At 42.7% G+C, this 71,584-nt stretch overlaps 2 protein-coding genes, 3 long non-coding RNA genes and 1 pseudogene across 6 annotated transcripts; 3 read left to right on the top strand and 3 right to left on the bottom strand.

Annotated features, from left to right (window-relative positions):
* Positions 1-11,833: 11,833 nt before the first annotated feature.
* On the bottom strand, positions 11,834-33,458 carry LOC120617015 (zinc finger protein 550-like). 2 transcript variants are annotated; one of them, XM_039880563.1, is made up of 4 exons: positions 21,274-21,449; positions 18,870-18,996; positions 16,616-16,711; positions 11,834-14,594 (listed from the first exon to the last, which is right to left on the bottom strand). In XM_039880563.1, exons 1-4 carry the CDS (start codon positions 21,286-21,288, stop codon positions 13,609-13,611), a joined length of 1,224 nt encoding a protein of 407 aa, XP_039736497.1. In that variant the 5' UTR covers positions 21,289-21,449; the 3' UTR covers positions 11,834-13,608. The 2 variants fall into 2 exon arrangements, with proteins under 2 accessions (XP_039736497.1, XP_039736496.1); XM_039880562.1 differs by lacking the exons at positions 11,834-14,594; positions 16,616-16,711; positions 18,870-18,996; positions 21,274-21,449 and adding exons at positions 24,776-26,962; positions 30,328-30,454; positions 32,248-32,416; positions 32,933-33,458.
* A 92-nt stretch (positions 33,459-33,550) lies between these two features.
* Positions 33,551-34,171, top strand: LOC120617031 (uncharacterized). Its single transcript, XR_005656752.1, has 2 exons — positions 33,551-33,723; positions 33,899-34,171. It is a non-coding gene; the product is annotated as an uncharacterized LOC120617031 (long non-coding RNA).
* A 7,194-nt stretch (positions 34,172-41,365) lies between these two features.
* LOC120617020 (zinc finger protein 530-like) lies at positions 41,366-49,461 on the bottom strand. The gene is made up of 5 exons (XM_039880585.1): positions 49,024-49,461; positions 48,082-48,306; positions 47,560-47,665; positions 46,156-46,282; positions 41,366-44,729 (listed from the first exon to the last, which is right to left on the bottom strand). Exons 3-5 carry the CDS (start codon positions 47,572-47,574, stop codon positions 43,345-43,347), a joined length of 1,527 nt encoding a protein of 508 aa, XP_039736519.1. The 5' UTR covers positions 47,575-47,665; positions 48,082-48,306; positions 49,024-49,461; the 3' UTR covers positions 41,366-43,344.
* Positions 45,578-45,696, top strand: LOC120617076 (uncharacterized; annotated as a pseudogene).
* A 211-nt stretch (positions 49,462-49,672) lies between the features above and the next one.
* On the bottom strand, positions 49,673-62,750 carry LOC120617030 (uncharacterized). Its single transcript, XR_005656751.1, has 3 exons — positions 62,195-62,750; positions 59,491-59,563; positions 49,673-50,205 (listed from the first exon to the last, which is right to left on the bottom strand). It is a non-coding gene; the product is annotated as an uncharacterized LOC120617030 (long non-coding RNA).
* A 6,412-nt stretch (positions 62,751-69,162) lies between these two features.
* LOC120617027 (uncharacterized) lies at positions 69,163-71,576 on the top strand. The gene is made up of 3 exons (XR_005656749.1): positions 69,163-69,600; positions 70,318-70,542; positions 70,959-71,576. It is a non-coding gene; the product is annotated as an uncharacterized LOC120617027 (long non-coding RNA).
* The last annotated feature ends 8 nt before the right edge of the window (positions 71,577-71,584 follow it).

Raw genomic sequence — 71,584 nt, 5'->3', positions numbered from 1 at the left:
TTCCTTAAAATCACCTAATTTATGTGTAATTTTGCCAAATTTTAATACACAACTTTATTTTTTAATGTAGCAATACCAATGGATTTTTGCCTTTATATATCTCTTGGATATTATTTAATTGAAAATTATATAGAGATAGTGATTCCCATGAGGCTGTACAAAACAATACAAAGAGATCCCATGACCACTTTACTCAGGCTCCACCAATGATCACTGTTCGTGACAATGAGTGTGTGCTCTGATCTAATTCAGATTTCACTACTCTACTCGTCTGTGTGTGCACACGCATGTGTATGCACACTCGCATTTCTCTGGGTTTTAAAGCTATTTGAAGGCCTTTTCTTTGTCTGGATAAGCCATAAAGGCCAACACAAAACAAAGCTACCATTTTCTTTCATTTTGCTTTTTAATTTATTGTTTTAAATTTCATTTTGACTTGACATTGTTTAAAAATTATGTGAAATACTTAAATTGTTACAAAGTCAAAGTTGTAATACCAGATAAAATTATAAACATTTATATTGGTCCTTCCACTCTGTTAACACTCTATTCCTTTATTTAATTTATTAAAACTAAGAAATACATACATACTGTAATAAATATGATGCTTTACCTTACAGAACTGAAATTTGCACGTGGAAGTGGTGTCTGGAACATTACAACTTAGGAGTTAGTGTGAAGTGATGGGAAACAGATTCTCTAGAATCAGGTGGGTGGAGGTGGTGAAGGAAATCAAAAGGTTATAAATCTGTAATTGTGTATTTTCATAGATGTTAACTAGATTTATTGTGATGATTACTTCCCAGGATATACAAATATTGAATGCCTCAAATGCTTTATTTTGGTTTTATTGAATGAAATATTTTATGTTAAATTTTAATTTATTATAATATCTAGTAATCTTATTTCATTATTATAAAAACACCATTGTTTTGGACCATGTACTGTGATGATTTTCCCAACACAAAATTATAAAAAATATACTTTAATATTTTTACATAGGAGACTAGTCATTCTTACCTTTTAAATAGCGTGTTATTTAGTTCTAATTCTGAGGTTTAAATACCTCTATTTCAATTTCTAAATACATTAATACCATGTAATAAATAGATAGTTTTTCCAGAAATTGATTATCTTGATCAGGAAAATATATATACATATACAAATGTAGTTATTTCTTGTGATGATAAGTTTTAAGATTTACTGTCTTAGCATCTTCTGAATGTGCAATCCAATATTTTTAACTATAGTCACCATGCTGTATATCAGATCTCAGGATTCATTTATTTTATAACTGGAAGACTGAGCCTTTTGATTCCCTTCACTACCTCCAATCATCTGATTTTAGAGAACCTGTTTCCCACCACTTCATACTAACTTCTAAGCTGTAATGCTCCAGACATCCACTTCTACAAGTAAATTTCAGCTGTGTAAGGTAAAGTGTCATCTTTATTACAATATTTATGTTTCTTAGTTTTAGTAAATTAAATGAAGAAATAGAATGTTACCAGCGTGCAGGGACCAAAATAAACATTTATGATTTTATCTGGTGTTACAGCTTTGGCTTTGTAACAATATAACTATTTTACACAATTTTTAAATAATGTCAGGTCAAAACAAAATTTAAAACTCCATAAAGTAAAAAGCAAAATGAAAGAAAATATGAGTTTTGTTTTGTGTTGGCCTTACAGCTTATCCAGACAAAGAAAAATCTTTCAAGGGAAAAAAAAAATGGCATAGATCATAGAGGCCTTGTTCATCCCTCTTGCAACGAAATCAAAATTGTGACAGAAAACACGGGGTAAACAGCAAGCAGTCACCTGGGTTCTAGACGAACAAATGCAATACAAACTAGGGAGAGAAATAATTAATCAACCTGCAGTGGTAGAAGGTAGGAGAAGGCAAAGATGTGAGGCTGCCAGGTCCAGAGAGGCTGAGTAGGACAGAGGCTGTGGCAGTGGCAGATGGCAGCTGTAGACACCTCTTAAGGGGCCATGTCCAAGAGTGGACTTTCGTGGTGATGGACCTACTCGCTCTATTCCTCTGTTGAGCCCTGCCCCACTCCCAGTATGCAAGGATGTAGTGCCACCAACACTGAGATGTCATCAAATTGGATAACAGAGGTTGCTCCACCCAGAAGATTCCCTGAAACTCCACCATCCTAACTCATGGCCCCACCCAAGTTATATCCAGGTGTGTTCTCGGCAAGTCTGGTTCTCCTTGCTGAGCAGCACCAAGACACAGTGGTGACAGCTGGCCTCAGTTTCTGGTGTGGTTTCTTGAGGCAACTATAAGAACAGTATCTGTGGATTGCTTGCTAAATCTTAACAGGTGGCCCCAGAGGGGCACAGGTTGGGGCTAAACTTGGCCTGCAGCTGAACCCCTCTCAGGACTGTGCCACTGGACACCTACTACACAAAGCTGCACTAATAAGACTGGGAGACTTAGGAGCTTTGTACATAGAAACAGACACAGAAAGGCAGCCAAAATGGGAAGACAAAGAAGCAGTGACCATATGAAAGAACAGAACAGAGATCTAGGAATAATGGAGCCAAGCAATCTAACAGATGCAGAATTAAAAACACTGGTTATAAAGATGCTCAATGAACTTAGGGGAAGTATAGATGAATTCAGTGAGAACTTTAACAAAGAGATAAAAAGCATAAAAATGGAAATGGAAATTATAAAAGGGAACCAGTCAGAAATGAACACATTATCTGAGATGAAGAGCATATTAGAGGGAATAAACAGAGTGGATAAAGAAGAGGACCAAACCACTGATATAGAAGAAAAAAAGAAGCCAAGATTATAATAATAATTTAAGGATGTAAAGTGTAATAATTTTTACATTTACAATATTAAATGTAAAAATATCTGTGTCATAGGGATACCTGAAGGAAAACAAGAAGTTGAAGAGCTATTTGAAGAAATAATAATGGAAAATTTCCCTCACCTGGTGAAGGAAATAGACATAAAACCCCAGGAAGCTCAGAGAGTCACAAAAAAGAGAAACCCAAAGAGGCCCACATCAAGACACATCATAATTAAAATGACAAAGGTTAAATACAAAGAGAGAATCTGAAAAGTAGAAAGAGAAAAGCAGTTAGTTACCTACAAGGGAGTACCCACAATATTGGCAGCTGATTTCTCAAAATACACTATGCAGGATAGAAGGGCTTGGCACAAAATATTCAACATGATGAAAACCCAGGATCTACAACCAAGAATACTTTACCCAGTAAAGCTATCATTTAGAGCCAAAGGCCAGATAGAGCTTCTCAGACAAAAATCAGCTAAAGGAATTTATCAACACCAAGTCAGTATTACAGGAAATGTTGGAAGGACTTCTTTAAGAAGAAAAAACATGTATCAAAAACAGGAATAAAGAGTAATAATTACATTTCTTTCAACAAGTACCTGAAATGGAAAAAAATTAAGTGCTTCAACCAAATGATAGAGTGACTGAATGGGTAAGAAAACAAGACCCCTATATGCTGCCTACAAGAGACTCAATTCAGATTAAAAGACACACACAGACTAAAAGGAAGGGAATGGAAAAAATATTACCTTGATGGACCTAGAGGGTATTAGGTTGAATGAAATGGGTCAGATAGAGAAAGACAAACATCTCATGATTTCATGTACATGTGGAATCTGAAGAAATAAAACATAGCACATAGAAAACGTAGCTTAAGAAATATGCATAAAGGTATTGCATAAACTATACAGAGAATATCTAGATGGGAGAGGGTTTGAGGGAGTTGGTGAAAAAAAGGCAAAGGGATTAAGAGGTACAAATGGATAGTTACAGAATAGACATGGAGATGTAGAGTGTAACATGGGGAAGATGGTTAATAATGTAATAAATATGTAAGAAGAAAGAGGAGTACTAGATTTAGTAGGGTGATCACTTTCTGAGTTATGTGGATCTTTGATCACTATGCTGTACCACTGAAATTGGTAATTATTGTATGCCAAGTATAACTGAAAAAAAAAAACAACTCATTGAATTGTACAATGTAAATACGAGCAACTAATTGTCTATTATATTTTGATAAAGCTGGAAAAAGAAAACTTTCAAATGGCTTTAAAAGTCAGAGGGATGTGTGTGTATGTGCGCATGCGCGCGTGCACACACACACACACACACACACACACACACACACGCACCCTGAGTAGAGTAGTAAAATCTGAAGAAGATTAGAGCACACTCTCATTGTCATGAACAATGTGACTACTGGTGGAACCTGGGTAAAGTGTTCATGGGATCTTTTTGTATTATTTTTTAAAATTTCAATAATCACGAGTTATCTCTATATAATTTTCAATTAAATAATATACTAGGGATATATATGAGGCAAACATGCCTCCAAAGATATCTTAAAGTTCTGTCCATAATGACTTCTTAGCAAAACCCATTAGTATTGCTACATTGAAAAATAAACCTATGTAATAAAAAAGGACAAAATTACACATGAATTAGGTAATGTTAAGGAAAACTAGAAGTAAAATTGAAAGTTCTATTAAAATATTTGGTTCAGAAATAAAACATAGCAAATAGAAAACATAGCTTAAGAAATATGCATAAAGGTATTGCTACAATATAGTTACCTTATTTAACACAATTCTAATCCAAATCATATCTCCAATATTTCTCAAGTAGTTATAAAATATAAAAATGTGTAGTAATGAAAGCTTTATGCTAAAATGGAAATAAGTAGAAAAGTCAATGGTACAAAATGAGAGGCATAATAAGTACACATATTTGTACATACATATATTTTTCCTTATTAATATAATCAATTTCTGGAAAAATATCTATTTATTACATAGTGTTAATGTATCTAAAAGTAGAAATAGACGTATTTCAGCCTTACAATTAGAACTAAATAACACACTGGATCTAAAGGTAAAGAATGACTGATATCCTACATAAAAATATTAAAGCGTATTTTAATAATTTTTCATTGGGCAAATTATCACAGTACACGGTATAAAACAAGGGCATTTTTACTTTACAATAATGCGATAAGAAGATTACTAGCTATTATAATAAACAAATTAAAATTTAACACAAAATATTTCATTAGATAAAACATAGAAGAGGAAGCTATCAACTATTATCTCAGTAATGAAACTAGATAGACTATTAAAATCAAAACAAATGCTGACAGCATATATAAACAGGCAGTACTCAACAAACACTCACACACTTATCACATATGTGTACCTCATAAGTGATTATAAAAAACTGGAAAGGGTGTTTTATTATTTTCAAGTCTACACATATCAATTTTCTAAAATATTACAGAGGATTATGTTTCTCTGATACAAAATTTCATTAATCATTCCTGTCACAAATCATAATTAATAAAATGTTAAAAATTGGAGATCCTTAAGGACACTGAAAAATGAGAAGATAGTTAAAAATTGGGGGGGAGTGCCCAAATTTATTCATATTACATCTGACAATGGTGACCTTGCTGAGGGTGTAGATGACTCCACCCCCAAAGGACCTGCAGTGCCTGGAGAGCATTAGTGACTCACGACTCTCTCAGATTGGAGAAGGGAGTGATAGCGAAGGAAAAGACAGTGCAGGTAGAGTTAGAAAGTGTATTCAGAGTTGTGCACACCAGGATCTTCGTTCTATATTTGAACAGATATTTATTGTAGAGTTTATGTGTTTCAGGCACATTTCTCGGCATATGGAATCTATCAGTGCACCAAATAGAAGTAGACATTCTGGAACTTTCTCTCTGGTGAAAGACAATGAACAATGCATGTGTGATATGAAGTCACATAGCAGGTGAGAAAGTGATGGGTTCTATGGAAATGAGAGCAGGGTGCAGGTGACAAAAAGTTTGGGAGCTTGTACTGAGTTCAAATTGTAACTTACATGTCAGTGTTTGAACTGATAGTTAAGATCACATTTGAGGAAATATTTCTTATCTATTTCCATCCCTAATGCATAAAATTTGAGCTTCAGTAAAATACTGAATAAAAGTACAAAGAGCAGCCATCCTTTCTATGTTTCCATCTCATGGGAATATTTTAGTGATGGACCATGATTTTGATATTCAACACTAGATTTTTGTCATGTTGTTTATAAAATTAAAGGTGATCTCTTTTATCTTATATTTGTTTATATATGTTTGTGTATGCATATACATGTATATATATAATTTTTTAACATTTTGAACACTTTGAGAGTATGTTGAAAACATTTTACCCCTTGGCCAAAAAATACTTTGGTGTATATTTCCTATGTAAATGAACATTATCCTACATAACTTGAGTACAGTATCTAAAATCAAGAAATTTAATCTTGATAGAATAATATTAATTCACAGACCATAATGGAATTTATGATTAAATACTACATATGCATCCCCCTTTTGTCTTACTGGGAATTATTTACCATTCATTATTTCATATGTAACAATATATAAGATATTTAAATTATTTTTATAACATAGATCAACTTTTCTGACTCTACATTCGAATGTATATATTTTTATTTTTGTAGGTTTCCACTTAATATGAGTGATATTTTATATGTGTTTACTCCAAAGCTTTGTTTTCATATTTTGAAAAGTGATGTACATATGGAAAATAACACATTTACATGGTCAGTTTAATAACTGTATCTACACTTAAGATCTGTTTAAATCTTTTTTTTTTTTGCTCATCATGTTTTATGCATTTTATTGGAAAACTATTACAATAATCCTTGTGCATGCCAAGGAACCTGGCATTCTAAGCTGGATGTATTTATTGTTGTTATTATTATTATTATTATTATTATTAAAATTATTGGAGTGATATTGATCAATAAAATCCAATGTTTCAAGTGTACATTCAACAGTATGTTGTATATATATTGCATTGTGTACTCACCATCTATAGTTAGATTTCCTTCTATAATCACATATTCGATCCTTTTTACCCCATCTACCTGTTTAATTCTTAACCCAGGTCAATAAATGGAATTTTCCTAGCACTCCAGAAGCCTCACGAGCTTTCTTCCCAGTACAGTTATCCAATCCAAAAGTTAACAGTTTTCCAATATTCGAAATATGCATTTCTTTGTTTTTCTTGATAGTTTCACCAACTGTGTGGTGAATACTGACCTAACTAGTAGAATTTTGCCTTTTTGGAAACTGTACAAATGAAACCTGTGGACCCGGAGAAAGAAGATGCCTACCAACAAGGGCTCCTGATTGTTATCTGGGCTCACATAAAAAAAAAAAAAAAAAAAGTCTAGCAGCCATTTCTAAACAAGGGGTTCTCACCCAAGCCACACTACAGGAAGAAGCCTACACTAAACTGCCTGCCTCCTGCTTTGTACTGCCTGCGTGTGCTGTATAAGGGCAGTCTGAGTCAGCCCTTATAAAGCAGTTCCTGGAATTGCATTTCAACCAATAGAACTGAGGTTTTCACTGTCTAAGAGCTGCACAGATATATTTCAATTAGTATTTATCCGAAAAAGGAGCTCTATTCTGACCAATCAGGACAGCGCCTTTTGGACCAATCAAAATGTCAGAATATGGAGTCTTAATTTGCATGAGGACAGGCAAATCAGGGGTCAAGGGAGGGAAGCACACTTTTATTTTCCACCAAAGAATAAAAACTATGTTCCCTGCTGGAGTTGAAACACTAAAGAATTCCCATGAGATCAGAGTAGAACAGGGCAGGTGGGGTTGCCTCACCCCAGGGCTACCTCACAGCCATGCTGTTCCACAGCCATGCTGTTTCATAATTGAGTTGTAACACTGTCGTGCTGTTCCACAGCCCTGCTGTTCTCTCAGCTGTGCTGTACCACAATTGAGCTGTTTGCACTGAATAAAGTCCCATTCTTCACCACACCCCAAATTGGGGATGCCTATTGATGTTAAACTGGCACCACCAACCATAGGTTGACCAACCATATAATAAGGATTACTATATGCCTTTCTCTACTTAGCTACTATCATGTTTGTGAGTTTATATATGTTTTTGGTTTATATTTACATTGAGTTTGAACACAAAAGTGTTTTAATGTATGTAGGACAGTTGTATGCTTGGAATCACAGGCATATTGCCACCATTATCTCCCTGTGTAAGGGAAGCCTGATATCTTTCCTCTTTGCCTGCCTATCACAGCTCTCTGTCATCTTCTTTAGTTTGTCCCTGAACCTCACACGTTCCCTTATATGTAACTGGCAATCAGATAGTGAAAATAAACACCCAGCTGCTGAGCAGATGACTGGGGTGTGTGTGTAGTGTATGTGTATGATGTGTGTGTGTGTGTGTGTGTGTGTGTAATACAAGAGAGAGAGAGAGAGATGCTGAGTATGTGCATTTCTCTATTTCTCTTGGTTAGGGATCATATTTTACTAAAAAGAATCTGATAATATATCTGCATTTCTGTCACAAGCAGAAGGCTCTTAATACTTTCCTGCCATCAAGAGAAATTAATGTCTAATTTTCTCTTCCTTTTATATACATCAAATATGTAAAAGTAAATAACGCTGAAAGATGGTAGGAGTCTGACAAGAAAAGTAATCAGGAACTTTAAAATTCTCAATATATACATCAAACTAAAAAGCTTCTGCACAGCAAAAGAAACCATCAACAAGGTAAAGAGAACCATCTAAAGGAGAGAACATATTTGCAAGCAACACCTCTGATAAGGGCCTAATATCTAAAATATACAAAGAACTCATACAACTCAATAACAACAACAACAAAACCAATCCAATCAAAAAATGGCAGAGGACCTGAACAGACACTTCTCACAAGAAGACATATGAATGGCCAACAAATATATGAAAAGATGCTCAACATCGCTAGCTGTTGTCGGAAACCAGCCGACCAAGTCAAACCAGGTACCTGAATGGGGGAGCGGGGACTGAGAAAAAAGAGAAGACAGACAGGGTGCAGGAGGGAGAACAGATCTCACAACTGTCTCTCTGAGTTTATTTCTTATGCTCCTTTTTATACATAATCTGTTCCTTTGTGTATCCCAAGATAACATAATTAAAGTAACTTCCTGAAGATCAAGGTACAATCGACACTTCCTTTGACACTCCCTTTTTCTATATTTAATCTTCTTCTTTCTGGAATTCCACAGAACCAGCCTTTTCCCTTTTTTATGCAAGCAGGCCTCCCAAGATAATCCATGCACTCTTTTGAATTTTGGGAGCTTTAGTTCCCTACAAGCTGTTAGGGGAATGCAAATCAAAACCACAATGAGATACCATCTCACACATGTTAGAATAGCTATAATCAACAGGGCAAGTAATAACAAATGCTGGAGAGGATGCAGAGTAAAAGGAACCCTCATACGCTGCTGGTGGGACTGTAAATTGGTACAGCCACTATGGAAAACAGTATGGAGGTTCCTCAAAAAAGTAAGACTTGATCTACCACATGATTCAGCAATCCCTCTACTGGGTATTTACCCCAAAGACTTGAAGACTCATATCCAAAAAGATATTTGCACACCAATGTTCATAGCAGCATTATTCACAGTGGCCAGGACATGGAAGCAACTAAAGTGTCCTATGATAGATGATTGGATAAAAAAGCTGTGGCACATATATACAATGGAATATTACTCAGCCATAAGAAGAGATAAAATACTGCCATTTGCAACAACATGGATGGACCTCGAGATAATCATGATAAGCAAAATAAGCCAGACAGAAAAGGTTGAAAATCACATGATATTCCTTATATGTGGGATAGAAACCTAAAAACAACAAATGAACAGGGCAAGCAAACAGAGACTCATGGACATGGACAATAGACTAGTGGTTACCAGAGGGGGTGAGGAGGTAGATGGGGAAAAGGGGGTCAAATATGTGGTGAAAGAAAGAAATCTAAGGGAGGTGAACACACAGTGTAAATATATGTATGCCTTACTGTTAAAGTGTACAGCTGAAACTTATTAGATTTTGTTGACCAATGCTACCATTAAAAAAAATAATTAATTAATTTTAAAAAAAGCGGATTGGTGGTTGCCTGAGGACAAAGATGAAAAGGGTTAAAAAGGTAGCAACAGGAAATTTTGGGGGGTGATGGAAATGCTCACCAGGGTGATGATTTCAGGAGTGTTCACATATCTTAAAGCATCAAACTGTAAACTTTAAATATGCGCAGTTTACTACGTCACTATACTTCAATAAAACTGTTTTAAAAAAATTCTGTCCTTTGCAAAAAAAAAGCCCATTTTATGTAACAGTGGATTCGTATAAAACACCTTGTACACTGACAGACTCAGCTACTCTAAGAATAAATACAAAACAAACTAATTTTTAAAATGCTAGCAGTATAATTGTTATGCCTGGATAATTAATTAAAAATCCCATAAAATGTAAAAATCTTAATAAAAAATGATAAATATTTCCAATTAAATACTTTTATTCCATAAAACTCAGGAGAGGCAAATTTTAGATACCAATGAAAGAAAAGGCAAAACGACATTAAAAAAAATCAGTAAAGTGATTGATATTTACTGACTCAGGCAAGTGGGCATTTTCTGGCATCATGGAATTGTTCTATATCTTGATTGGGAAGTTGTTTCCTGGAAAATGCATTTGTCAGTCATTAAATTGTGTAGCTAATATTTGTGTATTCACTGAATATAAATTTTACTTTTCAAGAGTTTTAAAAATTTCCTGAACATTACCTAATGGCTGTGATTTTGCCATGGAATGGGTAGTGTTTATGAATCTAAATTCAGTGCAGTTGATAATGGCCTAGACACAATGGTTCACCTGCGTCCTTAAGCACATCCGATATCCAGTTCTTGATTTCTCAATACCTTCCTCTGCCAAAAAAGGAAAACTCCTTGATGAAAATACTGATTTCTGGCAGAGCAAGGAAAGTTATAAGAGGAAACTAATAGCTTTTTATCAGAATGACTTTTATCAAAATGTGATGGTGACATGAGAAGGGACCAAAAAGCCAGCTTGAAGGAACTCTCATGGACTCAATCTGGGAAGATCGGAGCATCAAAATAAATGACAGTGCTGTATTATAACCCACTAAAATATTTAAGAATCCATTGATTCATACGGATATAAATTAATTAAAAAATGAATAAGGAGACAATTCATGAAAAAGCTTACTTCCAAAGCAAAATGCCAACCAATAAATGTGGAAGACCGATGGAATTTAAATGTCATCAGTGGTGGCTAAAACTAAGGGGTGAAATAATGATGTGCATCAGTATATTTACATAGCTTCAAAATATATTCTGAATGATTTTTACTAAATATAAAGGGAAAGAGTAATTTTAAAATCAAGAACACAAACTTACAGAAGTGACTAAAATTAATATCAATATTAGTAAACATGGATATCATGTGCCTCCTGATACAAGTACCATGGAAGACTATCATTTCTGTGGTTTCATCATAAAATAATGCAAAAGTGAAATATAATCCATAGGAAACAGATAAACAGAGAAATTTTACAAAATAAATGACCTGTATTTGTCACACTGTTAAGTCCAAGGACCTCGATGAGACTGATAAACCATTTCATTAAAGGAGTGTCAAGAGTAATGACAACTAAATGCAAGTCACAGGTCTAGAATTGTGGACCATGAAAAACAGCAAGGTACAATATAAGAATGAATAATGACATTTGAATGTGGGCTGTAGAGTAAATAAAAGCATCTTACCAATATTACCTGATTATAAAACTCTGATAATATAAAATGTCCTCCTAGTGAACACACACTGAAGTATTCGCTTTAGAGGCAAAATATTTCTAAATTAAACTCAAATTGCTCAGAAACAAACACGCACACACACGTTATGTAGGGGGAAAGAATGATAAAGTAAAAGGTACAAATTTGTTTAATCTGAGTAAAATTTTTACAAGAATATCTTGTACAAGCAACTTTTCTCTAAGTTTGAAATTGCATGAAAAATTTTTAATGCATAAACCACAAAAAAGGTGCATGACCACTGAAAAATGTGAAGTATGTATATAGTCTTTTTAAAGGCTCTGAGGTAGCTCTCAAGTGAGGAAATGATAATTTTATATTTTTATGTTCAATAAAATTTTTAAACTGAGTTAAAATTATCTTGTGTAGCTTGAAAACTAATCTCAAAAAAATTTCAGATGACCACATCCAGTGCCAGCACCAAGGAAATGAGTCCCTGGTGGCCACTGTGAAACCCACACAAATCTGACACCTGTACACATGCATCTGGATTCTCCTGTTAAAATCCCTGTCATTTCATAGCAAACATTGCTATGATCAGACAATGAAAATCCTGTGTTTCTTTCTCTGAGTTTATAATAAATTTACCTCAGCTGTGTATTTTACTATTTTTAGCTACAATTTAATCCCTAAAAAGTGCAGGGGGTGGGGAACGACTTGGAAATGACCAGTCCTCTACACAGGACTAAAGAACCTGAGAAAAACCAGGAATAGCCAAGAATTAGGACCCATCTGAGAAGGCAGCATGCACATAGGATGATCACCGTGCACACGCACAAGATGATCGCCACACTGTCAGAGTAAAACAAAGAAAACAAGCAGAATGGAATCAAGAAGTGAATGTTGAGCATTTAAAAACGCACACAAAAAAGGAGATTATTTATAAAAAAGCCATAAAGAGTTTTAAAGGTTGCACGTTTTAATGTGGAGATCCATTTAATGTGAATCCTTCTCTCCTTAGACATAAAATAGAAAATTGTCAAGTGATGTTACTTTGAGTATCCTAAAGTTCTAATAGCTCATGATTTGAGACTTCATATGTCACAAATTATGCTCCTCATGGGGAAAGATGTTTGAGACAAAGGCTTCCAACAAATGTTTGTACAGCTGCCCTCACTGTCCGGTTTTCCTGATAGGACAGCAATAAACACATATAAAAACGAAGAGCTGAGATCCTTTTATCTTTCCAACATTATTGTGCCAAAAAAACTGCTATCAGCTTGGGAGGAAACCTGAAAGTTTGTAAAGGTTGTTTTTTTCCATTTGTAGCCTTGTCTCCATTCTCTGTGCCTCCTAATTTTCTTTTAAAAATAATACCGAGATGGCTTTCTCAGTAAACTGAAGGGGAGACCTGTGGCTGAAGGTTTTCACAAGTGCACAGTAGCTACTGGATCTGTCTCCCATGTACTGTCACAGGTATGGCAAGACCTAAGCTGTATCAGATTCCAATATGACTCTTCAGGACAAATGGAGACCTGTCACAGAAGGTTTACTCAGCGATGACAATTATATGGCTCCTCTTTGTTTGGAATTCTCAGATGGCAAGTAAGATGTTTTCTATTGGCTAAACACTGTCCTTAGTAGTCATGTTCAGAATGTCATTCTCTAGTCAGCCTCTGAGGTTGACAGAGGTGGACCCACAGGTGACATCATTTCTCTCCTTTCTTTCAGGTCCTAGTCCTTCCATGATGAGTGAGGGCTGAGTAGTGGCTGGATGCTTTCTTACATTCACTGCGTTCATTGGGTTTCTCTCCAAGGTGACTATTCCTGCATTTGAAAAGTTGACAAAAAACAAAAAAAAAATCTTTCCAACGTTCCTTGCACTGAAAGGGGTTCTTCCTCCAGTGCTCATCCCCTTGTGAAAAGACCAAAGCACTGATAGGCTTCTGTCAGGAATGGACCCGCTGGTGCTGCAGGAGGTGAGACCTGCGTTTGAAGGCCTTCCCACACGCCATGCACTTGAACGGTGTCTCCCCAGTGTGGATGATGGAGTGCTGCAGGAGGTAGGTGCTCCGATGGAAGGCCTTTCCGCACTGCATGCACTCATAGGGCTTCTCCCCAGTGTGGACACGCTGGTGCTGCAGGAGTTCGGAGCTGCACCGGAAGGCTTTCCCGCAGGCTGCACAATCATATGGCTTGTCGCCGGTGTGGACAATGTAGTGTTGGATGAGGTGTGCTCTGTTGCTGAATGCCTTCTCACAGTCCTTGCACGTGAAGGGCCTTTCTCCAGTGTGGGTCCTGTGGTGCCGAATGAAGGTTGAGCGGTGGGCGAAGGCCTTCCGACACTGGCCACACTCGTAGGGCTTCTCCCCGGTGTGGATCGGGTGGTGCTGCGCAAGGTAGGACCTGCGTCTGAAGGCCTTGCCACACTCGGCACACTTGTAGGGCTTCTCCCCGCTGTGGGTGAGATAGTGCCGGATGAGGGTGGAGCTCTGGCTGAAGGCTTTCCCACATGCGCTGCACTGGTAGGGCTTCATTCCCGTGTGAACCCGCTGATGGCGGACAAGGTACCACTTCCTGCTGAAAGCCTTCCCACAATGCTTGCATTTGTAGAGGTTACTCCCTGCACCAATCGTGGGGCCTTTCCCTGGTCCCTGAAGGTCATGTTCATGGGCAGCCTCTCCCCATGGCAGCCTGGAGTGCAGACTATCATCTGTCCCCAAGCCGTTATCTTCAAGGCTCATTTTCCCAGGATGGGTGCCCTTGTGGGGGTCCATCTCTGGCCTTGTTTCCAAAAGCCCTTCCCAGTCACTGGCTCGCCCCCACCCAAAGTCCCTTGAAGATCCCTGAGTCAGGCTTCCCTGGAGAAAGGCTCCCTCGCACAAAACCAGATGAGAAGTGCTTGGCTCCCTGGTCTGAAGTTTTGCTCCGTCACCTGAAGAGAATCCAGGATGTAAAAAAATTAATTTCTGGTGTTCGAGGTGCATGCGCACACACTCACGCACACCTTGAAAAAAGAAAACAATAAAACAATCCATCGAAACATAGTATAAATAGTGGTTAGCACTGTAGGAGGAGCTATTGGCAAGGACTGGGCATCAGGAACCTGCCAAAGTCCTGGAAATAGTCTAAATTTTGACTTCGGTAGAAGACACTTCAGTTATACAGGTGTAAAAAATTTAAGCTGAACCCTTAAGATCTGTGCACATCGCTGTATAATTCCAATATAAAATAATTAAGGAGATTTTAAACAAACAGGTATGGAAGTCAAATGTATACACCTTTTCCAGAAATGACACACCTTTGAGGAACTTGGCTTTGTAAGTAGAGTGCACACTAGTAGTGGGCCTTTACAGATCGAAAAGCATTTGTGTTTATTTTTCCACAAGTGTACACACCTTGAGCACGGTTGTATGTTGAGTAGAGAGGATGAAGACACAGACAAGGCAGAAAACAAGTGAAGAAGTGAGTTCCCTGAGAAAGCACAGGTACAATATAGGCTCTGCAGGATAAACTGGCCATTATCAGAGATAAGACATGGTCCGCACAGACAAGAAGGGAAGGCACAAGTGTAGGGCAGACACAGATGAGCCTTTAAAGGTTCAGAAGCAGAAAACAGAAGCATGTACTCTTTATTTTAACATGACATTGATTACGTGCTATGATATCAGCAACCAAGGAATTGGGGAGGATTTGGAACCTGTCTGAGTGGATGCAGGAGCTGATGCAGGAAAATGAGCTGGCCAGAGGCACAGAGCAGATGGGGGATACCTGGTACGAGTATCTGGCATCTTCTAGGCAAAAGACTATGGATGAAGGTAATGAAGGTGATGAATTCAGGAGACATAGCTAATCTCAGATGGGCAGGACTGGGGATGGGTGGCTGTGAGGTGTGATAGAGATGGAGATGCTGAGGTGCTTCCAGTGTTCTCACCTGCCTGGATGGCTGGAGCTTCTCTGAACTGGGAGTGGGGAGGAGTGAGCGTGATCGTAAGTGTCTTCTAAGGCATGATGAGCCTCTAAAGCTCCTCCTCTAAGTGGAGATAGGGGAGGCATTTAAAACATAGGGCACTCATACGCTGGCTGAGCAGCCTAAAGGACTATAGAGAGGAAAGACTGGGCCTCAGTGTGGGTGACCCCAGACACAATCAGCAGCATAGATGTGAACCAGACATCCCTGTGGTGTCTGTCTCTCAGGGCAAGCAGAGCAGGGGGTTATAATGCGAAGGGCTGCTTATGAGTGTTTGACGGGCAAATGGGGATGGATGATGCGTGGAGAAGGCAGGAACGAGTGAAATATAGAGAATATATGGTAGAGACAAAACTTCTGGGAGGAAGAAAGGCTCCTTTCCCCTGAGCCCAGAAAGAGAGGTGGGGGTCACTATCACTCATTACAATGAACATAATTACACGGCTACAATAAGACCAACTTTTGTCGTGCCTTTCTGCAGGCCAGGCTCTGTGTTAATATCTCATTACAACCTCAAACCACCCAATCATACAGGGACTGTCATCGCTCACTGTCTGAGGGCAGGCTGAGATGGCATAAACCCAGCCCACTGGCTCTTCTTCCCAAGTGCACAGGTAACCCACATTCCCTGGTCCTGAGCACCCAGATGTGGCCAAATACCTAGATCATGTCAATAGAACATGTGGATGTGAAGTATGTGTGCAAAAGACTGTAACTTCTCTTTGTCCCCTCTTGTTTTCCCTCCACCAACTGGGTTGTGCTGCAGTAACTTCACAGCTACATACTAACATTGGAAGGCACCTGGGTCTCTAAATATGGGTGTGGTTCAGAGCTGACTGCTAAAGCACACAAAATCCTGATGCAAGACAGCAACAATGAGAATCCGCAGGAGGTCACAAAGAGTTGCACACAGAAGTTCAGAGGCAGGAGTCCCCTCACATTCTGAAGACAACCATGATCCCACTTGACTGCCTGTTGGCTCCTACCTGGACAGGTGCTATGTGAGAAGCCTCTCTTCGCCATCCACAGCTCTTGCCTGTGCTCCAGCGGGTGGATCAGCTCTGGCCTGGGAACTGGATGCCCTGTTGACGGAGAAAGATACCAGACATGGGTGTTTTACTAAGAAGAATGAAACCTCTCTATCCTGTCTGGGCCTTCACGACAGAGGCAAAATTGTAAAAAAAAAGCTGCTCCTAAGGTAAAGAAAATACTGACGTGTAACCTGGACACCAAGGACATAAATCACACTCTTGGGCTGCAACTGCTATGGAGGGTGGTGCTGTCTGTCTACACAACACCACTGCCCCTGAACTTCTCCGGCCGAAGCCAGCCCTGTCCAGGCACACACTATTTTCACACACAGCCACAGTACATGGGAGGTTAGCGCATCCTTCCAGAAGTATTTGTAATTAATCTAAGCCACTGGTTCTCAGATACTCTGTGCTTCAGAACCACCTAGGAAAGCCTGCTTCCAATCTCAAAACAAAAGAAACAAAATCTCTTGGGGGTGAGGCCTGGGCATCAGAGTTTGTGAAATCTCCCTAGAGGATTCAGGTGCCCAGACAGGCCTGAAAACTGCCAGTAAAAAAACGGGCAAATGGCATCCTGGATCATCAGTGATGTAGAGAAGGCAAGGAACCAGAACTAGATTCTCATCCTGAAGAGGAAGTCTTCATTCCAGTGGCGGGGGGTGCAGAGGCTCCACAAGGGCGCCTGCTGCCTGTCATTGCTGCAGCCTCCTGCATCCCCACAAGTTGCCTGGTACATGGAGAGCAGCAGAGAACCTCACGCCACTGACAACATAACCATGTGCCTGGATCCCCCAACCTGGGGCTCCTCATTAGGTGACGTGGCAAATTTCCTTCAGAAGGAAGCCAGTTTGAGCTGGTCTTTCAGTTACACACAGCCAAATACATCTCAACAGAGATGGGAGGTACCAATGACCGAGGCACTAGGACCCATTGAAATCTCAGTCTAAGATGCATCTAGACAGGTCTTGGTAATAGTCCCTGATGTGTGTTCCGTGCCTGGCACCAAGCTCAGGGAGGTGAATCAGTAGAAAAGGTAAATCAGACATTCCTTTGGCTCTGCCAGGAGCTGAGCTCACTCTCACCTCACACTCATGCTGGTTCCCCCACCTGGAACCCCAAACCTCCACGCCCGCCCCCACCTCCCTGCCCTGGGTAGTTTTTAGCCTTCAAGTTTCAGCTCCAATGTCACTTCCTCAGATGCCTTTTTTGACATGTGTATGTTAGGTTATGACTCCCTGGTTATATACTCCTAAATTCCTCTTATTTTTCTTTTTATAACTTATCACAATTCATCTAAGAACTGATGACTATCTTCCTAGCTGAACTCAGGAGTGGTGGGTCTGCAAAGCACACACAGTATGCCATCATAACAGATGGTTTTTCTTTAAATTAACCCACTTTTTACTGTTCTTAAATATTTTATTCTAAAAAGGAATGCTGTTTTGCTCTGGTAAATGAGAAAAGTCAATTTCATTCCCCAAAATGGAAGGTTATCATCAAAACATAACAATGAAATCAAAATAATGCCATTAAGTCCCAGCGAGCTCATGGAGACAGCTCAGGGCAGTGAGTTGAAGGCTGTTTAAAAGAGACACAAACCACAATTAGAGAACATAAGAGGCTCAGTACTGATCTGAGACAGAGAAGGTAAAAGGACTGGCTTGCTCAGGGTGTCCACCCACGGCATTTCATGGCATTGTGCACCTGCTAAATCATCTCCTGTCCCAGTGGAGGACTGTGGCCCAGGCCTCAGGAAACACGTAGACACTGGGGGCCTTTTTATTGAGATCGTGTTGTTTAGGAAGATCCCTGGGTGGCAATGATGACAAATGCCATGTAGGGTCTGCCTGACTCACCCTCACTTCTGAGAATAGCCAATCACCCATGGCCCTGCTAACTGGGCTCTGGGGACACTTGACCCAACCAGGCTGGCCTAGTAAGCTCCCCTCCTGTGGAGTCTGGAATATGAGCCTCAGACTGAGTCCTGAGTGTGCTGGGCACTGGGGGGAGGGTGTGTGTTTAGAAGGACATTGTTTCTACCCCAGTGATTCCTGATGCAGACACAAGGAGATGAGATAAGAGGAGAAGGGACCAGAAAACTGTGAAGAGTGTGGGGAAGTGGGAATGTGACTTCTGTGACCTCTCTGACTAGTGAGAAATCAAGAAGGTTGAGGTCAGAGTCCCCAGGGGGTGAGAAGTGAGCACTTACCCAGTGAGACCAAGAATCTGCAGGTCTCCAGCATCACCTCCCAGTACAGGGTCCTCTGGTCCAAGTCAAGCTGTCCCCACTCTTCTTGAGTGAAGGTCACAGCTACGTCCTTGAAGGTCACCAACACCTGGAAAGTCAGAGGTAGCAGTATTGGCCTTGTGCACTTGGATGGAATCAGAAGCTGCCACTCAGTCACTGCTGAAAATGCAGAGACCCAGGCCTGAATCACCAAGGCCTCTCAGGCGCTGAGCTCTGTGCGGGGCTAAAAGGAGGATGTGGCCATTAGACACAGAAAAACCTCCCTGGAGAAGTCACTGGAATTCACACAGACAATGGCAGTCCCATGAGGGCTGTGGGGCAGAAGGCAAGTGCTCTGGGACATCGGAGGATTGGCGGGTGAGAGGGGACAATCATGATAACAATTCCAACACTGGAAACAGCAGCAGCAGTAGCTGAGCTTCCTGGTCCTTGCTGTCCGCCTGCTCCTGCCTAACAGCTTCACACACAGGGGCAAGGGACTGTCCCTAGCTCCAAGGCCAGATTCCTGATATTTTTGAATCAAGGCTCCCGACTCTGACTCTTGCCAGCTGTGTGAATGTGGGGAGGACATCACACCACCTCTCTAAGCCTCGATTCTGCACCATTGTAGTAGTCATTCCCACTTCACTGGGCAGTTCTGAGAACTACGGAGGAGACATTCACCCGAACACATGGGGATGCCTGGAATGGGGATGTGTCCAGAGTATTCTGTGACTTTGGGGATGTGTCCAGAGTATTTTGTGACTTTTACTAATTCCCCCACAGCCCACAAGGTAAATGCAATCATCACCATTGTGTCACGGTCAGTGGCCTGGGGCTCAGGCAGATCTAAAGAGTCACCCACAATCTCATAATTAAGGAACAGAGGCGGGATCTGACCATCCATCAAAAGATGGCACAGAGTTACTAAAACGTGGGCAGGTATGGGTCAGGGTACCTTAGCTAGAACTAAAACAGCTAGGAAAAGAACATCTTGAGAGGTGACACTGATGCACAGGAAGAGTTCGGAGAGAAAACCCCACAGGGATCTGGAGACAGGGCTCCAGACAAAGGGAAGAGCAAAGGCTGCAAAATGGGCAGGAGTTTGGCAAGGTCAGGACCACCTGGCTAGGTGCTGTGTGCAAGGGAAGAACAGAAGGGAAGGAGCACAGAAGCTGTCATGGGGGCAAATCCGGGAGCCCTCCGCACTACAGTGGGGAGTTTGTATTTATCATAAGAGGGGGAGACCCAGTCATTCATTAATGAGTACCTCTTACTAGCCCAGGCCATTCCAGGTCTTGGTATAGAGCAGCAACAGGCACTCAGTTCCAGGGCTGGAAATAGATTCTAAACAAGCAACTAAATAAATGAACAAGACAATGTCGGAGGGCCCTAAAAATTTCAAAGACAAGAAAATAGAGTGAGGAGACTAAAGAGATTACAGTCTACTTTAGATGGGGCAACAGGGAAGGCCTCTTTCAGGAAGACACACTGGAGTGAGTCTGAAATTAAGTGAGGGAGGGAGCCACTTTGATGAGAAATTAACAAGCAAGACAATTCCTGAAAGTGATAAGAGGTATGATGAGGGCACTCTGGGTGACTGTGAAAATTACCTGTGGCCCTCTTATGCATTTGTATCCAAAGAGACATCGCACTCCTGTACACTATCATTACTGTCTGAATGGAGTCACTTTTCAAATTAAACTGAATGTCTTAAACAGGAAAACAGATTCACTAGCGTCAGTAGGAAACCAGATTCACTTGCTGTAAACTAGAAGATAAATTCCTTGGCTTTCTTGACTCCCAGCCTGCCTGTCACCTTTTCTACCCTAACGTAGCAACAATCCCCGAAACGCTACTCCTGCCTCTCCCCACCGCAGTTCTTAACTTTGTAGATGGTAGAGGCCTTCTGCTGGAGCGAGCCTCTAACATCCACACAGACCCAAGAGGCATCTCTGTGGCAACGGCTCACAGAGCGGTGCTCCCTGGCTGGTGTTGGACACTGAGCACACATCACCTACGTATCCTTTCTAGTTCCTTCAACCCAGGACGAGAAACTGTCAATGTTCCTATTCTATACCCGAGAAAACAGAAGCTGAGGCAGTCGGGGAAAGGGCACAGTCGGAACCCACCGCGAGGTCGTCCCAAGCACGCGGCGTGGGGTCAAGGGTCAGGGGAATTCTAAAACCAACGTCTTTCCTGCCACGCAGCATCCACTTGGGGGCAGAAACAGGACCGGACCCCATGTAGCCCCACCTGGATGCCGACTCGGAGCCGAGGGTGACCCCATTCCGGGGCTTCGAGACACCGCCGCTGGGATAGGGCAAGAAGTCACCAGACACCGCCGTCCAGAACAGGCGAGGGGTCTGGGGCACCGTCCACTCACCTCCGCCGGCTCCATCGGCGCGGCTGGTACACGTGGGGGCACCGGGCGTCACCCGGGCTCAGCCGACCCTCCCCCAGGTCCCACGAAGGTGCAGGCAGGGCTGCCTTGCAGTTCTGACCCGGACCCGACCCCTCAGACCAGCAACGCCACCAACGGTCGTCCACCCCAGAGACAACGGAAGTCCCGCTCCTATCAACGCGAGTGGGCAACGCCCCCTTTCTGTGTCGTCATCGTCTCGCGCAGAGCACAGCCTTCTGGGTAATGTCGTTTTTTCTTGCATTCGTCCAGGCGAGAGATGCTCTTCCCCTTCTGGGAGCCAAGGGCCAGAAAGGAACGCTGGGAAGGGCAGTGCAGAGGCTCCAAGGCTTCGGATACTCCAAAAGAAGAAGGGTTATGTGTTTCTGCCTCCTGTTATTTCAGATGCTCCTAACGGAGCAAGTATTGTAAATTTTTAAAACTTCACATTTTCCTGCTGCCTCAACATCCCCATGAACAGGTTGTGAGCACCACACCCAGGTGACCTGGTGCACCGGTGTGATCAGGCTGGCCCCTGACATAAGTTTCCTTTCTTGTCCTCCCCTTCACCTGCTGACATTCCAACGTATGGATGAAATCCCCTCATGCCATTTGCTTGTGTACTCCTCCTGACTCCCAATAATGGCACTCGCTCTCTAGAGGGGCTCTCCTCCTGCTTGGTTGAGCCCCATCCCTGGGCAATCATCCCATTTGGCCCCCTGAGTGGGGTGTGGTGTCTTTATAAAAGAGGCTCCAGGAAGTTCCCTTGCTCTTTCCTCCAGGTGAGGACAAGCAAGAAGAAGGCTCTCTGTGAACCAGGAAGAGGACTCTTACCAGACACTGAATCTGATGCCTTGATCTTGAACTTCCAGCCTCCAGAACTGTGAGAAGTAAATTTCTGTTGTTTATAAGCCATCCAGTCTAGGGTATTTTTTTTTTTTTATAGAAGCCTGAATGGACTAAGATAGATATAATTCATTTTAAAGTCTTAGACTTCTCTGAAAAGAAGAGCCCTTTACCAAATGTTTTTTTCCTATGACAGTGGCTGTCATGATCACAGTCTGAGCCTGTGTGCAAAGGGAGCATCTTATCCCAGAAATAAACATTTAGTTTTTGTTTGAGGATGCTGTCAGTGATCCATACAGTTATTCTGAAAATTGCTAAGTAGAGTGATGGTATCAAGTTGTTTCCTCTCTTTTCTGAATAGACTGTATTTTGAGGTAACAGTAGGTTATGGAATATTCTTTATAGAGGATTTCTAGCTAATACATAAAGAAGTAGCAGTAGAAGTAAGATACGAAGTTTCAGCAGCTCATAATCAAACACCCAATGGTCATCATTGCACGCTGACACACAGATAAAAGATGCATGGCAAATTGGTATGGCATTAAAAAAAAAAAAACCACTAACATTAGGACCTAATCGCTAAAGAAAAACACCCAGATATCAGACCGTGCTTATGTTATACAGTCACAATTTTTTAGCATTGCATGGGGAATATTACAGCCATAGACTGAATCTGGATTTCAAACTTATTTGGATGGCAAGACTATTCACTGAAATTGGGAGTAGTAGGCAAGATGGTGGAATTCTGTTATGATGAACTCAAGGTGTGTTTGAGGCATTCAAGTGGAGATGCTGGATTGAGGAAATGGGGGAGCATTTGGAACAGACTCAGTAGCCTGAGTAGCCTGAAGGACTGAGTATCCTGAAGGACTACTAGAGGGGAGGGACCACAACATTGCAGTGAAGCTAATCCATTCATTTGATGGCTTCAGCTGCCTCTGCAGTCAGATATAGTATAGACAAGGTCAAATATCATAATGGTATTTTTAAAGACACAAAGGCCAGGAAGACACAGCACAAGGGAATGCCTTTGAGAATCTGATTGAAGAAGAGCATAATGAATAAATGAGAATGTGGGAAACAGAGAAATGCACAGTATAGTAGATAATAATTTCAAGGGGAAGAAATGTCCTTCTTTTCCCCTGAATATGGCCTACAAGAAAATGTATATTACCACTATTCATTATGATTAATATTATGACATGGATATGTGAGAACATAGATGGGTAGAACCAGTTTAGATTACAGTTAGTTGTCAGTTTCTTAAATATTGAAACATTTACATACTTTTAAGTATTGGCACAGGATAAATAAAACATATATTCACATAAAGAATTGTATGCCTATGTTCCTTGCAGCTTTATTTCTAACAGCACCAAACTGGAAACAACCCAACTGTCCATTAACAGAAATATACATTAAAAAATTCATATTCTATGAATGGAATATCCATAGAGAATACTACTCAACAATAAAAAGAAAGAACTATTCACATAAGCAATATTGATGAATCTCAAAATAATTATGCAGTGTGAAAAATATCAGAAAACACTTTATGATTCAATTCATATAAAATTCTAGACAATGCAAACTAATCTTCTGTTAAAGAAAGCAAATCAGTGGATTCCTAGAGGCCTGGAAAGGACAAGGAGAGATTATAAAAAGGTTCAAGGTAAATTGTGGCTATGTTCAATATGATTATGATTGTTTTATGCGCTTATATGTCCGACAAAAATTTTTAAATTGTACTCCTTAAATACCTGTTATTGCATACCAATTATGCCTTTTAGTTTTTAAAAAATAGTTCAAAATAAAAAATCTGGATCTCCCACTTGTTTTTAGCAACCAGAAGTTTTAACAAGCCAATTCCACTCTATTTTTCCTTATTCCCGGGGAATGGCAGCCCTGAATCCATGCAGGAAATATTGTCAAGCAATGGATATGGGACAACACTGGTTGGATCGCAAAAGCCACATCCCTGGACAACAGGATCTCTATTCTCTGCCCTCATTTCCCTGCCTTTACAGCAATGTACCTGAGGTACGGGAGATGCACACACAGCTAGGAGGTCCTGTGATTCCTCACAGTCATAGACATTGGAAGATTCGTGGATGTGCTTTTAGAAGAGGCAAGTTCCATCTCATTTCCTGCAGGCTCCTCCACTGCCTATTAATCACACCCAGGATTTCAGTACTACTAATTATGATTGAAATCTGGCCCTCCAGAGTCTGAGGAGTGACACCAGTCTACAGAATTATGAACATCAGGACACTTGGCTTCTTTGTAGGACCTGGTGAGAAGCTTCCTCTCAACAGTGTGGGACGTTATATGACACTCTCTGAAAACAAGAACAAATTTATGCTGTTCCCAAAGGCACTGGAGCGTGCCCAAACAAGTGACCCCTCCTTGGGGTGACCTATCGTGTCAAAAAATGTGGAGGACTATCTGGAGGACCAGAAAGCATTGCATTGGTTCCTGGGTCCTGGGCAGCCATGCAAATTAGGCCAAAATTGGAATGAGAACTACTCTGTCATTATACTGGTCCCTGCTGAGGTGCATGTGTAGAGGGCCCACAAAAGCAGTCCATTACTTCATACAAACCACGCCCAATTCCAGTAAATAGAACCACCAAGATTAAAGGTAGATTCAATAATAAGACCTTTATTATTGCACAAAACAGAGCAATGGGAGGCAGACAGTTATTGGTTGGTGATGTGGAAGGTGGAAAAATCAACTACAAGTGTCATGAGAGACCAACAGTTTCTGTGAATAAGTAACCTTCCCTGCAAGCCTCCAGCAGAACCACTCTTAATCCAAACTGGGTCAGATTCATACTCAATCAGAAAAAGGAAATTGCTGTAAGGGCACATATTGCTCAAGATTTCCTCCAGGGAATAGAAGTGAGCACAGATATCTACCTTGCCTTAGGTAAATCAGGGTGACCAATGAAATGCAGTGCAAAGTCATAGAGGTGAGACGGCTTCCACCAGACAAACTGGCAGTGGTGTAACTCTGGCAAAGGCCTTGGGGAATTCAGAATGTGCAATGCAGCTCCAGTAAGCCTCACACATGCCTGGAACTTATGAGGAATTTCACCTTTCTGGATATTTGGAAGTATGAGGTTCAACTTCAGGCAGATGGCTCCCTCATAAAAGATGTCTATTTTGTGTCATTATAGTGAACAAGGAAACAGCACATATTCTTCAGGTCCAAGGCCCTTCTCAGTTGTGGAACTTCTGGTGCTAAACAATGTTAGATGTTGAAGTGAAGGGTTTCCTGTATTTCCTTTGTCCATGGGGCTGGGGCCTCTCCATCGTGTGAAATTTTCGGTGGAGATTGAGGCTGGAGCGTTGACTAAAAGATTTGTCACATCTGCTGCATTCATAAGGCCTTTCTCCAGTATGAACCACCTGATGTTGAATGAGAACAGACTTTTGCCTAAAGGACTTCCCACACTGGCCACACTCATAAGGCCTTGCTCCAGTGTGAATACTGCAGTGCTGAATAAGGCTGGTGCTTCGACTAAAGGACTTCCCACATTCACTACACTTATATGGCCTTTCTCCAGTGTGAATTCTCTGGTGTTTCGTGAAGATGGCTCTTCTGCTAAAGGACTTCCCACACTGGTCACACTCAAAAGGCCTTGCTCTACTGTGAATTCGCTGGTGTTCAACAAGGCTGTAGCTTTGTCTGAAAGATTTCCCACATTCAAGGCACTCATAAGGCCTTTCTCCAGTGTGACTTCTGTTGTGCCGATCAAGTTTGGATTTGGATCCAAAGGCTTTTCCACATTCCCTGCACTCATAAAGCCTTTCACTAGTGTGAACTCTCTGGTGTCTAATGAGAGTGGCTCTTTGGTTAAAGGATTTCCCACACTGGACACACTCATAAGGCTTTGCCGCAGTGTGAATTCTCCGATGTTGAACAAGGGTGAAGCTTTGTCTAAAGAATTTCCCACATTCATTGCACTCATAAGGCTTTTCTCCAGTGTGAGTTCTTTGGTGCCGAACAAGATTGGATTTGCACCCAAAGGCCTTCCCACACGCCTCACACTCATAAGGTCTTTCTCCACTATGAATTCTGCAGTGTTCAATAAGGTTGGAGCATTGACTAAAGGATTTCCCACATTCACCACACTTATAAGGCCTTTCTCCAGTGTGAACTCTCTGGTGTATAACGAGGGTGGCTCTTTGCCTAAAAGATTTCCCACATTCACTGCACTCATAAGGCCTTTCTCCTGTGTGAACTCTCTGGAGCTGAACCAGTGAGTACTTAGAGTGGAAGGCTTTTCCATATTTGCTAGATTCATAAACCCTTTTTCTAGTGGATACTCTTGGGTGGAAAACAAGATTGTGTTTGTGGCTGGAAGCTTTCCCACATTCGCGCAACATGTAATTACATTTTCCAATGTGAAAGGCCTCCCCCCACTTGGAGATTTTGTTTGGCTTCTCACCACTGGGAATGATCTGGTGCTGAAGAAGGCCCAGTGTGACTGGGAACTCCTGTCCAACTTTCCTACAGGTGAAGGGATTCCCTGAAACATGGAATATACAGCTTTTTACAAACGATGCTCTATCTATGTCCCTTTTCTCTGCACTGAAATGCCTCTGAAACTGGTGTAGGTTTACACATGCCCCAAGCAAGTACGGTGTCTTCTCAGTTAGATCCACCAGGTGCAAAATGTCTTTCAGGATTGGGACACACTTCTCATAGGGGTGAGTCTTCTGGGTAGATGGACCTGCCTTTGGAGTCCTCACCTGTGACAAAGCTTCTATAGAAACACTCTGCTCAGAAGGTGTCTCTTCATTCTCCGTTGCACGCCAACAAACTGACAGAAGAAAAGTGTTGATGAATCATTCTGAATATGGTAGCAGAATATTAATCATGTCTTTTAAACTTTCTATATAATATGACGTTTTGATAACTTAAAAAACCTTGATGGCTGGGGAGACAGTGCACTTGAACAAAATTATAGACTAAATAGACCTAACAGACAAATACAGAACATTCTATCAAACAGCAGCAGAATACACACTCTACTTAAGAGTGAAATTCTCCGGTATAGATCATATACTAGGCTACTAAACAAGTCTTAACAAACTTAAGAAAACTGAAATCATGTCAGGTGTCTTTTCTGACCAAAATGTGATACTAATAGCAATGAAAAACAGAAGAGAGAAATGGAAAATTCACAGATATGTGGAAATTATATAACATGCTCTTAAACAACCAATGAATCAAAGATGAAATCAAAAGAGAAATTTAAAAAAACCTTGAGGCAAATGAAAACAGAAATACAATATGGCAAAAGTTATGAGATCCAGCAAAAGCAGTTCTTTTTTATTTTTATTTTGTATAAATTATCTATATTAAAATTATCTATATTGTTATTTTGTGTGTGTGTGTGCATGGTAGGAATACTTAAGATAAGGTGTACCCTCTTAGCAAATTTTGAGCATACATTACAGTGTCATTAGCTGTAGACACTGCTATGTAGGAGCTGTCCAGAACTTATTTATCTTGTTCACTGAAACTCTGTACCTTCAATCATTACTTGCCCATTTCCCCCTATAAATATATATTTATAGATATAAATATATATTTATTTATAGATATAAATATATATTTATAGATATAAATATATATTTATAGATATAAATATATATTTATTTATAGATATAAATATATATTTATTTATAGATATAAATATATATTTATTTATAGATATAAATATATATCTATATTTATAAAAAAATAAAAATAAAAAAGATCTTAAATAAACACCCTACCTTCTCACTTCAAGAAACTAGAAAAAGAAAAACAAACTAAGCCCAATGTTAGCAGAAGGAAAGAAATAAAGATCAAACTGGAAATAAATTAGAGAATAGAAAAATAGAGAAAATCAAAACTAAGAGGTGTTTTTGAAAAAGATAAAAATGACAAAACTTCAGTTAGGCTACAAAAAAAAAAGAGAAGACTCAAAATTATAAATGAAAGACAGAACATTCAATTGATACCACAGAAATACAAAGATCATAAGAGACTACTATGAACAATTGTACACCAACAAAACCTATAAGAAATGAATAAATTCCTAGAAACATATAACCTACCAAGACTTAATCATAAAACCTGAACAGATCAATAATGAGTAATGACACTGAATCAATAATGTAAACCTCCAAAAAGGAAAAGCCCAGGATTTAATAGCTTCACTGGTGTATTCTATTAAACACTTAACACCAATCCTCTAAAAAACTGAACAGGAGGGAACACATCGAAACTCATTTTACAAGACCAGCGTTACCCTCATATCAAAACCAGATAAGAACTCTTCAACACAAGAAAATTACTGATAGACATAGATAAAAATCCTTAGCAAAAATACTAGAAAACCAAATTCAACAGCACATTAAAAGGATTATACACTATAACCAACTGGACTTATCCCTGGTATAACAAATATAGGCAAGGATGTGGCGAAAAGGTAACCCTGGTACACTTTTGGTAGAAATTAAATTGGTACAGCCACTATGGAAAAAAATATAGGGTCTCCTCAAAAAATTAAAAATAGAACTACCATATGATCCAGCAATTCCACTTCTGAGTATTTACCCAAAGGAATTTAAATCAGGCTCTCCAAGACATATTAGAACTCTCATGATCACTGCAGCATTAACATAATATCCAAGATATGAAAAACCTTAATGTCCATAGAGGGAAGAATGGATGAAGGAAATATGAGCTATACACACAATGGAATATTATTCAGCCATGAGAAAGGAGGAAATCCTGCCATTTGTGGCAACATGGATAGACCTTAGGGCACTGTGCTGAGTGAAATGAGCAGACATAGAAAGACAAGTACTGTATGATCTCACTTACATGTGGAATTTGAAACAGTCAAACTTAGAGCAGCAAAGAGTAGAATGATGTTTGCTGAGGCTGGGAGAAGGGGGAAATGGACAAGTAATGGTTGAAGGTACAGAGTTTCAGTGAACAAGATAAATAAGTTCTGGACAGCTCCTACATAGCAGTGTCTACAATTAATGACACTGTAATGTATGCTCAAAATTTGCTAAGAGGGTACACCTTATCTTAAGTATTCCTACCATGCACACACACACACAAAATAACAACAAGAACAACAACAACAACAACAATAATAATGGGAAGAAACTTTGGGAGGTGATGGATATGCTTATGGCCTTGATGGTGGTGATACATACAAGGGTATATACTTATCTCTATACCTATCAAGTTGTATTCATGAAATATGTACAGCTTTTTACATGTCAATCATTCCTCAATAATGTGGTTTAAACATAAACAAACAAACTTTAACATTTACTAAAAGATACCAATGGCCAAATTTCATAAATGTAATCATTACTGAGGCTCGAATTATACCTAGGGAATCCCACTACTTTTCCACACTGTACCCCTATACTCTTGGGAAAGTAACTAAGTATAAAACAGAGAAAAATAGCTATCCTCACTTGAACATAGCCTTTCCTATATGTCCCAAAGTCATAACGCCCATTATCTGAAAATATCCCATATTGGGCATAGGTGCTCTAACATGATGAATAATAAATTTAAATTAACATAAGTCTTTGAAATAGGTTTAGTAAAGTGGTATCCCACAGTCCACCCAGTTAAAATAGTTAATAGGGCCTAATGGAAGTTAAAACAGGGCCTTCAAGGATTAAAATGTATTATATAAAAATCTAATAAAGGGGTGCTTGTCCTAGTTGCTTCTCCATTCTAAAGCCAACGGTGCCTATTCTTAAAGGATACCTCTGGTGGATTACTGCAACCCTAATGCTTTGGCCCCCTCCATTATGACACTATATTAATATTATTAAACACAGTATCAATTATTAAACACAGTATCGATATTATTAAAACTACTTATTCATTTAGAACTTGAAACACAAGGTGCCATGGATCTGATACAGTCACCCTGCCAGGGAGAGGTGAGATGCATTAGGCTGCCAGACTCTTGAACCCCAGACCCATCCTTGCATGCTTGGGGCAAAGGGCCTTAGGGCTACTCAGGTTAGTCCCCACAGCTCAGTGCTGGCACCCAAAGAACATGTGCCAAGAAAATGGGAAAGTTAGTAGAGCCCATGGTCTGGCTGGGGAAAAAAAGGACAGAAAGCAGGACATGGGTGGATGGGAGGGCCTTACCTAGTGAGGCCATAAGTGCCAAGTTCTCCAGCATCACATGATGGTACAGGCATCTCTGAGCCTCATCCAGAAGGCACCATTCCTCTTGCGAGAAGAAAATGGCTACATCTTCAAAGGTCACACAGCCCTGCCACAATTGGGACAAATCATTCTATGATCAGTTGCTCTCCTAGGACCCCAAGTTAATCCACCCAGAACTCATCTCCTGCTCACCCTCCTCCCAATGTCTCCACCTTACAGGAGGTACGCAGGACCTGGTGCCACAGGTACCTGCTCTTCTCATGGTTTCATGATCACTGTGTCTGCTCACAGCGACAATAGGCACATGGGCACAGAGAAGCCATCTAAACTCTGAGCCTGACATTAGAGCATATACCCTCTTGTCAGGCAATTCTGGAGTCCCATAGATGGAGTCTTCCGGATACAACCAAACATGGGCTCACCCTTCACTCTTATGTCCTCATGGCTTGACATCGTCTTTCAGTTCATACGTTCTACATCACTCTTTCTACCACATCTTTCTCTTGGTTTCACTCCAGCAACCACTTATACCCTCCTGCCCACACCACAGGCATCTCCCTGTCCTCCCCACGTTACTTAGCACATGGCTCCCAGAGGGTGCCTGACAAATTCCAACAGGATCCAGTACTACCCCAGATTTCCCTTGGTCCCTGCTGCCAGAGAGGATGAAATCTGTTCTGAAGGCCTTCTGCCCAATTCTGCTCCTTGCTTCAATCGCAGCCACTGAGAACCACATCAGATATCGGAGACCCACAGCCATCTACCATTAGTGCAGCACTTGATGTCCCCTCTCCAGTCACTGCCTTCCTCTCTGCATGTAATCGCCATTCAAAGCCCAGCCCCAGAGGTCCTCAAGCCCAGGCCCAGTGACTCTCCCAGATGACCACTTGTGCTCCTGTGCTAATCTACCAGCCTGACTGAAACAGCCCAGATCCAACAAGGATCACAACAAAATCCTGGTAAGTCCAAAGCATGCATAAGCAATAACAGGGACCTCGATGTCATCTTGTCTCAATGATTCCCATGCCTCTGCATTCCTCTATCTACATTTCCCATGAAAGCCATGGACAGATCATCCACTCGCCCATAACCTTCCCACAGCCACTTCTCTCCCTCACCTGTGTGTGTGATGCCCACCCCACCAACCAGGTACCCAAGCAGGAGACCCAGTCACAGCCCCACCTTCTCCTTGCTGGGCTTCTAGTACTATTAGCACAAAGACCAGGATACCCTACTAATTATGAGCCTCTGCTGCACCCCAGCACAGACATTAGCCACCACCTTCTGGATGTCTCCACACAGAACATCTCCTCAGAGTTCTAGGCCTGTGTGGCCATCTACTAATTGCTCTCCACAAATTGTTTTTCCAAATATCTCGGACTCTTAAGGTAGTAAAAACAAAACTGATTTCTGCAATGAAACTTAACCTTCCTGTTCTGGTAAATGGGGTTTCCATCCTTGTAGCTGCTAACCCCCAAAACTCTGACTCCTACCTTTCTCTCATCTTTAAAATCTGAAACTCTGGGTGGCGCTAATTAGAAAACTGATCCAGATCCAACCAGTTCTCCCACCACTATGGCCACCACACCAGTACAACCACCGACATCACCTGAAGTATTGCTGTGACCCCTTCCCTATTATTCCTATTGCCTCCCCAAACCTACACTCAGTACTATAGGCTGCAGCCACAGGGAGCCTGACTTGGGCGAGATCACCCCCCTCCAAAACTCCCATTACTCCCTTCACCTTCAGAAGAGACAGCCAACTTCTCATGGAGCCAATCCAGGCCTGACACTTTCCCATCTGCTCTCAGTTATCCTTTTTGTCTTATGAGAAAGGAGAACTACAGGTCCCTGAAAACACACAGCCTCACCTCCCAGCATCAGCACATTCTGGTACCTGTGTCTGGAACAATCTTTTACACCTCGTGGTATTGGTTACCAACAATAGGAACCACTCCATACAACCTCCAGCCTCGATTTATGACCTCGGGCTTAGGGTTTCTTCAGGGTCCCCAGGCCCAAGCACTGGAAGAGTGACAGGCAGAGAGTCCAAAGGACACACAATCCTAGAGACGAAGGGTGCAATGGAGATTACGGAGAGGCTGGAATAACCTCCACTCACCTGGGTACAGTCCATAAACGCTTCCGTAGTCATGGGAATCTGGGGGAACATGGAAGTCATTAGAGGGGTGTACCCACCGCTGGGCTCCATACGCTCAGGCCTCCCTGTACCCCTCTGCAGCCCTGGAGGCTGGTGACTTGGGATGACAGCATTATCTCTGGGCCTCAGTCCTCAGTACTGACTCTTAACAGCTGTGTGACCTTGGACAAGGACTCAACCTCACCGTGCTCAGCGTTATCATCACCCTCTTTTCCAATCTGTTCTAACTTAGGGCAACTTTGAAAAACTTGAAAAGAAATGGTGCCTCCTCTATTTACAACGAGCTCCCCACCGTCCTGGACGCCGGGATCTGGGCTGCAGGACGGAAGCAGCGCCCGTACTCAGGGCTTTAAGGTTCGGGGAGCAGGGGGGTGGGGTGGGTGGGGTTGGGGGCGGTGAGGCCCGGGAGCCGAACACTCACCTGAGTCGGGACCCTCGACGTAGCCGCCACCATGGGACTCTGTGGGCGGAGGGGGGCCGCGAAGCGTGGGGAGTGAGGAGGCTTAGTGACCAGATCGTGCTCAGCCGTCACCCACTGTCGACGACCCTCGGACTAGCCACTGTGCAGTGGACACAACCCCTCCGCGTCGCCTTCTCGCTCTAGTAACCTCAAGCCGGGTTCCGCGCTCCTAAAGGACTCAGATCGCGGCTGGACGCCAGAGCAGTCAAAGTGACTGTCACCACAGCGGTACCGGTAGTCCGGCCCGCATCCACCGGTCCGAGCGTGGAAACACCCTGCCTCTGGGCGTTCAATGGCTGCAGCCACGGGGAATTATGGGTAACGTAGTTCGCACAACGCCGCGGGTTCCACGAGGAACGCTCAGCGTCGCGAGGGTTACGTCAGGGCCGTGGGGTCCTGCGGTGTACCGCCTTGCAGGCCCGCACCAACGTTTTCTGGGAGGGCGGCCGGTCTCAGCGGGGTCGCGTGCATCCCTTGGGAGTCGCTTGGAAAGGTCAAAGTTTGGCTTTGGAGGCGAGAAGTTCAGACTCCGCCTCGGGGTGACCGGTGGGGGGTGGGGTGGGGTGGGGTGGAACTCGCCAGGCGCGGCTGGGTCTGCGCCGGACCGGGGCGGGAGTGCGACCTTCGCCCCAGGTGGAGCTGTTGGAACGTCGCGCCCGGATCCCGGAGGGGCCTGAGGGACACGGGAAGCCCGGAGGAGTCCCCTCCGTGCGTCTTTGCAGCTCTCCGCGCTGCTACCGGAAAGCCCTCGGGTCAGTTCGCGGCCACGCCTCTCCGAGGACAGGGTGGGCGCCCCCCGGGGCGGCCTGACAGTCGGGATTCGGCTGGTTGGGCGAAAAGGGGGAACAAAGACCGTGGGGACGGGGAGGGAGACCCAGCTCCGACGGGAGTGCCCTTAAAGGCCTCTGGGTGTCTCCTCCGCCCCAGGCTCCCCTGCCCTCCAGCCGAGGCACCGTCAGCCCCGGTCGCCGCGGTGCCTGGACTTCCAGCGCATCCCTGCGGCCACCTCCAAAGTGCCCAGACCACACTGTGCCCTCCGAGATGCGAGCTGTGCCCTCGGATCGCACGTGGCTCCCCCGACTTGAAGCACGTCTGTTCCGGGAGGAAAAGAATTTACCAGGTTCCTTCAGGACAGTGGCAATAGGGAGAGCTCGACGCTTTCTTCAGATTCAGGGATTATCTAATATAAAAATGAGTAAATTTTGGGAATTCTGTTACTTCTAAGGTGAGGGTTTCCTGGGGTCTCCAGTGACCGTGCATGGTGTTTAGGGAGGCGTCTCCCCTCAACCGGCCAAGATTCTAATGTCATGCCATATGCCTGTGCCAGTTCTGAGCCCCTGCCGTTCGTCTCTGCCTAGCTTTAGGAACTCTCACTCTGCACAAGTGCAGCTTAGTTTTCTGCCAAACACCCTGGTGATCTTATGCACTTGCAATGCCCATATTCCACTTTCTGTCAGGCCCACACAGAAATCCCAGCTTCTGCCTCAGCCCTGAGATGTGCATACATAGAAGTCCAGACTACAGCATGAAACCTCAAACCTGTGTTAAGGGAGAAAGAAAATCTTACTTGAAGCTGGAGGACCCCTTCTAGAAAGAGACTTACCTGAGTTAGGAAAGTTATTTTGTGAACTGAATAAGAGGGAAGGAAAATCCCCAAAATGACAGACTCCAGTCATATTAGATACTACCACTATTTCTGGCAGGATATGTCCACTTCTTTTTGGAGATCTATTCTGCCATGTAATGTGACTGGAGGAATGGTGGATTTTCCTGACTTCATTTTGAGGAATAGAAGAGATGTTGTGGGTGATTGAATTTAGTATGTGGGCTGCCAGCCTGATGCAGATGGTCCCTGGTGAGGAGCCAGGGAGCAACAGGAAATGGAAAAGAGCTTTAAGGAGGCCGTGGAGGCAGAGTTTCCTTTCAGTAGAGTAGGTGTCAGTCCATGTTTATACACGTGGTAAGTCAGAAGAGAGGGGGAAAACTGTCATGGAAAACAGGAGCAAATTACTTAAGATGTCAACAACACTAATCATTAGGGAAATTCGAATCAAAACCACAGTGAGATACTCATCTACATCTACCAGGATGAATTTTTTTGAAAAGGGAAAATAAGTGCTGCTGAGGCTATGGAGAAATTGGAACTTTTGTACATATGTACAAAATGCTGCAATATGTAACACGTTATAGCAGCTCCTCAAAAAGTTTAATATGTCTTCTCACCAAGCAGTTCCATTCCTGCTCTGTACTCCAAAAGTATCAAAAGGAGGGATGCAAACATACTTGTACACCCATGGTCATAGCAGCATTAATCACAACAGCCAAAAAATAGAAACAACCCAAGTGTTTATCAACAGATGAATGGATAAACAAAGTGTGGCATGTCCAAACAATGGAATATTACTCAGCAATAAAGTTCTGATACATGACCCAAGTTGGATGAACCTTGAAAACATTATGCTGAGTATCATAAGTCAGACACAGAAGGATAAATGGTGTATCGTTCCACTTATAAGAAATATGAGGAATAAGCAAACGCATAAACGACAGATAATAGATGTTATTACCAGAAGCTGGAGTAAGGAGTGAATAAGGAATCACTGCCTAAGGGATTTACAATTTATATTTGGGTTTCTAAAATATTTAGAAATAGTGGCAGTATGTGCACAACATTGCAAATTTAGCTAATGCCACTGAATTGTATACTTGAAAATGATTAAAATGGCAAGTACATAAAATTTCCTACCATATACATATCCACAAAAAACACCTAAACAGATTTTTCTCCAAATTCCTAAACTCAAAACTTCCTGTCATGCTCTTTCAAAATGTCATCAACTTTTCCATTGATGAAGCCCAAACAGTGTAATCCTTCCATAAGCACATACATAATGTTCACATTAGGCCTCATATAGGATTGTGATTTCCAGGACCTAACCACCCCATTCTACACAGAATAATACATTTCTATCAAGAACCTGAACATTATTCGTCCGCTAAATAAAGATAGATGTTGGAAGAAATGATTAAATTTCATGTAGAGAACAGGGTCATATGATCACAATCAATTAGAAAAAATTGTTTTCCTTGTCAGGCCCAAACCTTTATCTTATAGGTGAAATGCTGGCTTTCCACAAGTGTTCAGTGAGCATGACAGCCACTGTCCCCACGGGAAATGAAACTCGGTAAATGAACCTTCTTAGGCACAAAACATTTTTTGGTAAATAGAGTATTTGTTAGAAAACCTAATAAATATTGTGTGGAAATTTAATTATTTTTTTCTCCTGGGGTTACAATCTGAGCCGTGACTAATATAGGTAGGAGGCATATTCTCTGAGGGTCCTTTAAAGTTTCAGTCCTTCTCACCTTCCTGTCTTATGGATGCCTGGCATCTGTCCTCTGCCTTCTCTGTTATAGCCCCTTCTTGAAGTCTCTTCCTGAGTAAAAATACACTGAACTCAAAACCTTCATCCTCCTGCTTCTGGGGCACGTAAGAACAAGCTGAGCTCTTAACAACTGAGTATACACCTGTTATAATTCACAGTATGTGCGTTGTAAATGGAGGAGTATGTCCCTTTGTGGGAACTTTAAGGATCATTCCAACAGGGCTGCAAAAATTAGTCACAGTCATACAGAATTAAAGAATTTATTATACTCATATGTCCCTGCACCCCAAGAAAGAGGCCATATGGGAGGAGCACCCAGGGATTGGGTTCCACCAAGCACATGGAGGACAGAGACAGAGAGAGAGAGAGAAGACCCGTGAGCACGTGCCTCGATTGGGGGTCGGGGGAGCACGCAGCAAAAGGCATGAAGGGATTTTGTCGATGTGTTTGGATGTCACTAGGTCACAGTCAAGGGAGGGCCAGGAGGGGAACTTTTGGCAGGTACCAGCCTTATCAAACTGGTATACCTGGTCATCTGGGCAGGGTCCCCACAGCCTATTAGTGGGGATGTTGTACTGCAAAGTTTTTAAATGAAAGTTTTAAAAATTTGCAGTACAATCATCCTGTGATGCTTCAGTATCATTAACAATACTAACTGGGATGGTAGTGCTGAGAGAAATTGATGTTTATTGAAGTTACTGGTATTTTCTTCCATTGATAAGTGCTGAGTTTGGGGTTTATGGTTTGGGTCAGTGGCTCCATGGTGATCATCTTGTGTAGACATAAAAAGAACGTCCTACACATTCGCAGCAAAATCCTCTCTCTCCCAAATGCTCCCTGGAGACCAGAGCCCCTCAGAGCATCCTCATCCTAATGAGCTCATTTTTTTCTCCTCTAACTCACTGTCTTCAATCTTTTCCTTCAGCATGACTTACTTTGATGAATATAGCGGTGGCCAGTGAACACCAGTGCACCGACAGCTGCATGCTCCCCCACTCTGAGCCCCTTCGCGCTCTTTAGCACAGATACCAAGTCTCCGGGCTCTGCTTTGCCTGCTGCACAAAACAAACCATTTCTGTAAACTGTCAGATCATTATCAACATTAGAATGTATGTCTCTGAATATTGTTCATTTATGAACTCATCCTCTCCTCCCATGTGTTGAAGCACTTATGATGGCCAGGTCAGATTGTAGACAGAATCAGATAGACCGAGCCTGACCCTAAAATGATTTGCAATATAGCAAATAGCCAGTGCACGGCAAGGAAGTTCCTCTCATTTCTGCTTTGCAGTGCTCACATCTCATAAGGGGCAGAGAAGAACTGGGTATTTTCCTTGCAGTCTGTCCTCATGTATCCTCTCTTCCTTAGGAACCCTGGCAGCTGAGTGTGGAGAGCCCAGTAGGTAGCCTATCATTGTGGTTTCAATAGTGTATATATAGCTCAAGGCAGAGAGGAGAAGGGTATTTCCTGTAGCAGAAGCCCTTGGACCACTTAGCCATCATACATGTCAAGGCCCCAGGAGGCAGAAGCCTCTACGGTAAAGGAGGTTCTGAAGGCACTAGCAGGAGTGCATGTTGATTTTAATTTGGAAATAAAATTTGTAATGAGGAATGTAAATGTTAAGGTAGCTAGGGAAAGGTGTGTTGTGTTCCTTTGGAGCTGGAAGCAAATTTCAGTTGAGAGGCTGTTGAATCAGGCACTAAACAGAACTACGTTAACCAAAACTGTAAGAGCAGAGTATTTACCGGTTGCCGAGTGAAGAGAATCAGTAATTTTAATAGTATTGGGTACTAGGCATGGGTGGGACCTGGTGCGTGGGACCACAGCATTAAGGTTGCAGTAACCCACTGAGAGGTGCTCTTTAATTTTTCCAGATTTAAGAACAAAATTGGGCTGTCAAGAAGAGAAACAGTGGGGATAATCACCCTTTTATTATTTTATTATTATTATCATACAATAAGCTTTAATCCTTGAAGGTCCTGTTTTAACTTTTCTTGGCCTATATTCACTATTTTAACTGGGTGTTCATAGAGTCTCATTTATCAAGCCAATTTGTAAAAGTGTCAAAGAATAACTTTAATTTTATTTTTTATCATGTCAGAGCATCGGTGCCCAAAATGGAATATTTTAAAGCAATGGGTACAATGACTATGGAAAATTAAGGCAAAGCTGTGAAGGCAGGCATACCCATCCCTTCCCCATTTTATATTGTCACCTTCTTAAAATTAGAGGGGACATAATGTTTAAATTTAGCGGGATCCTCAGGTATAACCATAATTTGTGTCCCAGGATTTAGTCCATGAGGTTTTGTCAACGGTGCATTTCAGCAAATGTTAGAGTTCATTTAGCATCTAGGTTGTAGAAGTACAAAAGCCAATCAGTGACCTTTTTATCTTTTTGTTATAAACATTTTTTAGTATGTACATTTAGTATATACATTTTGCATTTTAAAAATTTTTTTATATTAGTTTCAGGTATATAGTACATTGGTTTGTCATTTATACACATTTTGGATTTTTAATTGGGTCCAATCATAAAACTTAATTTAGCTACATATATAAATTTTATGATACAAAGTATTATGTATATATACATGCTTTATTTAGTTATCTTTTATTTTCTCCCCCTGTATCTCAGGATTGGTTTTAAAATCAGTAAGTAATCTAGGGCTAGCATTATGTTTGCTAGACCAGGCCTAAGTTTAGTACTTAAGGTTTAAATTTCCTTTTTTTTTTCTCCCTTGGGTGTGTAGTCATCTCAAGTTCAGTTTTCCCCTCAACTCCCCACCTCCACCCGCTTTTTTTGTTTGTTTGTTTGTTTTAGGGTTTTAGTTGCCAGGAGCAGCAGTCTTTAGTTTCTGTCTCTGGCTGATAAGAGGAAAAGCGGGGAGAGGTAAGGGGCCTGGTGCCTCCAGTCAGTCAACCTCTTTCTGGGACAGTTCATTTTCCCATCTATCGATTAAGCAAAATCTTTTAAAATGACTTTGTCTCTAGGCAGTTAGTTATACTTTTTTCTTTCTTTCTTTTCTTTTTCTTTTCTTTTCTTTTTTTGGTCTCCTGTGCATCCACAATATATTTTCTTTTTTCCCCTTTTGGGTGCTTACCTGATAAGCTCCTGGTAGTCCCAAGTGGCTTCTGCTCTGAGTAGCGGCCTCCCTTTCAGGGTGTCCCAAACATTCTCAGAGGTGCTGGTGTCTGTTTCTGAGAGGGCCATGGAGTGGTACCCTGATTTTATAGCCGTTTGGTTTTAAGGAGACACTTAGCAGGTTAACAGGTAGCAGCATAAAAGTGCCCAGCACAGTGACAGGGAGGTTTGCCATCTTTAATAACCTGAGAAACCTCCTCTCGTGTTTTAAGTAAGATCAAAGTGCTCCTTCCTTTTTCTTTTTCTTTTTGGTTGTTACTAAACAAGAGCCACAGGTCTCCAAGGATGGGATCTCTTATATTCTCTCTGTTTGGGGGTGAACAGCAAAAGCCAGTAACACCAGAGGTTGGCCTTTGAAACATGCTACATGTTTCCATGAGGAGGGTGACCCGAGCCACCTGCCTGCAGATCCCTGTAGCTTGCAGGGACCAACACCCAGAGTGTCTATCAGAGACGGCCTCCAGAGGGACAGGCTCAGGCGCTCAATCGCTTACAAGGCAGGGGAACCCCAGTAGAGGGCCCGAGCAACCCCTGCTGACCTCAGTGCTGGTCGGTGGGTTGACCAGAGTGGCCTCCAACATGGTCCCCTTGGAGGAAGCCTCTCCTTGCTTCCTTTGGTGTGAGCCTTTGTCTTTTAAGTTGCCCAGGGATACTAATCACCTCTGGGGTCACTAGTCACCTCTTGAGGTATATGGGCCAGACAGAGGACAGCTGGCTCTGGACCAGTTAGTCTGCATATTAAAGGCTTACTCCTGGCAGGGCCCTGTGCTATTTCTAAGAACTGGCTAGCCCAGGGGGTTTTGATATTAAGATGTTAAGGTGCCAAAACATCAAAATGTACAGAAAATAAAAAATGATTAATACAACAGTGTCATTCTTCTTGGATAAATTTTATCATCCAAATTCACTCTCTGGCTTTCGCGGCGATGCTGAACGTACTTGTCATCCGAGAAATGATCAAAATTAAGGCACAGTACGAGGACGGGGGAGAAGGCAAAAATGCTCTTAGTAAAATCTCCCATAGATCCTACCTGCAAACCACACTCTCAAAAGACTCAAAACACGCATATACAAACAACTGCTATGGAGCTGCTAGTCTGGAGACTCCCACTCAGAAGCTGTGAGTAAAACAGTCTCCTTGCTCTTCAGTTCCTGTGAAGCCTTTAGAATGGATATTGTGAGGTTTGATGTGTGTGATCAGCCGTGAGGGAGAATAATTCAGAGAGGCTGTAGAGGAAACAAGGGAGGGGAGACTCCAGGCAGCCCCCAAACAAGTACATGAGGTAGCACGTGCCTCCGAGTCCCTCAGATGTATCCCTTCTGCCTATCAGCGTGTGTGCCAATTCCAGAAATCACAATTGGTTTTTCACATAATGTTCCTTCTTGACTTCTCTGAGATACCATCTATTCCTTTTAAGAATACGACTTTATCTAGGAAGTTTGGTGTGTTTGGTAAGCCACGAGAGGGAGAATAATCACAGCAGGTTATCGAGGAAATGCGGAGGAGTTACTAACGCCTTCAACATCGAAGGGTCTGCTGGCCAAAGAAAGGGCATTTTACTAAAGACAAATAGGTTGCAAACACTTTCTGTAATGCTCAACATTTTAAATCTTTAGAGAAATGCAATTAAAACTAGTGAGACACCACTACACACTTATTTTAAAAAGTAAAATTAAAAAGTAACCTTACCAGGTATTGACAAGTGTGAAGGAACTGGAAGTCTCACACATTGCTGGTGGGAATGCAAAAAGACACAACCATGTTAGTTCAGCAATTTCTTAACGTTAGATAGTCACCTACCCTATGTTTCAGGCATTGCACTCAGTTATTAATATTAATGAAACGTATATCCATATAAAGAATTACAAACAAATGTTCCCATCAGCTTTATTTGCAATTGCTAACACTGGAAATAACCCAAATGTCTATAAACAGATGAATGGATAAACATAGTTGATGATACGTGAGAAAGCTACTCAGAAATAAGTAGAAAATATTCGTACAGGCACCATTTATGAATCTCAGTAACTATGCAGCATCAATAAAACCAGAAAAAGAGTAAACACTTTATGATCTGTCATAAATTTCTAGAAAATGCAGTCAATTGTAAATGAACATAAATCAGTGGTCACCTGGAGGGCCAGGGAGAAATTATAAAAGGGCATGAGGAAAATATGCAGGTGATAGATGTGCTCATTATCATGGTAATGGTGAGGGTTTCATGAGTTTATACATGTCAAAACTTATCAAGTTGTATACTTTAAATATGTACAATTTATTCTATGTTAATTATACCTTAACATAGCTTTAAAAAATGGTTCACAATAAAATCTAAATCTCGCAGTCTTCAGAAATCAGGTTTGGCTCCATATCTCACTCCTCATGCTTTTCCTTGGTGGCAAAGAATGAAGGCTATTTCCACTTGAGTCAAGGGGAATGCTGGCTGGCTCACAAAAGTCACATCCCTGGACTATAGGACCTCTCTCCTCTCCATCCTTTTGTTGCCTATATAGCAATGGCTTGGTGGTGAACAGCCCCATCTACAGGAATCCACAAAACCCTAAGATTACTTTGCCTGCCAAATATTTTGACAAAATATTTTGACTTCAGCTACGTAAGATAAATATACCTGGAAGTCTTCAGATTTCTGTACATGCTCATCCTGCAGTCATCAGAACTTGAATGCATCTTTAGAAGAGGCACATTCCATGCAGTTTGCTGTAGCCTCCTCCACTCTCTATTAATCCCATGTTTCTGTACCAATCGCAGTATCCCCTGCAAGTGGAGTCTTAGAACTAGTGACACTAGCCGACTGAATTCTGGGTATCTGGGGCATGTGTATCCTCTGCAGAACCTTGGGTTAAGGTTCTCATCACCAATGCTGGGCATTATGTGCCATCTCCTATGAGCAAGAAAAATATTTATTGTCTCCAGAAGCACTGGAGGTGCCACAATTACCTCTTCCTCAGGTGACCTCTGAACCCACAGACCTCTGGCATCCAGGCAAAAAAATTAGGACCACAAAGCAGTCTTTCCTAGGAGGCACTGGCAGCAATGCCAACCAGGCCAACACTGGAGACTGCTCTATTTGGCCATAATACTGTCTCTCTGGGGCACAGTTTGGGTCCTCACAAAAGCTGTTTCCCTTTCGAGCTGGCAGAGTCCTATTGTGCTCTCAAACTACCCATACAGTGAATAGAGTTTCCAAGATTAAAGGTGCTGAAACAAAAATGCCTTTATTGTTGCTGCATAAACCAGAACAATGTGTGACAGGCGGTTTCTGGTTTGGTGACTTGGAAGCTGGAAAACTTCATCACGAGCACTATCTGAGACCAACTATGTCCCTGAAAAAGCTAGTCCTCCTCTGCAAACCACCAGAACTCAAAGTTCTCTGGGCCAATATAGCGTGAGGTCCATGCCCTAACGTCAGAGAGAAGGGCTCAGGACACACATGACTTCCTCCAACAAATGGGAGAACACAGAGGTCCACTTCCTTGAGCTGGTTAGGGTGGTGGCTAATGGACCCTGTGTGGAGCTGCCAGGTGGTAGAAGTGAAATGTCCTCTGCCACGGAAACTGTCAGTAACGTAAATCCGGCAAGGACCCCTGAGGAGGTAAAACATGCTTCCCACACAACTGAAACTTATGGGTAATCTCCAGACCGTGGATGCGTACCCAGATGAGAGTCAATTCAGGCAGACAGCTCCTCATAGAGGCTTTCCTCCAATACTGTCACATTAAGTAAGGAAAGAGCACACTCCTTCTGTACCTATGGCCTTTCTCTACTGTGAACTCTTCAGTATTGACCGAGGTCAGATTTGTAGTTAAACAATTTCACACATTCACTGCACGTGAGCTCTTCTATGTCGAAGGAGGCCAGAGCTCTGGCTAAAAGATCTCCCACATTCAGTGCACCCATAAGGCTTTGCTCCAGTGTGAACTGTCCGGTGTCGAATGAGGTGGGTTTTGCGGCTAAAGAATTTCCCACACTCACTGCATTCATGAGGCCTTTCTCCGGTGTGAACTCTTTGGTGTTGAATGAGGACAGATTTCTGGCTAAAGCATTTCCCACAATTACTGCACCCATAAGGCCTTTCTCCAGTGTGAACTGTTTGGTGTTGAATGAGGACAGACTTCTCGCTAAAAGACTTCCCACATACAGTGCACTCATAAGGCCTTTCTCCAGTGTGAACTCTCCAGTGTCGAGTGAGGTGAGTTTTACAGCTAAACGATTTCTCACATTCAGTGCACTTATAGGGCCTTGATCTCGTATGTGCTCTCTTGTGTCGAAGCAGGCCAGAACTTTGACTAAACGACTTCCCACATTCGCTGCATTTATAAGGCCTTTCATTAGTGTGAACTCTCTGGTGTTTAATGAGGATAGATTTCTGGATGAAAGATTTCCCGCATTCACTGCACTCATAAGGCCTTTCTCCTGTGTGAATTCTTTGGTGTTGAATGAGGTCAGATTTCTGGCTAAAAGATCTCCCACATTCAATGCACTCATAGGGCTTTGCTCCAGTATGAACTCTCCAGTGTCGAATGAGGTGGGTTTTCCGGCTAAAGAATTTCCCACATTCGCCACACTCATAAGGCTTTTCTCCAGGGTGAGTTTGGTGCCGCTGAACAAGTCTGTATCTGCAGCTAAAGGCTTTCTCACATTTGCTACACTCACTGCGCCCTTCTCCAGGGTAGACTCTCTGGTGGGGAAGTGGGTGTGTGTTGCTGAAACCTCTCCTGCTTTCAATCCACTTGTCGTGACTTTTTCTACTGTTAAAAGGCTCCCCACACTCAGTGCTATGCAGCTTCTCACAACTGGGAGAGGCCTGATGCTGGAGAAGGCCCAAGGTAGCGAGAAAGTCCCTTCCGTCCTCCCTGCAGGTGAATGTCTTCCCTGACGCATGGAATCTGCAGCTTGTCACAAACGAGGCCCTGTCGGTACCCATTTTGAAGATTTTCTCTCTACTGCCATGCTTTTGGTACTGGTGAGGGTTTTCACTGAACCAGAAGCCTCTGGATACCCCACCTAAGTGTGGCTCCTGCCCAGGATATATTGCTTGGAGCTCAGTCAGGTGCAAAATGTCTTTCAAGCTTGAGACGCACTTCTCACAGGGGTGAGTCTTCTGAGTAGATGGACATGCCTTTGGAGTCCTGGCCTGTGACTCTCGTTCGACAGAAACCCTCTGCTCAGAAGGTGTCTCCTCGTCCTTGGCTCCATACCAACAATCTGAAAGAAGAGAAATGCTGATAAAGTGCTTGTTAACTCTGGTGGAAGGAGGAAGTCCCATCAAAAGTGTCATTCGCATACATTCAAACCAAAGAATAAATCTGAGCTATTTTTCAAGATGAGGCAGTAATTTGAATGGAGGGCTGCTTTGCAGTACTGGGATTCTAAAGATCATAGACTAGAAGGGGGCCTTCCAGGACAAAGGGCAGAAGTGCAGTGTGCCTGTGTGGAGAGTCAGGATCAATGACTCACTCCTCTGCCAACAGCCTTCTGTAGGACCTTGTCGACTGCTGACACGTCCATGCCACGCAGAAGGATGGCTGTGTCCAGGACCAGGAAAATACAATTGGAACTGAGTTGCTGGTGTTTATGGACTATTTAAGGATATGCGCTCACAACATTATGTGTGGGTCACTGTGGGAGAACCTCGGACCGTGCAGTGGAGAGGAACAACTGATGCATGGAGGCAGAGGTGGAGACAGCCAGAGACTAAATGTCACAGATGAAATGACAAATCAGAAAAGTGCCAAATATATGAAAGAAAGTGTAGAAATGATTTGTGTACAGTGGCACTTATACCAAAACACTGGTGTACACAAGGCAGGTTCCTGACATGATATGAACACAGATCTGTGACACGTCTTGCATTGGCCACCCCGTGACTCAGCCTGGGCTCTCCCTACACTCCCAGTTGTGTAAGGACCAGGATAAACTTAAGTCCTTAGGGAAAGACAGGATATGTGAGTTGGTCAAAACTGGTCCAGAGCGATTCAGGACACAACAGACCACAGGAAAAAAATAATGTTACAATAAACTCTCAAAGGTGAGTCTTTCAAGAAAGGTCTATGGTCTACGGCCATGCCACCCTGAACGTGCCTGATCTCGTCTGATCTCGGAAGCTAAGCAGAGTCGGGCCTGGTTAGTACTTGGATGAGAGACCACCTAGGAATACCAGGTGCTGTAGGTGTTAATAAAAAAGGTAAAAATAAACAAATAAATAAAAGTCTATGAACCATGTATTTAGTAACTGTAACAATGCCTGCAATTCCTGATACAGGCAATCATGAGGAAATGTCAGCTAGAAGAAGGGGGAAGCATCTGGGGCACAAAGTGCCATGGGTCTAGACACAGTCATTCTGCCAGTGACAGAGAAAGAAAGGTGAGATCCATTAGGCCGACTGCCAAACTCCTGACTCGCAGCCTCTTCTCTGCATGCACTGGGGTAACAGGAGTTATGGCTGCTAGAACAGTGCTTTGCTTGGGGTGGTGCACATGACTTAGCGCTGGTACCCACAGCACATAAGCCCAGAAAGTGGGGAAGCCAGCAGAGCCATTAGTCTGCCTGTGGAAAGGACAGAGCTGCCTCTGGGACAGGGGGAAAGAAAGAGACCAGATCAGGACACTGGGAGGAGTATAAAGGCCTTACCCAGGGATGTCGTGAGTGCAAAGTTCTCCAGCATCACATCACGGTACAGGAACCTCTGAGCCTCATCAAGGAGCCCCCACTCCTCCCGGGAGAAATAAATGGCCACATCTTCAAACGTCACACAGCCCTGCCAGGATGAGGACAGTTCACTGTAGGACCAGCTTCTCTCCTAGAACTCCAAGTTCATCCACCCACTTACTCACCCCCTGCCCACCCATCTCCCAATTTCCCCACCTCAGGGAGATGTTAGGTCCTGGTGCCACTGACGTGCACTCTGTTTTCATCTCATCACAGTGATCTTTCACTGTGTTGATCCATCCACAGCAATAAAAGGCAGGTGGGCAAACAGATGATACCAGAGCTCTGGGCCTGCACACAGGGAAGCACTTCCTCTTGTCAGGCAATTCTCCCAGTCACTCAGATCATGCCTCCCAGACACAACCAAGGGTGTTGGCTCATATTTCACCCTTATGTCCTCAATGCTGGGGCCCTCAGGCCATCAGTTCTCACTCCCTCTCCACGTGGGCATTACTTTCTACCACATCTCTCTCTCAAAGTCACCACCTCTTCCCTGCCCTGCACCATACGCATCTCCCTGTCCTTGTTATTCAACATACAGCATATAGAGAGTGCTTGGCAAATTCAAACAGGATCCAGTACTATCCCAGACCTCAATAGTCCCCACTACCATTGGCAGCCCATGTTCTACAGGTCTTCCTGACTGACTCTGCTCCTTGCTTCAACCTCACCTACCCAGAACCGTTTCTAGATCTCCTATACCCTGGACCCTCTTCCGCTGGGGCTGCACTTGATGTCCTCTCCAGTCACAGCCTTCCTCTCTTTCTAATCCTCACTCAAAACCCAATCCCAGACACTTTCCACCCCAGATCCAGTAACTCTCCCTCTTGACTGCTTGCGCCCTAAACTAATCCACCCACCTGACTGAAACGCCTCAGACACACCAAGATCATGACAAAATCCTGGTGAGTCCACAGGGCAGTGAATCAACAGCCTTGACACCTGACAGATCCTCCTCTCCCACACTGTTCCCACGACCACTTCTCTCCTTCACTGGTGTTTGTGATATCTATAACCTCCCCAACCCCCATCTAGGTGCCCAAGCATGAGACCCAGCCCGCAGACTCCACCCTACTCTTCTTGGACTGCTATTAATGTCACTATGACGAGGATTACCCTACTAAATGTGACCCACAGTGTTACAGACTGAATGTACATGTCCTCCCCGAATGCATACGTTAAGACCTAACTCCTGATGTGATGGTATTTAAAGATGGATATTTGGGGGAATTAATCAGTTTTAGAGTAGGTCATGAGGGTGGGACCCATGTGATGGGATTGGCACACTTAAGAGAAAGATAAAAGTCTCTTGGTCTCTCCACTCACTTGTACCAAGGCCATGTGAGGACACAGCTATCTGCAAGACAGGAAGAGTTCCTCGCCAGGAATGGAATCTGCCAGCTGTTTGATCTGGACTTCCCAGTCTCCAGAACTGTGAGAAATAAAGGTATTTTGTTTTAGCCGCCTAAGCTGACTAAGACATACAGATCTATCCTGGTCCACATACTATCCACCACCTTTTGCAGATGTCCACCCCTCCCCAGAGTCCCAGACCTATGGTCCAGCTGCTCACTTAATACTTCTACTCCAACACAACATAACCACAACAAAACTCCTAATATCTCGAACGAAATGAATCCTACTACCAATTTCCACATCCTGATTGATGGAATTTTCATCCTTTGAACTGCTAAACCCAAAAACTTTGCAGTAATCCCCAACTTCCACCCTTTTCTTTCTCCCCTTCAAAATCAGAAAATCAGAGATCTACTGAAAAAACAGATCCAGAATCCAAATACTTCTACTACCTCCAAGGCCACCGCACTGGTCCTCATCACCAACACTCACCTGGACTATGGCAGTAGCCTCTTCCTTGGTCTTCCTACCACCTTCATACCCCCTTGGTCTCTTCTCCATGCTGCAGCCACAGAGAGCCTTATGACGACTTGATCAGATCACCTCCCTCCTCTGCTCCAAAACCTGCCACTGTTCCCGTCATCTCTAGAACAGACACCCAGCCAGCTTCTCTGGGAGCCATCCCAGGTCTGACTCCTGTCTCCTTGCTCTCTGTTCCTATGGCAAAGAAAGAAGCCTTGAGGTTCCCTTAAAACAGTTCCATCACACCATCAAGAGTCTAAACATACTGGTACCTATACCTGGGGCAACCTGTCTTCAGACCTCACCCGACTGGTTGCTAGCAATGGGAACCACTCCATATAACCTCCAACCTGGTCTGAGGACTCTGGGCTTAGGATTTGTTCAGGGTCCCCAGGCCCAAGGGCTGCAAGAGTGATAGGTGATGAGTCCTAGGACACCACAATCCCAGGGATCATGAGTGGGATCAGGCCCAGTGAGGTTCTAGAACACCCTCCCCTCATCTTTGTAGAGTTCATAAGTGCTTTTGTACTTGTAACAGCCTGTGTGAAGAGGGAAGTTCCGAGAGACAGGTGACCATGGCAGGATTCAACTGGTTGAACCCAGGCGTCCTTATCCACCTGCTCAGTTCTGGAGCCGGGTGACCCCGGATTGACTGTGTTATCTCTGGGTCTTAAGTCCTCAGGGCTGACTCCTATCAGATGGGTCACCTCCGACAAAGCCTAAATCCCCTCTGCCTCCTGTAATCGTTCCCCTTCTGGTCTGTTCCTCTGAACAGGTTTTGGAAAACGTTTAAAAGCCTAACTCAGGCGTGGTCTTTTCTATTCACAACTTTCTATGGATCACAGCGTCCGATAAATAGCAGCCGGTCACCCAGGAACGCTCTGCTTCATGTTCCCTGTTCCCTGAACACACCGGCGGACTTCAGGGCTCCAGAATACTCCCGACTCGATCGTACCCCGACGTCTTCACACGGCCTGCCGCTCCGCCTGTGACCCTCTCTCATTCTGTCATCCCGGATGTCGTCCACCAGCGCCTCACGGTCCCGGACGCCGGGGCCTGGGCTGCACGTGGGGCTTTAGAGTTAGAGGGACTGAGGGCGGTGAGGCCCAGGAAGTGCACTCACAGGAGCCGGGTCCCTCAGAGCGGCCACCGCCATCGACACTGTGGGCGGGGCGGGAGCGGCGGGCGATCGGAACGGAGACCTGGCAGCAGAGTCACCGCAACCCAGTGCCTCAGACCCGCCTCTGAGCAGCGGGGACAACTCCTCCGGCGCCTTCCCAGTCGCGTAGCCTCCGCCCCGAGCCGCCGCTCCACAGCCTGTGATCTGAGCACAAACCCAAGACCAGCCAAACCTACCGCCAAGCGGAGGACGCCGGAAGTCCCGCCCCAATGCGATGCGCACGCACAGAATTGACCCTCTCCTGAGCCTTCATAGGCTCAACGCCAGCGGCGTCTGAAGCAGAGTATTCCGGGTAATGTAGTTCTCACAGCTGCAAAGTCCCAGGGAACGAGCGCCCTCACCTGAACCTCCAGGGAAAAGTGGCACCCTGAGGGAAGTGTGTCTAACCTCCAAGGGCGGGGGAGGGGATTTGCCCTTTCCTTAGATGCCGTACTCAACACTTTATTAAGGGAGCGTTGTCTGCAACCGATCACCTAAGTGTTTAGAGACATTATTTCAGACTCTGAAGCCTAGCGTGTCACCTAGAGTCTAAAAGTATTATTTCAGGCGCTCCCGAAGACGGCAAATCCAAAGAGATGTATCATTGAACAGAGTCATTCAGACACAAAATATATTCACTCTTAGCGGGCACCAAATGAACTTTATCGTTTTCTCTTCAAGTGCCTGGAGCCTGTAAGGTTAGAGTCAGCTTTGTGAGTTTCAAAACGTTGAGTCAGGAACAAGAGAAAAAGACTCCACGTAGGTATAGGACAGAGAAGAAAGAGACGAGACAGAGGTGCAGCCTTACCCAACGAGAGAAGGAGCCCACAATTTCCCAGCATCACGTTCTAGTACCGGGTACTCTAGGCCAGATCCAGATGTCCACACTCTTCCCAGGTGAAAGTCACAGTCATATCCTGGAAGGTCACCAATGCCTGGAAAGTTAGAGGCAGCAAGTGGCTTTGGGCTGTTGGTTGAGATCAGGATTTTTTGATTGGTCACTGCTAAAAGTGTAGAGAGACTTAAGCCTGAGACACTGAGGTCTCTTGATAGCAGGGTTCTGTGCCGCCTCAAGGTGGAGGCGGACACTGCCTCTGGACATAATGTAATAGTGGCCGAGAGAAAAGATTCCTGTGCAGGGAATCAATTCTGTGTCAAGTCTACTGTGACAAGGACTCTGGCTGATTCTATTCCCCCCACATGCCCTCATGTGCTCACATTCAGTCATTTGACCTGTGAGCCTCTGAGATCTGTCAATTGGAACTTTTGTATATTTCTTATGGGAAAGTAAAATGCTACAATGTGAAAAACAGCATAGCACATCCTCAAAAGTTTAATGTAAATATGTCTTCTGATCAAGCAATTCCATTCCTGGGTCTATACTCCAAAAATACTGAAAGTAGGGACTCATATTCTTGTACATCCATGTTCACATGACATATAATCACAATAGCCAAAAAGTGGAAACAACGCAAATGTTCATTAACAGATAAATGGATAATTAAATGTGTCATGTCCAAACAATGGAATATTATTCAGCCACAAGGAGCAATAAAATTCTGATACATGCCACGAGATGAATGAACCTTGAAAACATTATATTAAGTATCATAAGCCAGACACAGAAGGATAAATAATGCGTTTCCACTTAAAAGAAATATCTAAAATTAGCAAACACATAAAGACAGAATGTAGTTTAGATGTTATTACCAAGGGCTGGAGTAATGTGTGAATAACGAGTCTATACTTCATGAATATACAATTCATGCTTGGGTATCTAAAAAATTTTGGAAATAGTGTTGATAGATGCACAACGTTGCAAATTTACTTAATGCCAGTAAGTTGTGCATTTGAAAATGCAAAAAATTTTAATATATAAAATATTCCACTACATATTAAGGTATATACTTAATATCCAAACTGATGTTATCCAAATTGCCCAAATTTTCCAGTCATACTATTTCAAAATGTCGTCAACTTTTCCACTGATGAAGTTAAAACAGTGTAATCGTTCCATAAGCACATACATAATGTTCACATTAGGCCTCATATAGGATTGTGATTTCCAGGACCTAACCACCCCATTCTACACAGAAAAATACATTTCTATCAAGAAGCTGAACATTATTCGTCCGCTAAATAAAGATAGATGTTGGAAGAAATGATTAAATTTCATGTAGAGAACAGGGTCATATGATCACAATCAATTAGAAAAAAATTGTTTTTCTTGTCAGGCGAGTAAAACAAAACTGAGAGACACGAGTATCACTGCAAATGAGCACAAAGGGGCTGAAAGCTGGGAAACACGAAGACAAAAACAAAGAGGTGTCCACCAGCCACCGGCCTGGCATGACAAATAGAGTCATCCACATAGACAAGTGAAAAAGAGAAGACAGTGAATAAAAGGAGAAAAAGGAGCTGACGAGGATCAAGATGATACGCGTGGCTCTGTCCTCGTGAGATCGGCTGTTGGTGCGAGTGTGTTGGACTCACTGCCTGTGCCTGTGCAGGAAAAGGACCATGGAGCCACTAGCCCAGACCATGAAGCCCAAACACATAAGGTCAATTGTGGAGAATATGACTACAACTGCAAACTTAATCAATCTGTCTGTATCGAGTGTGGAACAGTATCCATAATTTATTTTCACACTAAAGTTTTCAGTGTGCATTGGACCAGTTATATTGATAGGAACAAAGATATTCACCAAGAGGTGCACAATCCGGCACAGGACACAGCAGACCCCAATGCACTTTGGGGATCTGATTCTGAGCTCCATCCACCTAGAAAAGTTGGGGCAAAGTTTAATTATCTGGTAGACACTGAGGAGGGAGGTGGTGTTGAGGCAAACCCCTCTGGCTACTCTCTGGAAATAAAAGAGAAGTTTACATCCAGTCTCATACAGGAAATAATACGATCCAAAGGCTGCCATTGTATGAGGGAGCCCTCTGGATAAAAGCACCAAGGAGTTGGCTAAGCCCAGTTGGTTGAGAATGATGTCACGTTTCCCGTGAGCAAAGTGGAGTTATAAAGACAAAAGAGGAAGGAGTTTCCAAGGATTCTTACTCCTATCAGAGTGACTAAGATAATCCCCATTTTCCACTGGGCAGAAGCCATCACATCAATGTCAATGGGAGACTGATTTTAATTGGAGCCATGTGAAGGGCACTTCAACCAACAAAAAGAAATATGTTACCGTCACCATCATGCCTAGTACCCTCCAGCGCAAAGCTTAACTCATGCTTTCTCCACTTCAATGGGCATTACGTAGGTGTGCTTATGGGCGCAGAAGCAGATCGTGGAAGGTCTACTTAAACACGCTTCAAATGTCTATCTATGGGAACCAGATGAACGCATCATGACCCATCTGCACAACAGTTTTCCACACCCATAAACTGCAACAGGAGGGCCTCTACACTCTGATCTACAGAACTGGAGACATTCTGAAGTGAAAAGCCAGGTACAAAACCGTGCAGAGGATGCTAAAGTTTATCCAAGTACACAGTGGAATGAAAACTGAGGCACAGCACATAGAATGGGGCTGAATGTAAGCTAGACTTTTAAGAAAAATATCTTGCCATAGTGTTTTATTTGTACGAGTGGACAATCATTCGTATAGTTATTAAACAATATTAAGCACATCAAAAATTTTAAAAAGACTAAATTCAAAGTTTGAAAAATTTATTGAATATCCACTTGGTCTCCATATATAAAATAAATGCTGCAAGTGAATTGAAAATACAGAATTTTGACTGTATATCCCTAAGGTAGATATATGAAGGCAAAACTACCTGCAAAGAAATCTTAAACTTTGTGCGCATATTTTACAAAAAGTATTGGTATGACACTCTGGAAACAAAGGTATTAATATAAATGGGAAATAAATACTTCTGTGCAAGACAAAATAACTGCAAATGTAAAGCCAAAAAATTGGAATAAAAGCCTAAAACCTACGTTCGATAGGAAAAATCATAGTAATGCACATAGTATTTGACCTTAAACTCATGCGTATTTCATTTCTCGTTTCATTGAATAAATCTAGAAATTATGGACAACCCTACAGCAATGCCTAATTCTAGCACCCGGTAATGGACTCTTAATACAGTTGCTCACTATAAGAAAGCAGAGTGTCTTGGGGGCAAAAAAGCTTATTCCAGGTCGAGGGCAGAATGATCCCAAGATCATTCTGAATCTTCTTGGTATAAAGTAACTGCCAAGGTCAATGCTAGAAGATGTGAGGGAAACAAGTCATTATTCTGAAAACTGCTGAAGGGCAAATATCAATGGTTTCTCTGACAACAGCTGGACGAACTATTTGGCATTAAGAAATCTCTGTGCAGGCACACAACCGGCCTGTTTTGGATGAGCCCTGTGGATGTCACATAAAAATATTTTAGATCGTGGGTAAAGATCCAGAGATACAAACTGAAATATTAAAAAAAAATAAATTCAATAACATTTTAGGAGAGACTTTCTTACAAGGACAATTCCTTCTTCCAGATGCACTGATGTTTCAGTATTGGCTGATGAAGTGGAGGACATTCTTCACATTGAGAAGGAACAAAACCACATGCAGGACAGCCCCTTCCTGAGTCACCATCGTCCTGGCACAGTCACTTCAGCATCACAGGAAATACAGCTGTGAGCTGTATTTCAATTTCCATGATTAAGAACTGAAATGGTTATAATCTTGAGAAACACAGGGATTGTTTCTCAAGACACCAATTTTTGTACTTTATATAGGCAAGTCTCCTTAAATGTGTGAGCAAAAGTACGTTGTGAAAGGCTAGTGGAATTTTAGAAAACAAAACATTTTGGATTTAGTTAAGATATTAGAGGTATATTTCCAGCTTTAATCTTAGAGAAAATAAATATTAGATCTAAACATAAGGAATGTCTAATCTCTTTGCTAAAGTTGTAGTATATTTTCATAATTTTGCCTGAGCGAAGTGTTATTAAGCATGCCCCAAACCTCAGGACTTAAAAACATTTTAGCACATAACGTATTTACAAAAATTAAAATTTTTTCACTTTCGTACTTTCACTGAAAGATTTCTAAAACAAATATGAAAATAAAACTCAAAGAACTACAAGGGGCAATTATAATCTCAGTGCTTATTTGGAAATGAATATGAACAGGTGAGAGAGGAGAGGAGGCATATGAAAAAGTGCAAAGGAAAGGACCTACAGAAATGACCGACTCGGCCGGTTAAAACTGCTCTCTCCTCCCCGCCTCCCATTCTGCCCAGTGCTCTCCAGCTAACATGTTTTCTTATAGCTACTTCCCCCACCTCAAGGACTCTCCAGCTCACATCTGTTGATTCACGGCTTGCCAACCAACGAACGTTCTTCCTTATCTCTGTAGCCGTGTAGGAATAACGAGACGGTGTAAAACTGCTTTTTATGTGACAATTGGGGCTCAGCCTTTGGATAGGAATCTGCTGAACAGGTGCCAGCATCAATAAGTGCTGCTCCCTGCTTATAGCCTAGGAGTCCCATCTCTCTGTTCAAGAATCCTATAATGGTGCTGATAACACCAAGGTCGCGGGTTCTACAAAACAAACAACCTGTAAGGCCAGTGGTCTGGAAATTCCTCCTCCGTTGGAGCCCCCCACCCGAAGCTCCCCCTCCCATCCTGAGTCACGAAGTACACGTGAAACCTCAGACAAAGGAATCATGCGCCCCTTGCATGGGCACTGCAGAAGTATGTAAGCTGTAATAAATCTAACCAAGGGGAGATCGTGCTTTAGATCTCTTGTATGCTTCACGCTCTCCACTGTCAATAAATTCTCCTTCCTCTAACAGTTGTCTGAGCGTCCAAATTCCTCCTTTGGGTGTCACTTCCTGCAACATAGGCAACTCAGAGAAGAAATCATACATTATAAACATTTTCTTCATAAATATCTGAAAAAGCCAATTTCCAATGAGAGCGACACTGAAATTTTCATCTATACACATATTGTTACTGAAATTTCATTTTAGAGTCAGATGTGTCTTACTGAAATATGATTTACAATATGGTGGTTTTTTAAAATGATTTTTGGGAGAAAGAAAATGACGTAGATGACAAGGGTTTTGTTTATCCCTCTGGCAACCAAATCCAAATTGAGACATAAAGAAGGAGCAGCATCAAGGAAAAATTGCCTGCGAACTAGATGAACAAGCCATACAAGTAGGAAGAAATCACCCTGCAACGGCAGAGGGTAAGATGGGGCGAGGACCCGGCGCTATCCGGTCTAGAGCGGCTGAGTGAGAAGGAGGCTGCGGCAGCGGCAGAAGATTCTTAAAGGGGCCGCGTCCATGAGTGGATTTTCGCGGTGATGGACCTGCTCTCTCTCAGCACCAGTGCCTATTTGGCTGCACGCAGGGGGCACCAGGGACTTACAGAGAGACATTTTCAGAGTGTGGTTCGAGGGGAGACTTGCTTTGTACAGAAGTGCCAGCGTTTTCCAATGATCCCTGTTGAGCCCTCTTGTCTCCCAGTGTGCAGACACCATGTTGCCATAGCCATGATATCATCAAACTGGATAACAGAGGTCACTCCGCCCAGAGGATTCCCTGAATCCCCACCTCCCCCAACTCCCAGCCCCACCCACGCCACATCCAGGTATATCCTCAGCGAGTCAGGTGCTCCTTGCTGAGCGGCGCCTAGATTCACACTGGAGGCAGCTGGCCTCGATTTCTGGTGTGGCCTTCTGAGGCAACTATAAGCACAGCATCTGTGAATTGTTTCTTGAATCTTAACAGGTTGACCCGAAGGGGTAGAGGCTTGGACTAAATCTGGCCTGCAGCTGAACCGCTCTCAGAACTGTGCTGCTGGACACCTACTTCACAAATCCACACTAATAAGACCAGGAGACTTAGGAGCTTTCCTTAGCACATAGAAAAAGATGCGGAAAGGCAGCCAAAATGGGAAGACAAAGAAGCAGAAACCATATGAGAGAACAGAACAGAGATCCAGATGTAATGGAGTCAAGTAATCTAACAGATACACAGTTCAAAACACTGGTTATAAAGATGCCCAATGAACTTTTGAGAAGTGTAGATAAATTCAGTGAGAACTTCAACAAAGTGATTAAAAGAACATAAAAATGGAAATGGAAAGTATAAAAGAGAACAAGTCTGAAATGAAGAACACAGTGTCTGAGATGAGAAGTATATTAAATGGAATAAACAAAGGAATAAATGAAATGAATAAAGAAGAGGATTAAATGCCCTATCTAGAGGACAGGAAAGCCAAGGACATGCAATCAGAATGCCAAGAGATAAGATGCCAAGACTACAAAAATAATTTAAGGAGCCTATGGGACACTATTAAGGGTCCAAATATCTTCTTGATCGGCGTAAATGAAAAAGTCAAGATGTTGAACAGCTGTTTGAAGAAATAATGATGGAAAACTCCCCTAACCTGGTGAAGGAAATGGACATAAACCCCCAGGAAACTCAGAGTCCCTAAAAAGATGAACCCGAAGAGGCCCACACCAAGTCATAATTAAAATGCCAAAGGTTAAATACAAAGAAAGGGTATTAAAAGTAGCAAGAGAAAAACAGATAGTTACTTATTAGGGAACACCCATAAGACTGGCGGCTGATTTCTCAAAAGAAACTATGCAGGACAGAAGGGCTTGGCAAAAAAATATTAGACAGGATGAAGACCCAGGATCTATAACCAAGAATAATTTATCTAGTAAAGCTATCATTTAGAGTTGAAGGACAGATAAAGAGCTTTCCAGACAAAAATAAGCTAAAGGAATTGATCACCACCAAGACAGTATTACAAGAAACGTTGGAGGGTCTTCTTTAAGACGAAAAATCATGTATCAAAAACAGGAATTAAGAATGGTAACAACTACATTCCTATCAATAAGTACCTTAAATGGAAAAGAATTAAGTGCTCCAACCAAAAGATAGTGGCTGAAAGGATAAGAAAACAAGACCCCTATATATGAAAAGGAAGGGGATGGAAAACGATATTGCTTTGATGGATTTAGAAGGTATTTAAGACAGACAGAGAAAGATAAACACTATATGATTTCACTTATACGCAGAATCTAAGGAATAAAAAGAACAAACTATTCAAAAACAGACTCACAAATATAGTGGACAATTTGATGATGGACAGAGGGAGGGGAGTTTGGGGGCTGGGAGAATGGGGTGAAGGGTTAAGAAGTACAGATTAGTAGCTGATGGATGGTCACGGGATGGATGGGGAGCACAGCATAGGGAATGCAGTTAGCATTAATACGTTGGCTAGGTGAAGGGTCTGGGGAGGGGGGAGCAATTGGGGGGATCATTTTACAAACTCTATAGATGTCTAACCAATGTACTGTATACTTCAAGCCAGTTTAAATAATATAATATAATATAATAAAATAAAATTTTAGGTGTGAAAAAATGATTTCTGTATTGTAAATTCTAAAACTTTGTTTTCTTGTTGTCTCAACATTCTCAAAAATAGGGTTTGAACACTCCACCCAGGTGACCAGGTGCACCAGCGTGATAGGGCCGTTCCCTGCCACATGTTCCCTTTCTTGTCTTTCTATGGCCAACGGTCAATACTGACTATGCCCAAGGGACGTTCAAATGTTCTAATGAAATCCCTTCACGACTTCTGCATCTGTACTCCACCCTGACCCCTTGTATGAGACTAGCCCATGGACTCGTTCTCTCTCTCCCTCTCTCTTTCCTCTCCACCTGCTTGGTGAGACCTCTCCCTTGGTGCTCCCTCCATGTGGCCCCCTTATGGCATGGGTGACTCTGTCTCTCTAGGACCTGTGAGTATAAGAAAGTTTGTTTCCCAGGGCCTGTCCCATGTCCCCTCCTGTGGTTGGTTTTACCTGACAGACCATCTCATGAAAAGATACAAAACACCTGCTAAGGTAACGTTTTGAAAGCTGTTTAGAGTGCTAAATATATAACATTTGATATGTTTCTAATCTTGTTTTCCAAACTGATTGTGCAATTTAGGATTGAGTAAATGCTTTATAAAATATATCCATCTTAAATTTATACATATGTTGATTTGTTTAAAATGTCTCAGTGAAATTTAATCATTTTTAAATTTAAATTTTTATAATTTTAAAAACAAGATTGAAAAAGAAATTTGGGGCATAACTAATGGAATATGATAGAATTAGGACAGGAAGTAAACTAAGAGAAAGGGGAAAGGGACAATTCAGAATCTTTTCAAAGAGACATCACAAAATGAATTTGCATTTAAAACACTTAAAGAAGACATAGTATGGGAATTAATAACATTTTATAAAGAGAGAGTCTCCATTAGGATCCTGTAAACCTGGAAACTGCTGTGGATATTAATCATTTCAGCTCTTAAAGACTTCAGCAGTACATGACAATAAAGGAGCATGATATTCCTCTCATCATAGGGTTTAGGGCAACAAAGGGAGGCTCTAAATGAAGTGACTCCTGCTCTTAGAGAGGCAGATGTGGACCTTGTGATTAAACAACTCTGCAGTTAGAATTTTATTTTATTCTTATCTTTTTAGTTTTCTATACACACACCTTAGAGGGTAGAGAGAGCAAGAGATTAATAGAATAACAAGGCACTTTTAATATCGTTACATTACATGCCAGGGTAATATTATTATGTTAGGACTAGTGAAGTCTGACTATTATCCCCCTTTTAAAACTCCACAAACACTAAGCATAGTGTACTTTAAATGAGCGTTTCATTTCCTTAAATGAGGGGATGATGAGTCTTTCAGGTCTCCAAATAGGAGGTAAACGTTAACACTCTTCTGATGGCAACAATCTGAGAGCTAGATCGTTACAGACACCATTAGCACAACAGGCTCACAACTAAATATAACAAAACCAAGTGCACAGGTCAACCCCTGTGCTCAGACCCCAGGCAACTGCTCAGAGCTGGGAGCTCAGCTGCAGCATCTGACCGCTGGGAATCAGTTGGTGGTATGAAGGCTTTAGAGTGAACGCTGTGAGGTTCAGCATTTTTAATCAGAGAAAAATGAAAAGATTTTTCAGAATCTGTGAAACTATGAGGGAGGGGAGGGGTCAAGCAGCCCTAAAGCAGGTGAGCAAAGGGGTATAGTGCATCGGGTGTTCTCAGGAAAGGTCATTCTTCCCTATATGCAAAATACATTTGTGTTCCAATACCAGAAAACACACATAAACGTTTTTTACTGAATTCTCTGTGAATAATTCTACTATGAATCTGACACCCGTCTAAAAAAAAGACACTTACCAAATGACAATTGCAATCAAGAGAGTGTGTGGCCAGGCAGCACCTGTGCAGGTATAGAAAGGGACATCTGAACCTGAAATAAATGTTAGGGACACCATGATGTCATCTCCTTGTTGGGAAGTAATTATTATGTCACTTGTAATTTCAGTGACAGTGTCTGCATAGGGAGCTGAGATTATCTTTGAAAAACACTTGCAGATTGAACAAGTTACTGAAAGCAGTTAATAGTGAATTATAAAGTTTTCTATTGAAAATTGCAGAAATAGTGGGGAAATACTTAACTGTGGAACACTGGAGAAAAAAAAATCTCAGAGAACACTAAGCAAGACAGAGAACATTGAGATCTAATAAGTGAGAGAATGAAACTGAGCACCTCGTTATCCGAAATTATCAATCATTCTAAAAGTTTGTCTCGAAATACGATTCCACTCCTGAGTTCATTGAGAATACTGGAATTGAAGGCAGAACAGCAAATGAGGTATAAAGAGAGATAAAAAGAGATATGATAGAAAGAATGGTTGGGTGATTCAAATAAACAGATCAACAGAAATCTGTGATGTCATATGCATTCAGTGTTCTCGCAGTCATTGGGTTCTTACAATGGCTGAGCACTTTAATAGCTCTACTGAATCACTATATAAAACCTGGAACATAATTTCTAGTGGAGAGAAAGATCACTAAATAAAATCGTTATTAAAATCTTTAGTTTTTCCAAGGTTGTTATGTTCTGTAGAATGTGGAAACGAACAGAACCTGAATGATGAAAAATGCAGTGATCAAGAAAGAGTGGCAACATTAAATAGGAAATTCACAATGTTATGGCACGAACGATTCTAAAACCCATGGAGCCAATCGAGATTAATTATGAACCTTTATTAGCTGGTCGTCGACTGACTCACTACCACGCAGGGTTAGAAGAAATCAGCCCCAAGCTTCCAGAGGAGGCAGCTTATAAAGCCTCCTACTACATCCTTGAATAAGCAGATTACAAGAAGCAGAAGTTAGCCGTTAACGTTTTGTACAAAGTTAAATGTATCCGGGGAACTCTCAGATCAAATAGGGCCTAGTAGACAGTTTTATCATCTTCACTTTGGAATGTTGTGCTTCTCCTGGGGCTGGCGCCTGGAGATATCACCTCCCTGAAACTGGAGAATTTCCACTTTTACAATAGTAAGAGTCAAAGGGAAGATGATAGTGAAGCAAATATTTTAAAGATGGTAGTGGGCATGTTGGATCTTCCTTTTAATATTTAAATGTTCATTTTCTAAAAAATTGTATTCGTTCAATAGATACGACTACAATATAGGACTACTATCGCCACTTTCTTGCCAGTTCCACAGATGGCAGAGAGAGAGACAGGAGTGGTGGAAAGAGGGTGCTGAGGAGAAAGTGTTATAGCGCTGTCTGGTGTCACTTCTTATAAGAACAGAAATGCTATCATATCAATGTCCCAGCCTTATGAACTCATTTAACCTTAAAGTTTTCCTTAGAGGCTCTTCTCCATATAAGCACATTGGGGTTTAGAGCTTAAATGTGTCCATTCAGGGTGGGGGGCAATCAACCACAGCATATGTCCACAGTGCTGTGCTCTATACGGGCATCCCTTTAATAGGCTATATTGACTTTGCCTGTCTAACAAGGCCAGGCCAGTGGGCCATGCCACTGGTCATCGCCCACGAGTTGGTAAAAATCCAGGCATAGAGGCAAAGAGCATACAATTTAGCCCATTGTGCTGATTTATCCTACTGATTTTCTGTCTTCAGTAAGAGTGGCCAACTTCCAAAGAGGATGCCATCTGTTTACCTTGGAACTGCCATCCATAAACTAAGGAGCTCTTTTTATAGGGCACAGTATGTAAGTAGCACAAGTGGCCATCGAGACTGGCAACTCCTCAGGTGGTTACTTGGGTGTTTTCTGACAACACTTACAATTCTCTGACACCAACTGCATTTCCTACAATTTAATCCTATTCTGACACTACCTGCTGTCAACATCTGACTCCACAGGTTTTAGGACTCAGTCTCACAAAATTGCCCTCACTTCAGATGCTAGTCCAAAGTCCCATGTTTGGGATTCTAAAAGACAGCGGAAAAAATATGAAGCTCGAAGTCATTAAAATTCTTTAAATTTTACATCGGTTGATTAAAAGATTTTTCAGAGTGACACTATTTTTGTCTGTTCTTATATCTTTTAATGTTGAGGCTTTATTTTCATTTTTTGATATAGAACCCACAAAAAGACAATAAAAGGGGGAAATTGTGGAAATAATATAGGTAAGAGGCATGAGATCTACACTAATTGACTAAACATTAAATCAATGGGACTTCAGAGCCGGCTACGTGCTGTTAGACACGGAAACTGGTTCATCAGCCATGCAGCCAGACAAGAGGAACCCAAAAAACAAAAGAAGATTCCTGTAGAGATTACTAACAACTATTTACCCATCTCTAACATTTACCCTTATCATAAAAGGAAAACAAAGACTTTAAGCTATACCTTGTCGAAGTCAAAGATAAACCCAACCATTCATTCCATTCTTTACTCCCTGTAATCAGTAATTTTTCATAGAAACTAAAAAACATATGAATCCACCTCTTAGGACGCTCAGGGTCGCATTTTCTAGCTTTGAGAGGAGACCACACCTCTGTGGAGCATTGTTCTTTCTCTAATACAGTTTAACTATGGCTCACTCTTGAATTCTTACCTGAACAAAGCCAAGGACCCTCAGTCAGGGGAATGTGCCCCATTCAGCATCAGAAAGATTCCAAAGAGTACAAAATAAAGGTTCTGAGGACAATAAAATAGTGAGGAGACCAAAGAGATTTGGGGCAAATGTACATGGAGCAATCCAGAAAGGACTGAGATGAAAAGATACTGGTCCCAGCAGGCGATAAAGTGAGAGAACCACAAGGATTACAAATAAATAAAACTACTATGGTGACGAGATATGGTGAGTAAACAGGATCACATGCTAGAGAGTAACCCTGAGGCAGGTTGCGTGTATATCCGAAGCACAAGACCCTTGCACGTAACCATTAAAATACTTTTAATGGATTCATTTCTCAAATGAAAGTAGCTTAAAGAAACACGGATTCACTTCTGTGAGGGATATGCCAGTTTCACTTGGAATAAACATATGGCATGTGCAAAGATAAACCCACTGATCTTTTTTGCTTTAGCCTGCACGGGAGCCCTCTTCTTCCCAGTATTCTAGCAGAAACGCTAAAAACGAGCTAATCCCGATCTCGGACTCGGACTCGGACTCGGACTCGAACCTCAGACATAGACAATTCGGACGCGACGTTCTCATGGGAACCACCGCACTTTCGCGCAGAGCTCACCGCCGACATTACCCAGAAAGCAACGCGCGGCTGGACGCCAGGACTACAAGTCCCAGAACAATTCGGAATGCCGGCTCCCAGAAGGGAGTATTCAGAGGATGGCGCTCCAGGACCCCCGGTTCTGCTTGTCCCCGCAGCCTCTGCCTCTGGCCCCGCCACTGGCGACCAATAGCCTGGGAAATCTCCTCCAACGCGGTTGCCGCCGCAATCTCCCTTAAGAGAGCCAACCTGCGCCTGCGCACATCTCCCTGGCAACTACGGCTCCCAGAGAGTACCGCCGCTCGCAAGCTGCACTACAGGTCCATAACTCTTTGATCCAACCTTTCATCCTGGGAATTTAACCCTCAGTACCAAATGTATTAAGACTTATGTGGAAAGAAAGTTTACAGGGAAGACTTTGAATGCATGAACTCAAGATACAAAACTTAGATCCAGCACTGGATGGACGCCTGACGATCATATTAACAATTTGTGACGTCAGTACTCCTACAATGCCAGGTAGAATCCAGCATGCATCTTGTATGTCAGAGAAAACTGTCAAACGTGCAGTTTAACCTGCAAAATCCATGCATATAGCCAAAGTAGGGGGTGGAAAAGAACTTTTTAAAACCCCTTTATAAAATTACCACTTAATCTAAGAAATGGTATCCAGGGTCTGGGTATTAAAGTGTGACTTGCAGGAAGCGACAGCCAAAGGAGGAATTTGGACGCTCAGACAACTGTTAGAGGAAGGAGAATTTATTGACAGTGGAGAGCGTGAAGCATACAAGAGATCCAAAGCACGATCTCCCCTTGGTTAGATTTATTACAGCTTACATACTTCTGCAGTGCCCATGCAAGGGGCGCATGATTCCTTTGTCTGAGGTTTCACGTGTACTTCGTGACTCAGGATGGGAGGGGGAGCTTCGGGTGGGGGGCTCCAACGGAGGAGGAATTTCCAGACCACTGGCCTTACAGGTTGTTTGTTTTGTAGAACCCGCGACCTTGGTGTTATCAGCACCATTATAGGATTCTTGAACAGAGAGATGGGACTCCTAGGCTATAAGCAGGGAGCAGCACTTATTGATGCTGGCACCTGTTCAGCAGATTCCTATCCAAAGGCTGAGCCCCAATTGTCACATAAAAAGCAGTTTTACACCGTCTCGTTATTCCTACACGGCTACAGAGATAAGGAAGAACGTTCGTTGGTTGGCAAGCCGTGAATCAACAGATGTGAGCTGGAGAGTCCTTGAGGTGGGGGAAGTAGCTATAAGAAAACATGTTAGCTGGAGAGCACTGGGCAGAATGGGAGGCGGGGAGGAGAGAGCAGTTTTAACCGGCCGAGTCGGTCATTTCTGTAGGTCCTTTCCTTTGCACTTTTTCATATGCCTCCTCTCCTCTCTCACCTGTTCATATTCATTTCCAAATAAGCACTGAGATTATAATTGCCCCTTGTAGTTCTTTGAGTTTTATTTTCATATTTGTTTTAGAAATCTTTCAGTGAAAGTACGAAAGTGAAAAAATTTTAATTTTTGTAAATACGTTATGTGCTAAAATGTTTTTAAGTCCTGAGGTTTGGGGCATGCTTAATAACACTTCGCTCAGGCAAAATTATGAAAATATACTACAACTTTAGCAAAGAGATTAGACATTCCTTATGTTTAGATCTAATATTTATTTTCTCTAAGATTAAAGCTGGAAATATACCTCTAATATCTTAACTAAATCCAAAATGTTTTGTTTTCTAAAATTCCACTAGCCTTTCACAACGTACTTTTGCTCACACATTTAAGGAGACTTGCCTATATAAAGTACAAAAATTGGTGTCTTGAGAAACAATCCCTGTGTTTCTCAAGATTATAACCATTTCAGTTCTTAATCATGGAAATTGAAATACAGCTCACAGCTGTATTTCCTGTGATGCTGAAGTGACTGTGCCAGGACGATGGTGACTCAGGAAGGGGCTGTCCTGCATGTGGTTTTGTTCCTTCTCAATGTGAAGAATGTCCTCCACTTCATCAGCCAATACTGAAACATCAGTGCATCTGGAAGAAGGAATTGTCCTTGTAAGAAAGTCTCTCCTAAAATGTTATTGAATTTATTTTTTTTTAATATTTCAGTTTGTATCTCTGGATCTTTACCCACGATCTAAAATATTTTTATGTGACATCCACAGGGCTCATCCAAAACAGGCCGGTTGTGTGCCTGCACAGAGATTTCTTAATGCCAAATAGTTCGTCCAGCTGTTGTCAGAGAAACCATTGATATTTGCCCTTCAGCAGTTTTCAGAATAATGACTTGTTTCCCTCACATCTTCTAGCATTGACCTTGGCAGTTACTTTATACCAAGAAGATTCAGAATGATCTTGGGATCATTCTGCCCTCGACCTGGAATAAGCTTTTTTGCCCCCAAGACACTCTGCTTTCTTATAGTGAGCAACTGTATTAAGAGTCCATTACCGGGTGCTAGAATTAGGCATTGCTGTAGGGTTGTCCATAATTTCTAGATTTATTCAATGAAACGAGAAATGAAATACGCATGAGTTTAAGGTCAAATACTATGTGCATTACTATGATTTTTCCTATCGAACGTAGGTTTTAGGCTTTTATTCCAATTTTTTGGCTTTACATTTGCAGTTATTTTGTCTTGCACAGAAGTATTTATTTCCCATTTATATTAATACCTTTGTTTCCAGAGTGTCATACCAATACTTTTTGTAAAATATGCGCACAAAGTTTAAGATTTCTTTGCAGGTAGTTTTGCCTTCATATATCTACCTTAGGGATATACAGTCAAAATTCTGTATTTTCAATTCACTTGCAGCATTTATTTTATATATGGAGACCAAGTGGATATTCAATAAATTTTTCAAACTTTGAATTTAGTCTTTTTAAAATTTTTGATGTGCTTAATATTGTTTAATAACTATACGAATGATTGTCCACTCGTACAAATAAAACACTATGGCAAGATATTTTTCTTAAAAGTCTAGCTTACATTCAGCCCCATTCTATGTGCTGTGCCTCAGTTTTCATTCCACTGTGTACTTGGATAAACTTTAGCATCCTCTGCACGGTTTTGTACCTGGCTTTTCACTTCAGAATGTCTCCAGTTCTGTAGATCAGAGTGTAGAGGCCCTCCTGTTGCAGTTTATGGGTGTGGAAAACTGTTGTGCAGATGGGTCATGATGCGTTCATCTGGTTCCCATAGATAGACATTTGAAGCGTGTTTAAGTAGACCTTCCACGATCTGCTTCTGCGCCCATAAGCACACCTACGTAATGCCCATTGAAGTGGAGAAAGCATGAGTTAAGCTTTGCGCTGGAGGGTACTAGGCATGATGGTGACGGTAACATATTTCTTTTTGTTGGTTGAAGTGCCCTTCACATGGCTCCAATTAAAATCAGTCTCCCATTGACATTGATGTGATGGCTTCTGCCCAGTGGAAAATGGGGATTATCTTAGTCACTCTGATAGGAGTAAGAATCCTTGGAAACTCCTTCCTCTTTTGTCTTTATAACTCCACTTTGCTCACGGGAAACGTGACATCATTCTCAACCAACTGGGCTTAGCCAACTCCTTGGTGCTTTTATCCAGAGGGCTCCCTCATACAATGGCAGCCTTTGGATCGTATTATTTCCTGTATGAGACTGGATGTAAACTTCTCTTTTATTTCCAGAGAGTAGCCAGAGGGGTTTGCCTCAACACCACCTCCCTCCTCAGTGTCTACCAGATAATTAAACTTTGCCCCAACTTTTCTAGGTGGATGGAGCTCAGAATCAGATCCCCAAAGTGCATTGGGGTCTGCTGTGTCCTGTGCCGGATTGTGCACCTCTTGGTGAATATCTTTGTTCCTATCAATATAACTGGTCCAATGCACACTGAAAACTTTAGTGTGAAAATAAATTATGGATACTGTTCCACACTCGATACAGACAGATTGATTAAGTTTGCAGTTGTAGTCATATTCTCCACAATTGACCTTATGTGTTTGGGCTTCATGGTCTGGGCTAGTGGCTCCATGGTCCTTTTCCTGCACAGGCACAGGCAGTGAGTCCAACACACTCGCACCAACAGCCGATCTCACGAGGACAGAGCCACGCGTATCATCTTGATCCTCGTCAGCTCCTTTTTCTCCTTTTATTCACTGTCTTCTCTTTTTCACTTGTCTATGTGGATGACTCTATTTGTCATGCCAGGCCGGTGGCTGGTGGACACCTCTTTGTTTTTGTCTTCGTGTTTCCCAGCTTTCAGCCCCTTTGTGCTCATTTGCAGTGATACTCGTGTCTCTCAGTTTTGTTTTACTCGCCTGACAAGAAAAACAATTTTTTTCTAATTGATTGTGATCATATGACCCTGTTCTCTACATGAAATTTAATCATTTCTTCCAACATCTATCTTTATTTAGCGGACGAATAATGTTCAGCTTCTTGATAGAAATGTATTTTTCTGTGTAGAATGGGGTGGTTAGGTCCTGGAAATCACAATCCTATATGAGGCCTAATGTGAACATTATGTATGTGCTTATGGAACGATTACACTGTTTTAACTTCATCAGTGGAAAAGTTGACGACATTTTGAAATAGTATGACTGGAAAATTTGGGCAATTTGGATAACATCAGTTTGGATATTAAGTATATACCTTAATATGTAGTGGAATATTTTATATATTAAAATTTTTTGCATTTTCAAATGCACAACTTACTGGCATTAAGTAAATTTGCAACGTTGTGCATCTATCAACACTATTTCCAAAATTTTTTAGATACCCAAGCATGAATTGTATATTCATGAAGTATAGACTCGTTATTCACACATTACTCCAGCCCTTGGTAATAACATCTAAACTACATTCTGTCTTTATGTGTTTGCTAATTTTAGATATTTCTTTTAAGTGGAAACGCATTATTTATCCTTCTGTGTCTGGCTTATGATACTTAATATAATGTTTTCAAGGTTCATTCATCTCGTGGCATGTATCAGAATTTTATTGCTCCTTGTGGCTGAATAATATTCCATTGTTTGGACATGACACATTTAATTATCCATTTATCTGTTAATGAACATTTGCGTTGTTTCCACTTTTTGGCTATTGTGATTATATGTCATGTGAACATGGATGTACAAGAATATGAGTCCCTACTTTCAGTATTTTTGGAGTATAGACCCAGGAATGGAATTGCTTGATCAGAAGACATATTTACATTAAACTTTTGAGGATGTGCTATGCTGTTTTTCACATTGTAGCATTTTACTTTCCCATAAGAAATATACAAAAGTTCCAATTGACAGATCTCAGAGGCTCACAGGTCAAATGACTGAATGTGAGCACATGAGGGCATGTGGGGGGAATAGAATCAGCCAGAGTCCTTGTCACAGTAGACTTGACACAGAATTGATTCCCTGCACAGGAATCTTTTCTCTCGGCCACTATTACATTATGTCCAGAGGCAGTGTCCGCCTCCACCTTGAGGCGGCACAGAACCCTGCTATCAAGAGACCTCAGTGTCTCAGGCTTAAGTCTCTCTACACTTTTAGCAGTGACCAATCAAAAAATCCTGATCTCAACCAACAGCCCAAAGCCACTTGCTGCCTCTAACTTTCCAGGCATTGGTGACCTTCCAGGATATGACTGTGACTTTCACCTGGGAAGAGTGTGGACATCTGGATCTGGCCTAGAGTACCCGGTACTAGAACGTGATGCTGGGAAATTGTGGGCTCCTTCTCTCGTTGGGTAAGGCTGCACCTCTGTCTCGTCTCTTTCTTCTCTGTCCTATACCTACGTGGAGTCTTTTTCTCTTGTTCCTGACTCAACGTTTTGAAACTCACAAAGCTGACTCTAACCTTACAGGCTCCAGGCACTTGAAGAGAAAACGATAAAGTTCATTTGGTGCCCGCTAAGAGTGAATATATTTTGTGTCTGAATGACTCTGTTCAATGATACATCTCTTTGGATTTGCCGTCTTCGGGAGCGCCTGAAATAATACTTTTAGACTCTAGGTGACACGCTAGGCTTCAGAGTCTGAAATAATGTCTCTAAACACTTAGGTGATCGGTTGCAGACAACGCTCCCTTAATAAAGTGTTGAGTACGGCATCTAAGGAAAGGGCAAATCCCCTCCCCCGCCCTTGGAGGTTAGACACACTTCCCTCAGGGTGCCACTTTTCCCTGGAGGTTCAGGTGAGGGCGCTCGTTCCCTGGGACTTTGCAGCTGTGAGAACTACATTACCCGGAATACTCTGCTTCAGACGCCGCTGGCGTTGAGCCTATGAAGGCTCAGGAGAGGGTCAATTCTGTGCGTGCGCATCGCATTGGGGCGGGACTTCCGGCGTCCTCCGCTTGGCGGTAGGTTTGGCTGGTCTTGGGTTTGTGCTCAGATCACAGGCTGTGGAGCGGCGGCTCGGGGCGGAGGCTACGCGACTGGGAAGGCGCCGGAGGAGTTGTCCCCGCTGCTCAGAGGCGGGTCTGAGGCACTGGGTTGCGGTGACTCTGCTGCCAGGTCTCCGTTCCGATCGCCCGCCGCTCCCGCCCCGCCCACAGTGTCGATGGCGGTGGCCGCTCTGAGGGACCCGGCTCCTGTGAGTGCACTTCCTGGGCCTCACCGCCCTCAGTCCCTCTAACTCTAAAGCCCCACGTGCAGCCCAGGCCCCGGCGTCCGGGACCGTGAGGCGCTGGTGGACGACATCCGGGATGACAGAATGAGAGAGGGTCACAGGCGGAGCGGCAGGCCGTGTGAAGACGTCGGGGTACGATCGAGTCGGGAGTATTCTGGAGCCCTGAAGTCCGCCGGTGTGTTCAGGGAACAGGGAACATGAAGCAGAGCGTTCCTGGGTGACCGGCTGCTATTTATCGGACGCTGTGATCCATAGAAAGTTGTGAATAGAAAAGACCACGCCTGAGTTAGGCTTTTAAACGTTTTCCAAAACCTGTTCAGAGGAACAGACCAGAAGGGGAACGATTACAGGAGGCAGAGGGGATTTAGGCTTTGTCGGAGGTGACCCATCTGATAGGAGTCAGCCCTGAGGACTTAAGACCCAGAGATAACACAGTCAATCCGGGGTCACCCGGCTCCAGAACTGAGCAGGTGGATAAGGACGCCTGGGTTCAACCAGTTGAATCCTGCCATGGTCACCTGTCTCTCGGAACTTCCCTCTTCACACAGGCTGTTACAAGTACAAAAGCACTTATGAACTCTACAAAGATGAGGGGAGGGTGTTCTAGAACCTCACTGGGCCTGATCCCACTCATGATCCCTGGGATTGTGGTGTCCTAGGACTCATCACCTATCACTCTTGCAGCCCTTGGGCCTGGGGACCCTGAACAAATCCTAAGCCCAGAGTCCTCAGACCAGGTTGGAGGTTATATGGAGTGGTTCCCATTGCTAGCAACCAGTCGGGTGAGGTCTGAAGACAGGTTGCCCCAGGTATAGGTACCAGTATGTTTAGACTCTTGATGGTGTGATGGAACTGTTTTAAGGGAACCTCAAGGCTTCTTTCTTTGCCATAGGAACAGAGAGCAAGGAGACAGGAGTCAGACCTGGGATGGCTCCCAGAGAAGCTGGCTGGGTGTCTGTTCTAGAGATGACGGGAACAGTGGCAGGTTTTGGAGCAGAGGAGGGAGGTGATCTGATCAAGTCGTCATAAGGCTCTCTGTGGCTGCAGCATGGAGAAGAGACCAAGGGGGTATGAAGGTGGTAGGAAGACCAAGGAAGAGGCTACTGCCATAGTCCAGGTGAGTGTTGGTGATGAGGACCAGTGCGGTGGCCTTGGAGGTAGTAGAAGTATTTGGATTCTGGATCTGTTTTTTCAGTAGATCTCTGATTTTCTGATTTTGAAGGGGAGAAAGAAAAGGGTGGAAGTTGGGGATTACTGCAAAGTTTTTGGGTTTAGCAGTTCAAAGGATGAAAATTCCATCAATCAGGATGTGGAAATTGGTAGTAGGATTCATTTCGTTCGAGATATTAGGAGTTTTGTTGTGGTTATGTTGTGTTGGAGTAGAAGTATTAAGTGAGCAGCTGGACCATAGGTCTGGGACTCTGGGGAGGGGTGGACATCTGCAAAAGGTGGTGGATAGTATGTGGACCAGGATAGATCTGTATGTCTTAGTCAGCTTAGGCGGCTAAAACAAAATACCTTTATTTCTCACAGTTCTGGAGACTGGGAAGTCCAGATCAAACAGCTGGCAGATTCCATTCCTGGCGAGGAACTCTTCCTGTCTTGCAGATAGCTGTGTCCTCACATGGCCTTGGTACAAGTGAGTGGAGAGACCAAGAGACTTTTATCTTTCTCTTAAGTGTGCCAATCCCATCACATGGGTCCCACCCTCATGACCTACTCTAAAACTGATTAATTCCCCCAAATATCCATCTTTAAATACCATCACATCAGGAGTTAGGTCTTAACGTATGCATTCGGGGAGGACATGTACATTCAGTCTGTAACACTGTGGGTCACATTTAGTAGGGTAATCCTCGTCATAGTGACATTAATAGCAGTCCAAGAAGAGTAGGGTGGAGTCTGCGGGCTGGGTCTCATGCTTGGGCACCTAGATGGGGGTTGGGGAGGTTATAGATATCACAAACACCAGTGAAGGAGAGAAGTGGTCGTGGGAACAGTGTGGGAGAGGAGGATCTGTCAGGTGTCAAGGCTGTTGATTCACTGCCCTGTGGACTCACCAGGATTTTGTCATGATCTTGGTGTGTCTGAGGCGTTTCAGTCAGGTGGGTGGATTAGTTTAGGGCGCAAGCAGTCAAGAGGGAGAGTTACTGGATCTG

This window comes from Pteropus medius, unplaced genomic scaffold (assembly GCF_902729225.1).
Source record: "Pteropus medius unplaced genomic scaffold, Ma_sr-lr_union100, whole genome shotgun sequence".
Classification (NCBI taxonomy): Eukaryota; Metazoa; Chordata; class Mammalia; order Chiroptera; family Pteropodidae; genus Pteropus; species Pteropus medius.
This window is presented reverse-complemented; position numbering and strand designations above follow the sequence as displayed.

What these genes read in the sequence shown, in the direction of transcription:
- LOC120617015 (XM_039880562.1), bottom strand. Translation starts at nt 32,310, where the DNA reads ATGGAGTGGTTCCTATTGTTGGTAACCAATACCACGAGGTGTAAAAGA. An exon ending in AAAGATTGTTCCAGACACAG is followed by an intron (nt 30,455 to 32,247) that starts GTACCAGAATGT and finishes CAATTGTGGCAG; the next exon opens with GGCTGTGTGACCTTTGAAGA. An exon ending in GGCACTTATGGCCTCACTAG is followed by an intron (nt 26,963 to 30,327) that starts GTAAGGCCCTCC and finishes TTCTTCTGTCAG; the next exon opens with TTTGTTGGCGTGCAACGGAG.
- LOC120617020 (XM_039880585.1), bottom strand. An exon ending in TGCACTCACGACATCCCTGG is followed by an intron (nt 44,730 to 46,155) that starts GTAAGGCCTTTA and finishes CTCTTCTTTCAG; the next exon opens with ATTGTTGGTATGGAGCCAAG.